Source organism: Thermobia domestica, chromosome 2 (genome assembly GCF_964235325.1).
Source record: "Thermobia domestica chromosome 2, izTheDome1.hap1.1, whole genome shotgun sequence".
Taxonomy (NCBI): domain Eukaryota; kingdom Metazoa; phylum Arthropoda; class Insecta; order Zygentoma; family Lepismatidae; genus Thermobia; species Thermobia domestica.
The window spans coordinates 158,067,097-158,139,185 of NC_137455.1; positions in this window are offsets into that span (position 1 = coordinate 158,067,097).

A 72,089-nucleotide genomic window follows, 5' to 3' on the forward strand; every position below is an offset into this window, starting at 1 on the left:
ATACTATTGTGATGAATTTTCAACATCACCACGTACATTACCAGGACAATATGAAAAAATAATAAATTCGTTTTGATTTAAAAATTGCAAAATGAAAAATATCATTTGGTTAACAGGTTATTCTTGTGTATGTAGTCCAAATAGAAAGAGAAATCAGGATCCAGCATTCTCTTTGAACTCTCGGTAGCTAAATCTGAAATAGAAATCCGTTTGCTAGAAAGTAGAGTTCCGCAAACGGCAACTATATAAACTAAGAGAATGTGGGTCAAGAGGTCTCATTTCCAATATTCATATTGTGCGTGGAGTTGCTGTGTGACGAAGCCCTAACCTTCAAGATTATTTGAAAGCTGAATTCACCATTTGACCAACCATCCACAGCAAAAGGCTTTTAGACAACATACGTTAATTTCCACTTGTGATACTTCAAGACGGCTCCATGCATTAAGTCTGGTGTGCTATACAACTACTTTCATTCGAGAGGTCCTGGGTTTCTTTTATGGACCTTAGCCACTCTGCCTGTAGCAGTTTGGGCCACCAAAACAATGAGAAGTTGACAGCGTTCCATAACAGAGAGCAGAGGAGGAGAAGCTTGTGAAGAAACCTTCTAATCACTCGAAAGACAAATATTATGATTAGTGCCCGAAGTGCATAAAATTCCATTCGTGTGTTCATGAAGCTGGGACAAAACCAAGCGGCCAATGTAAGTAATTCTTGCAATGTAAATTTCTGAATTCTAACGGATACACTCTGAAAGAAGTTTCTCTCATGAATCACTGCTAAATGACCTATCGAGTGTCTACCTATTAATGTGTTTTGATTTTAATCGATTTTATTAATTATACTTTCAAACTAACGTGACAATGATTTCATAACTCTGGCATGCAGGTAACTAAATGTTTTTTGTGAGAATCGTTAAATCTCCAATCTTGATGTAGTTCTTTGTATAGGGCATTCACATAGCCTAAGTATACAAGTAATGTGAATAAACACTCATCATCATAAAACAAAATAGTGTGTCGAGTATTTCTTAAGATAATCACCCAAAGGTTGAAGAAAGGCACGAATCTAGTGGTAATGAATTACTGCGAAAGAGCTTAGTATTTGTAAAACAGATTTCCTTTAAGTGTGAATTGTCGGTGACCAAGAGCTCAGTCACTTTGAAAGAAAGATTCATTTACATATTAGGGCAGCATTGCTTGTTGCCTATCTTGAAGGAGATTGATCTTACCTTGCCAAAGTTAAAGTTTATAGTCCGATCTCTCGCAGACCACCACTACTACTACAAAATTGAAATAGTAATATCTCACTATAAAGAATGACGATTTAGACTGAAGATCTACTATAATGGGAAGGTGGAATCCCAGATTACATAGCGTATCATGGTATCAGAAAATGAGAGAAATTACGATTCATATTTTTATGGTATCCCTGAAGACTACTCTTTTATTGTTTTACCAAAAAAAAAAAAAAGAAAAAAAAGAAAAGCTATATTGGTGTCTGCACAAATTTTTGTTAGAAATTGCAGTACGAGTAAAACGTTCATTGTATATTTATGTAGTATTTAGTTTTAAATGCTACTCTTATTCCTTACAGTTTCCGTTTTCCGTTTCAACATTGAGGAAACGAAAACAGTAATACGATAACTCTGACAAGAAAAAGCAGGAACCACACTTATATCTATTATGTTTTCTGCTGTGAACAGTAACTTGACACACACATACTTCATTTTCACCCTTCGACGCCTAATGTGTATATAACCCACCTTACTTGGTAGTAAATCACATATGCAAATGACGAACGCTGGCTTCTGATAGTTCAATAGAAAAAGTGGTGTAGTGATGGCACTGTTGCCAAAGGCTCTGCAACCACAGAGGCATCATCCCCGACGACACACTTACGACGTTTAATAAGTCATAAATCCATAATCGTAATAGTATGTCAGAAAGATATAATTTCCAAATAATAATAATAACATTATTAATTACTGGGTTTAAGATTTAGGATTTAGATTTCTGAGTTTTCGGTATCTATAGTCATTTAGTCAGTCACATATGAGAGATGACGTCTCTCGGCGAGCACATAACCCGGGGAAAGGGAAGAAAGTGGGCTGCGATCTATAAGTTAGGTACGACCTGCCTGGAGTGAATGAGGAAAACATAGGAAAATCTCTTTCAGGATGGCTGGCCTGAAAAAGATTTTTACACATTTTCGATCGAGTGTCCCTACCGGAAGTCGAAGCCGGGACCGTTCACACCGAAGGCGAGAGCGTTAGCGACTACGCTACGCAGGCACTATTAATTACTGGGTACACTGGCATTCACAAGGAGTCGGTTTCATGATTCATCCCTCTTTCAGCAAGACATTATGCAAAAATAAACATTTACTATATTGTGATTGTATGTATAATATAGAGCGTTCTGAAAGGATTTGAAATTGAATGATACAATCCTCTTCCCATTGATTAATCTACAAGAAATCAAAAAATGTATTAATACAAATGGTATAGCACTGAGTTTACATAAAATCCGGAACTTTTGTCAACTTACGTGATATAAAACAGGAGACCGTTCGATATGAAACCCTCACACCTGCCTGCACTTGACAAAATCAATATCTATCTTTTACCAATTGAGACAGGTTTTGCACTTTTATGTGTCGAGTCATTCAAGGATTTTCCCATGGATTGATTAACATTTACCATGTTTCGTTAAAATATACTGTCCGTCTCAGATTCGATGTTTGCCATCTTCCTCAAAAAATAACACCTTATAACAATGATATTCTCCCTCTCTTCTAAAATTTTCTTTCCTAAAAATTTCTTATATCGAAACCCTATCTTTTTAAAGTACTTTGCGCAGAGTTGTCTTCCCATCCATGAATAAACTATTCTCCGTAAGAAATAAACTAAATAATTAAAATTGAATATTTCTTTTGTTTGTACTATTTTTAAACATGAGGGCGAATTGGATCCTTCGTGGAATATTACGGTTGAATTTAGACTTGCTCGTGAATTTTTTGAGCCATGTGTTGCAAATGATACCAAAAAAGTATCGTTAGTGTCGTCAACTTTTTCTGCAATAACGCGAATAATAATTCATTCTCAAACTTTAAAAAAAAATGAAATGTGCTTAAACACCTGTTCTATGGGAAAAAGAGGGATCTTTGTTTCATTTCTCGTCTTCGAAATAGCACTGTGTTATGTCATTTCCTGTGACTGACTTCTATATGTTGAACCACTTATCTTATTATTGTTGTTCCAGTATTTTAAGTCGTTATATTTATATTTCTTTTGTAAACACAGGACACATCACCTATTCACAATCAACAATTGTCGGTAATGGAAAGAACACTTAAAACAGCACGTAATAAAATAACTATTAAGCAGACACTGTCATGATATACCAAAAACAAGTATTGGCAGAAGATTCATCCTCAAATAGTGCCAACAGCGCGTTCAGTGACCTTCGTTGCCTAGAAACAGCCTGAAAGAATAGTGCAGTGATTGGCGAATTACCCTCCATTTCGCTTTGTTTAAAACACATGTAGCTATCTGTCAAGAGGTCAGCTTTCGTTAATTGCACTTTACATAGAGATCGCTTTTCCTGTTTAGTAGAATGTTTTCTGTGACGTTTTTTAGTGAAATATTTCTTAAATTCGTTAAGTAAGCCTTCGAAGTTGGTATCGTTTATTAAATGTCATAGGCCTATCTAGGGGAGCAATGAATACTACTATTTTAGAGATAATAGAACAGATGACTTTGTATAGTGTGGAATGAGATGCACAGAAGACAGTAAGTCTGGATACTTAACAGATTTCCCTGCTTTAAGTGTTATTCCCTGCACACTGTCTTAAAATACCAGTGATTGTTATGATCCTACTTCCAGAGTAGAGGGAATGCTGTTCCAATTTCTGCATTTTGATCCTAAAACTGTGACTGCAGAACGACACAAAATTTCAGAATGAATGTCCGAGAAGTTCCTCCCATAAATGCTGTATCACGCATAAGTCATGACTTCACAACACTTGTTACATATCGGCAATCACATATTCTTCACAACATACAGTGTTGTCTAGACTACGCTGACAAATGTTTCCTGTGAAATTTATATTTTTCCTCTGGAAAAAGTGCTGTGTTATAGGAAAGAAAAAGAGATGAAGTAGTGCTATTGTGAAGAATAAATACAATACTTTTAGATTGTTATTTGCATTTTCTTGTGCTGAAAAGACTGCAACGTGATATCTATCACCTTTTGCTAACGTTGAAGGCAGCACACAAATGTACCCTTAGTAGTATATATTACATTATAGTTACATTTTTCGATAGGAAAACTGTTTACGTTAATGACAGATTTCAATTTCGTGAAAGTTTACGTTATACATAGACATAATAATATGTTGAATGTTAAATGAAAGAAAGGTCGGAGAAACCTTAAGTGTAAAATAATCCTCTTGAAGCACAAACTGATTTTTTTTATTATTTTTAGATTGGCAGAATAATTACCCTAAAGTTTTATTGTCTCTGAGATATTGGAATTTGTGAAGCTGTCTCACAAAGCTTATACATAATTCTCTAAAAGGAGCTATTTTTGGATAGGCGAAAGAAGTAAAAAAAAGAAAAACGAACTGAACTTTTGAATACCTTGGATGCGTACCTTCAAAAATTCAGTCCATGTTATAGGATACACAAGAAGGGTTCCTTCAGCACTTCTCATGCGGCTTCCTTTATGTTTGCGTTCTCGTTTCTGCGGTGTGCTAAGGAAACTTGAGCTCTAGTTGAAAGAGAACTAACTCCTCTCCAACTTGTTAATACCCATAATTCTGTAAAGTCTTCTTTCTTATCCGCAAGTGGCGTGGAAGTTGAAGCAGAAACACTGTAAAGAGTTCTTAGATATTTTAAAGACAAAAAGATACAGACAAATGACTGAAGAGAACAAGTAGAAGATAGTTATAACTACAGGAACTCTTAAGCCAATTATGTAAACCGCATCAGAATGTTTAAGATAGTTTGACAGAAAAGTTCCTTTGTTAACGAGCCGTCTAGTATGCTAAGTATACCTACATAACGAGGAAGAAGAACCATTTTACAGGATTGTAAGGATAAAAGCAAAAGTCTAGTTAGCAGTAAGAAGATTTTAAACATTTATAAGTGAATTACAGATGTTACATATAACATGAGTGTAGTATTTAATGTTTGTAAACTATGAACTATTACACTGGCCGACGTAAGAAAGGAAAACCTCTGATTCTGACTAATTTCAGGATGATAAATTCGAAATTGATAGCCGTTTTACTACATTAGCTCGTATTTTGGCGTTATGCATTGTTGCCAATTTTGCCATTTTGTAGTTACGCTTCAGTTGTCATCGAAATAACTTGCTTGACAATGCTATTTGAGTAAGAAATAAATTAGAGTTCACTCAGTTGGCGACAGATAGGACCCTCCTTGTTGTTGGCATATATATATAACAATGAATAATGGTAGAACGGGGATGATTGAAATGCTTGACACTTGTGTTCCTCCTCCTCTTTCGTTTGTTTGTTTTTAGACCACTGCAACCGGTTTTAAAAAAATAGGGTCTATGTGGCAACAATGAGCGGCACGATGACGCGGGTGAAAAAAGCGCCGACTGCGCCGTTATTGCGTAGCTCAGTCTTGCTCTTATGCATTGCAGTAAGTAATCTCTCAAGTGTATAAGTATTTTGTCGGGAGATTTGACTTTGAATTTTTACGTCAGTAACTTCAGTTTTATTTTACCGTATTTTTAGAACTGTTTGGCTGTGTTTTCAGTATCTTTTAGTGATTTTATGGAACAAGTGGTTGTGCTGTTGCTCACGGTTTCGCTTTCCTGTGCAAAATATCAGGTTCTTCCCGCAGAGGATCTAAAAACTCACCGGACAGATTTTGTTATATCTGTGGCGTATTCATGGTTAAGTCGCAGATTAGGTCGATAAATGATGACGTTAGCAAAGCATATTATTTTTATTTTGGCTGCAAGATCGGTGATTAAGATAAAAGCTGGGCCCCTCATGTGTGTTGTTTGATGTGTTATGCGACTCTAACTGCCTGGCTTAAAGGAACCAAACGAAGGATGCCTTTTGCTGTTCCGATGATATGGAGAGAACCCCGGAATCATTATGATGATTGTCATTTCTGTATGACGAATACGGCAGGAAGTGACAAGAAGAAACAACGTGCCATCGAATACCCAAATTTGGAATCCGCGATCAGACCAGTGCCCCATGGAGAAAATTTACTTGTACCTACTCCTCCGAAAGATTGGGAAACTATCGATATTACAGCGCCTACAGGAAGCGATGAGGACACCAACTGAATATCTGCAGATGAAGATCCGACAGACAGTTCTTTCCACATAAAAGATGAGCCTCACTTCATCCTACAACATAAGTTGAATGATTTAGTGAGAGTTACAACTTTCGAAAGAGAAGGCTCAACTTTTGGATGCTAGACTCAAAGAGTGGAATTTACTGGCTCCTGGAACTACTTACACTCACTACAGGAAAAGGAACGAGCCCTTTTGAGAATACTACAGAATGGGAGGTGCCCTTTGCGTATGCACGGACATCAATGGTCTGATGAATGAATTAGAAATTCAACATGATCCATCCGATTGGCGTATTTTCATAGATTCGTCTAAGTACAGTCTGAAAGCAGTTTTACTTCATAGTGAAAATAAGCTGCCCTCTATTCCTGTGGCACACTCTGTTTCGATGAAAGAGACTTACGAGAATCTCGCACTCATTTAAAATCGTATTAACTACAAAGAATATGGTTGGCATATTTGAGGAGATTTGAAAGTTATTGCAATATTACTTGGTCTGCAAGGTGGATTTACAAAGTACTGTTGTTTCTTGTGTCTTTGGGACTCAAGAGCTACAGGAAAACATTTTTCACAAAAAGAGTGGCCCCCCAGAGAGACGTTTAAGCCCGGTACCAACAGTGTCAAGTATGAGCCTCTGATCGATCCAGCCAAGGTGCTGCTTCCACCTCTTCATATTAAGTTGGGCCTCATGAAGAATTTCGTAAAAGCTACGGACAAAGAAGGTGAGGGATTTAAGTATCTTAGACAGTGTTTTCCAAAACTACGTGATGGTAAATTAAAAGAAGGAGTTTTCACAGAACCTGATATTCGCAAAAATGTCTTTGAAAAGCCACTTTCTGCACTCCCACCTCACCTTCATTCCAGGAAATCTTGCAGATGTAAGCGACAGAATGGGAGAATGGTTTCACCAGGATATAAGAACGATGGAAACTCGATATCAAGGACGTTGGGACCCTGCAATGATGGGGGACTTGCTGGTCGGTGAAGAGAGAGGACCCAACATTTCATAAAAGAAAAAAGTAAAGCAGATGGTGTTATTTCCAGCTCTAAACATTAGACTTTATAAATTACTCTGTGTATGTAAATGCTAATAGGCCTACACAAACAGAATATATATAGTTTTTTAGTGCTAATACACAAACAGAATATATAGTTTTTAACTGGTTTGATTCAATAAATTAATTTTAAGGATTTTAAAAACTGAATGTCGTTCTTGACCAACTGTCGAAATGAAGTTGATTCTCTTTCCGCACGCAAACAGCTCATTGGCCGGTGCACTTCATGATAGCTCATTTTCCCTATTATGGGAAATCTGGCAACTATGCGTTACACTAAAATGCGAGCTAATGTAGTAAAATGGATATCATATTCATATTCAGGGACCTAAAATTAGTCAGAATCAGTGAGTTTTGTTTCTGTTAGCCTTTCAAAAGTTTAAAAACGTCGACCTGTGTTATTATTATTATTATCAATGTACTGTATTTAAATTTCTTAGTAATTTTATTAGAGTTAACTTCATTAAGAGAATTTAATGTGAGCATCTTACTTCATGTTAACTATCACATCTAAACAGAACGAATTATAAAATATTACTCTAATCGAATACTTTTGGAAATCTCTCTATGAAAATCACAAGTGTAACAAACTTTCCTGTTCTTTTATTTTTTTTCAAGCAACGATAAACAAAAAATCGCGATTTTAATGTATTTACACTTACAAAGGGCTACATGCCATTTCTTTGGAAATGTCTGTTCTTTCCGCTATACACACTTCTATAGATCATGTCCTTCAACGCAATGAGGACCAAAGTTAAACTAAAACATTCACAAAAGTGTTTTTTTTTTTAATTATTCCCACCTTCAAAAATAAGGTTGTATTTTACTTGACGGAGATTTTTTGAAAAAATCAAACTCCAAACTAGATCTAACTTTTTTTTTATATTTCATTATTAATCCTTAATATGAGTCATTTTCTGTACAAAAAATCTATGAGGAATATCATACTATTTAGGCGAGTTCTTTGCCAACGATTTCCTGAACAATGGCTGAGGTAATTTTCTGCATATGTTATAAATAGATATTGATAGGATCGTTAATGAAATGTTACTAAATGTAAACAAAATCGCATGTGCTGCTCTTAAGAAAATTATCTAATAAATATATCATCTCCCTGAGCAAACTAGTACTTCAGGATCTTTAAAAAGACAAACTTTACACCATGTTCTTGTTCTTTCAGGACAACATATTGTAGAGGTAAGGAGCTCCTCTGTGGCAAAGCGGTTAGCGTACGCGCCTTTGGCGTGGGAGACCAGGGTTCGATTCCCGGCGGGAGCTCATGTGGTTCGGATTCCACGTTAATCAGTAGGTCCACGTCTCATATAGCCTCGCTGCTGAACGGGACGTTAAACTCAGAAAACGATGAAACGATAGTGTAGGGGTGGGGAGAAAATAGAACAGGTGACTAGTTCTTGATATCTGAGTAGTATTATTAATAATGATATGAAGTGCGAACGTGAAATGAAAGCAAGGATAGGAATGGCGAAAGAAACCTTTAGGAGGAAGAAAATACTATTTTATGGGATCGTGAATAAAGAGTTGAGATAAAGACTCATAAAATGCTTCGTGTGGAGGTTTGCACTGTATGGCGCAGAAACACGGACGTTACAAAAATGATGAAAACCTACTGCAAACTTTCGAAATGTGGGTGTGGAGAAGAATGAAGGTAATTAGTTGGATCGAGCGGAAAACAAATGAGAGGGTATTAGAAATGATGGGGGAGAAAAGAACAATTTTAGATATTCACAACAACATGGAGAAACATGAGAATCGGAAGAAATATGACCGACCATAGGGCTCAACAACACAAAGCTAAGAGATTACTAGTTCCGCGCGTGAATGGCCACAGAAATGAAAATGCATAATAAGATCTGTTATATGTTGGGGAATATGAACATCATGGCCACCATATTGAAAGTGACCATCTTAAATTTGGATTCACAATGTAAAAGAAAAAGTAAGTCATGTGGCATATCAAATTGCACTGAAATTTTACCAGGAGTTCATTGGTGTTAGCTATTCTGTAGTAACTCTATTGTGAGTTGAAAAGTAACATGAAAAAAAATTCGTGAGGGGATATTTGCACAAACGTCGAAATAACCTGTTTACCGTTTGGTGCATTGGCAAGATACAAGTCAAATAACCAGCAATATCTAAGTGTAAAAAGCGAGAAATACCAATATGTTCTAATGAACGTGTGGAAAATCGTATATGCTCTAAACCATCTGCAACATGTTGGCAGGGGATGAACATCTAGAAAAAGAATGCAAAGAATATTTGCACATGCAAAGAATTGGTAATATTGTAGTGTTAAAGATGGATATTGTGAGTAGTCACTTTAAAATACAACAAACAAATGAGAGCCGGGGATTATAAGCACAATTATGATGTGGTTCTTCATATATCATCACATAAGCAAGTATACTGATAATGGTGCATATCAATCTATGAAGAACAGTTGTTGTGAAGAGTATCTATAAAAAGTCATGAAAGCACAAGAGCTGTTCACAGTGTCCACGCTTGATAAAACAGGGACTATTGCCTGATGCTGCTGACAATCCGATGATGTTTCATAACTAGAACAAAAGGACATTCAAGTCTGGAATTTTCCTCGATGCTCTTCAAGATATTCAACCATGTAGAAGGCATGTTTGAAACTGGTGACCGGGGAGCACTAAACTGGAAGTACGTAAACGCTTGGAGACGGATGAAGTTATCACGATGCCATACATGAAACCCATCAATATGTAACACGGAATCCGTAATAAACCTCACGTACTGTTTGTATATGCTAAAGAATCCAACGTCAAGAGGTTGAATACGTCCATTGCATTTACAGTCAGGCTTGTAGCCAGCCCAAAAGTGTACGAGAGTGGCGATCCAACCATATTATAGTTCATTTGCAAGCCTACCATGAAAATTTTAGAGAGGTCAGTAAAAAAGTAGGTGGGGCCCGACCCCCCGTGGATACGGGCCTGGAGGGTATCAGTTTCTTGTGAAACTCAATATTATCCGGAACAGTGCAATGTATCAGTTTATCATCTTCGTTACAAGACAACGAATCAACCAGCAGCAAGATGCGAGTCTCGTGCACATGTGACCAAATACTTCCTGAAGCAACAACCTTCAAATCACCCTTGCATACATTTGCTGATTTTCTATCAAGTGCCTTGATATTCGAAGGGATGTCAGGCATCTTTGCAGGGAATTGGCAATCGTTGACGATCTTTCCCTTACTCTCAAATATTCTGCATGTAAACACACTTTTCCTTTGGTCTGTATACAAACCAGAGTTCTCCAAGCTCCAGTTTTTGCGTTATACTAGTGAGACTCAGAGTTTCTATATGTGCTTTATGCATGTCACTTTTCAACTCACAATAGAGTTGCTATAGAATAGTTAACACCAATGAACTCCTGGTAAAATTTCAGTGCTATTTGATATGCCACATAATCCACTGTCTCTTTAGGTTGTGAATCCAAATTCAAGATGGCTGTTTTCAATTTGGCGGCCATGATGTTAATATTCGCCCAGATATAGCAGATCCTATGTATCTGCTGCTAAACATTAGACCCTCATTTCTGTGGCCATTCAGTAATTCCTTAGCTTTCTGTGTTATTGAGCCTTACGGCCGGCCATATTTCTTCCAGTTCTCATGCTTCTCCATGTTGCCCTCAGCCGCTATAAATTTGCATACGTACATAATTTTACATCCTCTTTCATATCTGATACATGTCGTTCGGCAACTCGAGCACCCCATTCGGACCCTTTCCTGATCAGTTGCGGCAAGTGACTTGCCAATACTGACAGAATACCTATGATGATGACATTGATAGCCCAACAATATGGCAAATCATTTCTCATTTGATCCAAAATGGATAATTTATTCTTGGGTGTGAAGTTGCTTCTGATAGCTTTCTTGAAAACGGCTCAGTAGATTTTGTTCATATTTCATGAATTAGTATATATTTCATTAAACAACCTTACAATATGGTATTAGTCATTGTCTTGAGAAAAATGTCACAATGAGTAGTTTTCTCTTGTGGGTAAAGTTTCTTCAATAACTATTTGAGGATTTGTTTCTATTTCATAAATAATTATCCATTAACAAAAGACCAATATCATAGTGGAAGTTTTGTCTTTTAAGACGATCAAATACTAGTTCACTCATGGAGATATTATTATTATTATTATTATTATTATTATTATTATTATTATTATTATTATTATTATTATTATTATTATTATTATTATTATTATTAGAAAATTTTCTCAAAAACTGCACATGCGAGTTTGTTCATATTTAGTAACATTTCATTAACGACCCTAATATATAGCGTGTGTTTTTTCCTTTTATAAAATTAAGAAGAGGTGGATTTTCTGCTTTTCACAATTTGTGCCTAAGATGTGATTTCTGGACTTCGTATGTTCGTTTCTAATGTACAGAGATCTAGAAGCCACATCGTTTAATGTACTGTATGAAGCCAAATTTTAAAACATTATTTCAATAAGATACCCCCAAGGAATTTGTTTTAAATTTTACTTGTACAGTAAAATATAACTGTAATTTATTGGAGAATGAATATCAAAAAAACGTAACATACTCGACAACGACTCAAAGTAATTCGTATTCATTACATAAATACATAATTGATTAGGAATCATAAAATATTACATAGCTAATACATTTGATTTGACAGCATTTTACAAAGGTTAATTTACTGATGTGCATGTGTTTATTTGTTTATTTGTTTTTATTTTGAGAACTTGCTTGAAAATGTCTCAAATGATTTTCTAAATACAATGACACTTTTTTGAAACAACTTCCCAAAATTTTAAGTTGAAATAGGATTCTAGACAGGGAAGTTTTGAAACGGGATTCTCATGATTTACAATTTTCAAATATGGTAGTGAAACTCAACGCAAGCTAGAATTAAATGATAGAGCATATCGTGCTTTCTGATGCCTTCACTCACATATACTTCTCTACTATCGTATTAGTCAAATAAATAACTTAACATAATCAGACTAGACAACTGTTCTAAGACTGACTACTCCATTATTATTCATAAAGAAAGGATAAGAATATTCAAAGATTCCTAGGTGATTGTTTTTGAGCTTTGTTGACAAACTCAAAATTGATCACAAAATCTGAAATAACAAGAAAAATACGCAAAGCGAAGTGAAACCATAATTAAGGCAGTTGGTTTTATGAACAAGATTGTGTCAGTTTCTATGAATTCATAAAATTTATTATTATTTTTTTCATCGCTGATGTGTTTTATTCTGCTATACTGGAACTTGCCTACAAAAGTTGTTTTCTGGTTGTTTTGAGACATCGCTTAAAAGCAGGTTCGTATTTACTCAAGAGTTACAGGGGCCCGAGCCAAGGGCGGATAATTTACGGGGGCCGCAGGTTAAAAAAAATGAGATTGAATTGTTGTATACGGGGAAAAAGAGGCCGTCCACGAGAGGGAAGTTTAAGGGATATCTACATTGAAATACTAAAGAGTAATGCTATTTTTTATTGGGTGCCTGCGTAATCCCTGCACTTGGTTCTGTGTCACTTTCCCATTGCCGGTGACAAACGTAAGTGAACGCGGCAATATTGTTTAGGTCTATTTGTTATTCTGTTAATTTACAACTGTTGTTCTGTGATAACTTGACCGTTAATAGCTCTAACTGCATATGAACAAACACAGAAAGGGGAAGACACAAAATTTTCTTGGGCCTAGGGGCGTAAAATATCTAAATACGGATCTGCTTAGGAGCATGGTATCAAAAGTTTGACACTTACATGAATATGTCTCTTCTACAAACCCACAAGGATGTTTGTTATGACTCGTCTGAATTCACCCACCTATCATATTATTTCAGGTTACTAACATACTTGGCTACGGTTTCTCAATACTATGTGTTTTATCCAACGCAATACATATTTGTAGTAAAATGGTCGTCTTAAAGAGGCTAAAGGAATATTTTCTGACAAACAACAGTGGGGGGAGACACGTAAAGCGGTTTAAATATGAACTATTACATCGTTCCATTGGTGTAGGGTTTTCGGCTTAAACAGCTGATCGTTCACAATATTTTAAGGAATAATATATCGTTATTAAACTCAAAGCATGCCACAATTCATTTCTTTCTAAAGAACCCAGATGAGGCATTTTACAGACAGGATCAGTTTTCTCCAGACGAAATTTTTCGAAGAATGCCTATTTTAACTTCGTTTATATTATATTACTAACTACAGAATAAAGTGATTTAGTATAAGAGATGGGAAGAAGAAAGTGTAGTGTAGTGGTCCGTTCCTTTCATTTCCTAGCGGTATGTCATTAATGTCAAATTTAACAACTTCGAACTGTCTTCTATACCTACAATTATCTATCTCATAAAATAATATTCTATATCGATCTTTTACCTTATCATAAATGACAAATACTTGCTGTTTCTATGGTGTGAATACTTTGCCCGCATTATTATAAACGTGTAAGTATTATTTATTTACTTATTTGATGTTGTTAAAGGCATCAAGCTCTATTTTCACAGGTCTATTTTTACATTCAATCTAAGACAATTAATAGCACGTAGCAAAATGAACAATCATTTGTATTATTGTTTTGGCAGGATTTAAGTAAATTTTGTTTCAATCGGTGGTATACTTAACATTTCACATGGAAACTGAATGAGACAAAAATACTAGCCACCATTCAAAATTTTATCGCTCCGACTAATTAAGCTAAATCATGTTACGCTGCAGTTAGTAATGAAATAGTTCCTTGTAAAAGTACAGGTGGCTCAGTGGTAGAGCGTTCACCTCTTGTGCTGGGGGTCCCGGGTTCGATTTCAGCCAATGAATTTCATGGTTCTGCGTGTTTTCCTCCTGGTTCTCCCGTTTCCTCCCATTTTCTTCATTCCACTATTTCATTCATTTCTCATCATCACCGTCTCCTTTAGCCTAGCCGGTGTCACAGAGATTTTTTACCCCTGGAAACTTTTACCCCCTGGAAAGTTTTACACCCTGGAAATCTTTACCTCCTTGTTGGTTTCTGGTAATTTCAAAGGAAAAGTCAGAAGTTACATTAAAAATTCATATTATTGAAGGTGATCTCTCAGTGTATGCACTCACTTTGGGCAAGATTGCTTTAAACCTGAAGATTTGGTAGGGAGGTAAAAATTTCCTAGGAAATTATTACCCCCCTATCGGTTATTGGTTACTTCAAAGAAAAACTCAAATGTTACATTATAAATTGATACCACTCCGTAGTATCTCTTAACAGACACAGTCACTTTGGGCAAGATGGCTTTAAATCTGAAGATTTGGTAGGGGGGTAAAAATTTCCTGGGAAATTATTACCCCCTGTCGGTTATTGGTTACTTCAAAGACAAACTCAAATGTTACATTATAAATTGATACCACTCCCCACAGCCACTTTAGGCAAGATGGCTTTAAATCCGAAGATTTGGTAGGGGGTAATAATTTCCTAGGAAATCTTTACCCCCTGTCGGTTACTGGTTACGTCAAAGACAAACTCAAATGTTACATTATAAACTGATACTACTCCATAGTATCTGTTAACATACACAGTCACTTTGGGCAAGGCTTTAAATCCGAAGATTTTGTAGGGTGTAAGATATTTATACCGGCTGTCTGTTCTTGATTACTTCAAAGACAATATCAAATGTTATATTATAAATTGATGCTACCCCGTGTTATTTCTTAACAGACGCAATCACTCTAGCCAAGATTGCTTTATGTCCGAAAATTTTGTTTCATAACCCAAAACTTGGTAGTTGGTAATGCTTTCCTAGGAAATGATTGCTTTTCCAGTTTTGCACGTGATTTGCTGTCTGACGAGCGTGTCTTAAAAAAAATGAAATGAAATCTTTTAGTTTTACATCTCACGGTTATGCCGGTTAGGCGTAAGGAGACGGTGATTATGAAAGATGAATGAAATGACGGAATGAAGAAAGTGGGAGGAAACGGGAGAACCCCGAGGAAATCCACGAGCACTTTATTTGTCCACCACAAACTCCACACGGCGCGAGCTCGGATCGAACCAGTGACCCCAAGCGCCGGAGGTGAACGTTCTACCACTGAGCCACCGCGCCCCCAGGTGTCTTAAGATGGTTGCAGTGTCAAAGTGTTGTTTTCTATTAATTGTTTTCTTATTATATCAATGAAATTTGTATAAGCTGCTCTTCAAAAAGAAAAATTCAAATCTTACATCTTAGGGGCCTAGTATAAAAGGAGGAAGAAACTTTCCTCCGAAACACTGCACTGTTAAAAAATATTTCATAGTTTCGTTCGTGAAAGCAGTTCTTGACTTGTTCTACTAGTAGTCGAGATTTAAGGATTCAGTAGATTCGAAAGGAAAAGATCGAGTTTGAAACTCGATTTGACTCTTTTGATAGTGTGGAACACATGGGAAGAAAAATATATTAAGAATAAACAATCTTTTGAAACAAAGAGTAACTAAGCAACTAAGTAAATCTAACTTTAAATTATGTTATTTGCAACTGACAAAGCAGAATTTGATTCCAAAATATCACCTAGTTTGCAGTTTAAAATATTAGATATTAGTTGCCTTATAATCTTGATAACTGTTATTACACAGTTTATAACATAAATGATTGAAAACATAAAACACATCTTTCAATTAAAAACAACGTTATTGCAATTTAGTCCTCTCTCTCTCTCCCTATATACACATGGTGGACAATTTATCATGATCATCCGCAATAACGGGTTTAGACAGAAATTCACAACATTGTTACCAACCAAATATAAGTCTATATTTTTTCAAATGACACTACGTCAGTTTATTACATATTTCAAACCAACATGTCAAATGTAAACTTAAAATACCACTTTTATTAATCAGTGTTACAAGGTAAAGATACTATGTATCACAAACATCCGAAGTTTGGAACCCTCTAACGCAGACACAGCACAATAGAGATGCACAGGATAATGTAATCGAAAGGACTTTAGCGCTGAATATCATGGTCATGGTATGACGTTTTTCGAATGAATGCAAACGAAGTTACAGGAGTTGAAAATTTTGAATTTTTTGAAAGTTTTTTTTTAAATCTTAGGTAAATATTATATCTAGTTACATGTATGGTTTGCAATGAACGTACAAATTATTTTACCGTTTACAGCACTTCGATATCTCAAACCGTACCGGAGATATAATAAACATTGACAAAGTTGTCAACACTGTTCAAAATGGCGTAGCTAGCTAGCACGACGTACAAGGCTTGTAAAAAGAAGATTCTCAAGTCGAATGTATATACAACCGCTGAAGTTGGAAACTTAAAGCTTGGTGAGTACATAGGATCTGAGACATAAGATACCACAAAGAAACGATTTTTGGAATTTCGAAGTGGAAGCGAAGAATACGGGTGAAAATTATCTTATAAAAACGTGTACATTTTCGGACTCTATTAAGCTCCAGTCATCGAATTTAGTATTTCAACATCTCATTTAAAATAAAAATAAGTTTTAGTTTTCTTAATAAATTATCTCCCTATGAACTTTCCGAAAATAAAACCATCCTTCATCGTCCCAAAAGTGAGTGCGTCTGTTAAGAGGGATAACATCAATTTATAATGTAAAAATTTGAACTTATCCTTGAAGTAACACACAACCAATACAAGAGTATAAATTCCCTAGCGAAAAAGCACCCGTATAAAATTCCTGAAATAAAGACATCTTACCGACAGTTAGTGCATCTGTTAAGAGATAACAGGGTTTAATACTAATTTATAAACTAACAGATTTTTTCTTTGAAATAACCAAGAATGGACAAGGGGATATAAATTCCCTAAGAAAATATTACGCCCTCTCAAATTTTGCGGATACAGAGAAATTTTGGCCAAAGTGAGTGCGCCTGTTAAGACATAACACGAAATAATATAAATTTATAATGTAACATTGCAATTGGTCCTGAAGTAACCCGACAGGGGGTAAACAATTTTTAGCAAAATACCTTCCTATCAAATCTTAGGATATTAAGTCATCTTGACCACAGTGAATGCCTCCGTTAACAGATAACATTGAATGATAGCGATTTATAATGTAACATTTGATTTTGTCTTTGACGTAACCAGTAACCGACAGGGGGTAATAATTTCCCAGGAAATTTTTACCCCCCCTACCAAATCTTCGGATTTAAAGCAATCTTTCCCAAAGTGACTGTGTCTGTTAAGAGATACTATGGAGTGGTATCAATTTATCATGAAACATTTGAGTTTGTCTTTGAAGTAACCAGTAACCGACAGAAGGGTAATAATTTCCTAGGAAATTTTTACCCCCCCCCCTACCAAATATTCGGATTTAAAGCCATCTTGCCCAAAGTGACTGTATCTGTTAAGAGATACTACGGAGTGGTATCAATTTATAATGTAACATTTGAGTTTGTCTTTGAAGTAACCAGTAACCGACGAAGGGGTTATAATTTCCTATGAAATTTTTACCCCCTACCAAATCTTCGGATTTAAAGCCATCTTGCCCAAAGTGACTGTGTCTGATAAGAGATACTACGGAGTGGTATCAATATATAATGTAACATTTGAGTTTGTCTTTGAAGTAACCAATAACCGACAGGGGGGTAATAATTTCGTACGAAATTTTTAGCCCCCTATCAAATCTTCGGATTTAAAGCTATCTTGCCCAAAATGACTGTGTCTGGTAAGAGATACTACAGAGAGGTATTAATTTATAATGAAACATTTGAGTTTTTCTTTAAACTAACCAGTAACCGACGGGGGAGATTTTCACCCTCCTATCAAATCTTCGGATTTAAAGACATCTTGCCCAAAGTGAGTGTGTATGTTAAGAGATACTACGTGGTGGTATAACTTTATAATGAAACATTTCAGTTTGTCTTTGAAGTAACCAATAACCGACAGGGGGTAATAATTTCCTACGAAATTTTTACCCCCTACCAAATTTTCGGATTTACAGTCATCTTGCCCAAAGTGAGTGCATACACTGACTAATCACATTCAATAATATGAATTTTTAATGTAACTTCTGACTTTTCCTTTTAATTACCAGAAACCGACAAGGGGGTAAAGATTTCCAGGGTGTAAAACTTTCCAGGGGGTAAAATTTTCCAGGGGTAAAAAATCCCTGTGACACCGGCATAATCGTGGGACGTAAAACTCAACGATTTCATTTCATTTCCATTTCTTGTAAAATACAAACAAAATTATAAGGAGTTTGGACAAAACTTCACCCAAGAAATTCATCCAGAAAATTAAACTATCCTTTGTAAATTTTTCCATAAGAAATTACTTGTACCATCTGTTAAAATTAATAATGAAGTAGTTATTTATAAAATAAGAACAAAATTGTATGAGTGGTATCTTACAAAATTGACACAAAAATTCCCCCTAAGAGTAAACAACCTCTTGTATACCTTTCCAGGACAAATGAGTTATGCCATATTGTCAGGTTATTAATGAAATATTTTATTTATGAAATATGAATAAAACAGCCTAAATTGTTTATGAGAAAATAGTACGAATAAAACCTCACCCCAAGAATAAGTTGTTTTCTTATTTTTCCCAGGGAAATTATTTATACCACATGATGGAGTTGTTCCGAAAGAACAAAACCATTAGATTAGTTTGTTTTTAGAAACTTAACTATTTTATTTTTAGCGTTCAGTAAAGTATCCTTACTTTTAAGGGTATGAAGAAAATAAGAAATAAAAAAATTAAGTTTAAAATTTTGTTAAAATGCATTCAACAGTATGACCTCCAGACGAATGTACATCTGGACAAACAGATGCTGAAAAATAACTTTTTCGGTATCTGTAGGCCATGAAATGTGTAAATCCGTCGAAAAGTCGAATTCGATGTTCTTTTTGGTTTGGTTTGTTTTTATCATTACCATATTTTCTCCTCCCCTTTCGTCACTCTTAAGTAACAGTAACAACAATACGAATATTCTTATTCTGAAAGATTAAGAGTAAGAGGAATGGGTCAAATAGAAATAAACCTAAAAAACTGGTGGGTGTAATACAGAAATGATTGATGGTGAATAGTGCATAAGAATTACTTTTTTCGAAAGATTTATGAGTTTAATCATTTCCGCGTATAAGTAATACGTTTATTAATTTATATTGCAACTTTGAGATAAATTTTGTCATAACCTCATGCACGGATTTTGAAAGAGTTGTATTGGGATCCGGGTCCCAAAATTACTATAAGAAGCGCAATTAGAGTTTTATCCAAACGTGGACACTTTTACAGTTGGCATTAGCGCTACTTCTCTGAACGGAATATAAAGTATTTAGCGTAAGGCCCCTTAAGCTTCTGCAATATCAATATAATAAATAGGGCCCAATATTTTTGTAAGTTAAAGTATTAACGTTTGTAGAATACCCGAACATCATAGTAGATAATAAATAAAATTAATATCTGCCAAGTCAGGGTTCAGCCACTTATGACAGAATATTTTCCACACACTTTTATTTGGCAAGTATCAAATGATTTTTTATTAAGCAAGTATTCAATAGCATTCCAGCAGGTATCTCGACACTAAATCTATATATATGAAAATGTTTGACGGTTAACTCCTCTTACCTCGCTCAACTGTTTTCAGTTAATTTAGTACATGGATGGACCATCGTCTAAGTTAAGTTTTTATCACATTAATTTTCCTGAAGGGTATAAACAATATTCTAAATCGACTGATATTAATATGTAATCCATACTTTTCGGTGCTTTTGAAATGAATAGTTAATCTTCCGGTGTCAAATCTAAATTCGTCCGCCATCAGCATGAGGCTAAGGAATTCGGGAACAGGTAACATGTAAAAATAATCAAAAATGAACAATAAATAAGTCGAATTCATGTTTTTTTTTCGAGGTCGTTGGAATGAACAGTGACACTGCCTATGCAATTGAAGTTCAAGTTCAACCCAGATCAGCATGGGAGTAAGAAAATATAAGGTGGGGGATGAGTATGGGGTGATATTACGTATTACTATCATTACATTTTCATTGAAATGCGTGTCTAAAAGGAGAAAGGGTTCAAATCTTTCCCTAAGCATGATCTTCCCGTTCCAATTATAGGCTTTTCTACTAGTTGAACTATATAATTTTAATTTTAATAATAATAATAATAATAATAATAATAATAATAATAATAATAATAATAATAATAATAATAATAATAATAATAATAATAATAATAATAATAATAAGTTAACAAGACGATGCTTCTAACATCTCTAATATAGAGACATACCAAAGATTAGCGCCAAATATGCAATTACCTCTATTTCATTTTGGGAAGAAAAGAACTTCGTTATTTTATTTTCCTCTTAATGGTTTCAACTTCAGAAGCCATATTTTAAATGTGTTTCTCAATTTAAGAAATAATAATATAAAACCCATTTCAAGAAAATGCATTTTGAAACAAAGAGAACAAAAGATTATACAATAAAACTAAATAATATACAACGATCACCGGATACGAGGAAAACAAGAACTGAAAATCTAATGAATAATTCTCCTTTTATGCTCTTTAGAATTCTTGGTAAAATCAATTACATAAATTGAATAGTGCTTACATAGAAAAAAGCAATATCATTACATTATATACTTATCTATAGATACTACTGTACAAAGGAATCAAGACAAATCCTTGTGGCTTCAGACGTTCTAAGGAGGTGAGGCTGTCGTCTTAAGACTTAGGCTAAAGGGATATACGAACTCATTGGAGTCAAAGCTATGTTGCTTTCTCTCTACAGGTACTTCTACAAGAGAAAAGCAAAGAGTACTAAATTAGGTTTCTGAAGAGAGTTGATTGGCAAAGACCTTTTCCCCTACCCTCTGTCTCTTCTAACGCCAACAAATCTTGTTCTCAATAATATAATTTCGATTGTTTTCTTTCGTCGCAATTGGTTTGCAGAAGAGAAAAATACAGGTAGAGCGAGAGAGAGAGAGACAGGAAAATAAAGAATACCAAACGCTTAAATTGATTTTCCTTGTAATTACGTAAATAAGTTGAATTAGGACGTAATGTTTCTTTTATAGAATTGAGTTTCTCTCCCTGCTGTTTGCTTTGAATTTCTTTCTTTTGTACTATTTTTACTGTCTACTCTTTCGATGGAATAGTTAATTGGTAATTGAGAAGCAACGAATAGTTTCTTTTTCTTTCTTTCTATTTTTAAAGTGAAATTAGTGGATATATGAGATCAACGTAGCAAAAATATAGAAATATTTAACGTATAAAAGAAAGTAGTATGTCTGGTAATAATTACAATGAATAATGTAGAAAATTTCCCTCGACTGACACAAAATTTTCTCTTTTCTTATGAAATCTTACTTAGTTTCTTCAGTATCAATTTCCTATGACAGAATTTATGTGATAAGATTAATTTAGATATAGGAAGTGACAACTAGCCAACAACGGGTGCTGTTCCCAATCGGGGAACAGATCATGAATAGTAAGTAAGTAACACACTCCTCGACATTGTCAAACACAACCTAATATTAACACGGCTTTAACCAGGGAAACATTATGTCATGAGTTTTCCCGAGTTTCTCCTGTTTCTTTCCACTTTGTCAATCCATAAGTTCTTTTTCATAATCATTCATCTTCTGTAGCCTAAATGGCATAATCCAGGGACGTTAAAAGCTTCATTTTATTTTTTTATATATGCTAGGCCAATGCCGCAATTGATCGATTTTCAGTAACATCTGTGAATCATGAAAATCATGTAGCAGTGTACCGGTACTTTTGCTGCATATGTAGAGCAGTAACATTATATTTCAAAGTGAATAGTAACTGATTATTATAGAAATAATAGTGAATTTAGACTTAACAGTAATAAATGTGAAAACAGGAAACAATATATTTTTCTTCTAAATATTGAAGTAATACACGAGAGCATGAAGCGCGTCCGTATATGAGTACATACGTTTGATAATGCAACCACTGCTTTTGTAGGCCACGATCCCCGTTGTTATATATACTTTAAATATAATATCAATTTACAAACTGATCTGTCAATTTCTAAATATTTTTTTTATCATGAACAATATGTATACACTAAAATAACGAATGAGTCCGAGAATGTATTTTATTCATTTCTCAACAAAAGATATACTGTATATGTATGTGCTGATTGAATTCGACATATTGAAAAGTGTTGTCCGTATTACTTGAAAGTTCGAGAGCCAAATCTTTTGCGTTTCGATCGGTTCTCTTCACTCTTCACTGAAAGATTGGCTTTTAAATTTTGCCTTTTTTTTTTTTTTTTTTTGTTTCTTCCGCTATTGTAAAGCAATGTTCAAAGCCCATGCTCAGATTGTGTGATTTGAAGTACATAGAAATAGAAATGTATTCCAGAAAATATCTCACCGAGTTCAAGTCTCTTCCTAGAAATAACGAGAGCCTCTCGTGAACTAAGATCCTTAAATCGCCATACACATATAAGCAGACACAACCTATAATCTCTATATTTTCATGGAAGTAAGTAGATGTTTTCTCTCCTACAATCCCTGCTTTTCCCATGTTATTAGTTGTTAAGAACTATCCTAGTTTTACTACAAGTATTAGGATTACTTATTATTAGATATAAGAACCAAATTGACTCCTCTTCTCAGAAACCTTTCATTAATGTCATTGTTGAAGCTAATAAGACACTTCGAAACACATATAAACCTCTAGTAATTGCACTACAACTTCATGAAACTCTGTAAAAGTTCAAAACAATGATTATCGAAGTGCATGAGCTGTTTAAAAACTGAAACTGAGACTTAAACTGAAGTTGTTTTCTTCACAACCGTTTGTTACTCTGGTTCAATGCTAACTGATCTTATCGAAACTCTCTCTCTCTCTACCCACTTCAGTGCGCTTATTATAACTCTTCGAATATGTGATGCAAGTCATTCTTAATCTTTCAGAATTGAATCACAGCTCTTTAACGTTACCCAAGAATCATAACAAGATGATCGTGTAGATTTGTGAAAGATCTTCCGATTAAAATTTGAGGGCTGTCACTGAATTTCCGTACTGCATTCTCCGACAACTGCAGCAGCTGTCAAATTTTGTAACTATACTAGCTGAAGCTCCTTGCCAAATTTGATTCACCGTTGAAAGTTTGTTTTGTTCGAGCTCGGTAAACCATCTGAACACAGTAGTCCGATATATTGCATTTTCTCCATACGCTTTGTCTTACGTTTCAAAAGGAAACATAATTTCATTGCTGGGTACCGGTACTGCTCCTCCCGAGACCGAGCCCAGTGAAACAAGAAAGTAATAAAAGTCCATTGTGAACAATGGAAGACCCATGTACTACTCTATCTACAGGTAATATGTTCTAAAAGCACATTCTTTTTAAATATGGCAATTTCAAAATTAAAATTAATACAAAATCCTCCCAAAAAAATTAGTTTGTCTTCTTTGATTACAAACTCCGCACATACACAATCCGTATGAATTATCAAACGTTAATAACTTTTAACAAAACCTAACCTCTTTTTCTATCTAACAATTCTGTATGGTAAGGTGGCTCAGTATTAGAGCACTTACTCTAGTGCGTGGGGTTCCTGGTTTGATCCCCGGCCACGAAAGTTTATGGCGGAGAACATCGTGTTCGTGAGTTTTCTAGAGTTCTTCCGTTTACTCTCGGTTTCTCCACTTCATCATTCCAGCAATTCTTCCATCATCATTTACTGTTTCAATCATCGTCTCCCTTAGAGGGAATCAACGTGAATAATCATGGGACGTTAAGCTGAAACATTCAATTTCATTTCATGTAGGGCATGTTACTGGTCTTATGGCTACCGCGAGCGCCTGTAGAGCATTGCGGTCCCTAATTTGAACGCTAAGGTGGTTTGGATTGCGCTTTAAATTGTAGATCCGCATCTCATATAGTCCTGTTGCTGAAACACGACGATAAAATACGATTCAACCAAGCAACCAACGTACTTTTTAAAAGATGCTTCTTGACCACAATTATGTATATTCTCACTTCATGCTATCCTACTTTGCACATCTATTTCATTTGTTTTATTTTACAATTCTCCATTGAGCTTGTATCGTACTTTTAGTACAGATGCTTTGGTATTGTATATTTTATTCATATCACATTTTGGATACTCTCTAAGATTTTTATATGATATTACTTTTGCTATCCCGTGAGATACATAAAACAAAAAATCATGAACAGTCATGTAGTACATAAAACGAAAGTAAAATACTAAAAACTTGAAAATAATTTACAAAAAACTATAAAAAAAATATGTATGAAACCTGTATAAGAGCTTGATATATGCTAATAGTCTAACTGGTATCTATATGATATACAGGGTGTTTCAAAACAACACCGACAAGGTTTGGGAGGTGATTCCTGAAACCAAGATAAGACAAAAAGTATAGATCAACCTGGGTGCACAAATGCTTCCTTTCGGAGTTATAGAGTGCCGAAAACGTGAAAAATGAACTTTAAAGGGACAAACCTATAGGGACAACCGTAGTCGGGTCAAGACTTTACTAAGGAACTAATATGTGCTGTATCCAAAAATACATGCTTCAGAATCCTGCAGTACTTCCGCAACAATTTTTATAGAGATAGTTTTTGAGTACTTCAGATTATATGCCCGTAACCAAACTGATAGTTGATTAATGACATGATATATCATCTCAGCAGGAATTTTTCTTCTTTTCCTAAACATCCCCTGTTAGTAGATATAAAAGTTTGAAATTGAGGAGTCGGCGGAGCACTGTAAACCAATATCTAATATGTATTTAATATGTGCATAAACATGTCACATAAATGTAAAGTTATTATATGCATATAAGTTCATCTTTTAACTTTTTTTTAAAAAAAATAAATATTTCACGTTTCTCATATTTCATGCCTTTGATTTCATATTTTCTTGTTTCTCCAAATTTTCCCCTCTCTTTAGTTACTAGAGCTATTTACAATACCTGGACATGAATGTTTTAAACTTCAAAGGATGGTTCAGATAGAGGTCTTAATGATGAAATATGTAAAAAAAAAAAAAAAAAAAAAAAAAAAAACTAAATTGAATCTGGACCGAAACCAGCCACAGAGGTTTGGGGGGCATGAATGTGTTAGAGAGCCAAGTCATTAAAACTTCTCTTACAAATATCTAAATTGTGTTTTTGTATTGAGGTCTGCAGGGGCCACGAAAAGTTTAGAGGAGGTCAAGCCCCCTAGCCCCCTATGGTTGGGGACCTGCATTGAATTTTATTCCCTTGTGTACTGAACACGGAATAATTTGAACACGCGTTGTATGCCGTCATCCTGGAATTTAGATATTCTCAATAAGAAAACTGTTCTCATAGTTTTGTTCAAATCATAATTCCATAAAATATTTTTTAATTCATTAAAATCATTTTAAACTAATTCATATAAAAATCATTTTAAACTAATTCAAAAAGACTAAAATCATTTTAAACTAATTCAGATAAAGTTATAATATTGGACCCCTTGAACGCTTGGACTCCGCCCAACAAAAATTTCTGGGTGCTCGCGTAGATTCTGGGACCGATAGCTGAAACATTTTATGTTCCGTTACCAGTAACAACTCTGATAGAATCCCATAATTACTGACGCACAACTTGCCTTACATTACGCTTCTGAAGGTAATAATTTTGAAAGCAAATTCTCTTGAGGCAATTCGTATGCACACTAACGTACAATTTTTGTAAAACACATATAGCTACGTTTATATAATGCATTGTTTTCTTATAATTGTTGTTTACATTAGCTTAAAAAATAACAGTTTTCTGTTTGATAACCTAGTCTCAATAGAAACTCATAGGTCTTATGTAACAATTCCTTCTCTCTTGGTAGCAGTATCTCGTAATAAAACATAACATTAACTTCAATAGTAGGCAGAGAGGTGCTTAATTTTATATGGAGCTTCAAAAAGGTCGACCACCATTAATTAAAACGGGCAAACAAGGATTTTTCTTCCCCAATGCATTCCAAAATTTCATATCAATATATATATATGAAATTGAAATCTGTATGAACGGAAGTGAAGGAATAATAGTGGTCGACCGAGATCGTCGATACGTGGGAGGAGGAGGAGGACATTGAAAAACTCATTCTGAATTGGATCTACATTCATTGTTAATCCCAGCTAGATTGGAGCCTTTATGAAACTCTGGAAGCAAATAATTCTATACAGCAGCAAAACCAAAAAAGAGAAAGGGGGTTTAGCAACGGAGGTGAAGGGGATGACAGAGAGAGAAAGAGAGATGAGTGATTGATGAACCAAAGGAAGAACCAATCAGAAACATCCGGTAGATGCCACTACAAGCGTGCAAACCAAATGGTTTGTTAATCGACTTCACGGGTAAACCTGTCGAAACGTTCGCATTTTTTTTTATTTCTTTAATGTTAGAAAAATCATAGGTATGTAATAAAAGATGCAGTATAATAATTATATAAATACAGAAAAAATGAAAAATTTGCTTCATTAAAGCCACTTTGGCATTGAAATCATAGTCACCTAGAAACAAACAAACATTTAAAGTATGGTGTTCTATACAGACACCGAATTGAAGAAAACTTCATGAGATAGTTGCCTAATCGGTAACATATTCCATTCTCGTATGAAGTACAATGTCGGGCATATGTTTATTCTCACTGAGTTTGCTTGCATTTATACTTTTGACAAGATAATTGATAAACTTCTGTCATATATCTGTCAGTCCCAATATCTCAATCACGTGTATGATTTCCCCCTTTAGTTCTAAAAGACTGTGTTGCTTATTAGTGTACAATTGTGATTTCACAAACCGTATTTGAAGAAATGAGATAGGGTGTAAAGATCACAAAATCTTGCCGTCTGATCCCTGAGGAATGTTTTGATACTAAGGAGTTCTGCACACTGCACACACACAGACAAACCTGACGGTTGAAATATATCAAATCTTGCCAGACTTCTATAAACTAGTCGTGACGCTCAAGTGTTGCATTGCATTAGGATTGTCAGGAATTCTTAAATTGAAGCAGAATTTTCTCTTTTATGAGAATGAACTCCCAAACCTGATCACTTGAACGCTATTTCAAGCATGCACTGAAAACAATTGCAGGTGGTGTATTTAAAAAGATAGGTTACATGCATAATTTCTCTAGTTTTCGGACTTAACGTACAGGAGATGTATAACTGAAAACGCATGTTTGATAATACTTTCTGTATAATTGTTCCATCTATACGTACTTTCCGTATGAAACAATGTAGGTGGTCAGAATCTCACATACAAATGGACATATATAACATATAGCTGACGAAGTTAACATAAGTATATGCATGTGATATATGGAAAACTGTTAGATGTCAGACATCCTGCAACGGCATGATGTAACATCTAAGGGCAGTGCCTATGTAGCATACGGACAACGTATGCTTCATACTGATTTCTATAGTAAGCAAGAGGATACCGTATATTTGTATATACAATATACCGCTGTCCGGAGAACGGACTTTTCTCTGTGTGGGCGTCATTTTGGGAGGGCAGGGGTCAATTTTTCCCCTGAACTTGAAAACCCCATGCTTTTAAAAATGTACACTAATATAGATACGAATAAAAACAAGAAGCTCTTACTTCATTGAACAATCTTGTCCATTGGCAAATTCTCGGTGCCAGGTTTTCATTGTGACTGGGAATACGAGTCTGGCTTCTGGATTTTCAACGTTAATATTTCCAATTTTTATCTCCCAAAGATTATTCAGATAAAACCAATTCAAACCGAGATATAGTAGTGATAATAATAATAATAATTATAACATAAACTTTCGCAACTTGGAGCTGGTGAAGGACCACAGCTTCCAAGAAGAAGCAAGCTCGACGTAGAGCATAGGTTCCCAAAAATATTATTTCTGGCATTCTAGATCAGATATTGCTTTTTTTAAATTCAAATAGATGGTGTTGGCTAAACTAAAAAGAGGAACAGAATTTGTTACCACAAAGCCCCGAAGGCCTTAAGCCGATCTTCTAGTTAGGTTGGTCAGCGCATGTTTTCCGTTGCTGCTGGTTTCCTCGACTTATTTCATTCAAGATGACCCTCATTGTCCTCACGATATATGGTGAACGATACTACCAACACCATCTTGTATTCTATATTAAGCATTAGCCAATCCCAAATATTATTTAAACACTCAAAATGGTTTGGCTATTTTCACAGGGAATCGAACTTGAAACAACCCTCAATAATACACACACACACACACACAAACTAACAATTCGGTTTGGCAGCATCTTACTCTTATCATTAGTAGGCCTATTCAATTAACGAACTTTCATATACAGCCTATGATACCAATTTAAATTGAAATTATTCGCATTCAACAACAAAAACAACACTTGGAAAGTAAGTGACGGAAAGTCTTCCAAAGCCTACATTTGAAAATGTCACCCTTGCAATGTCCTTGTATAACTTAAGGAAATCCTTGAAATATCTCAATGAATATGGTCGATCATGAGATTCGAACCCAGTGCCTCTCAACAGCGAATCAAGAAACCGATCAAATCTATTCGAAATAGAGGTGGTGGGTGGATCCATCGTGGGTGCGCCTCTGATACTATACAATGCATTTTATAATGCACGTACGTGCCTTAGCAGTTCATTGAACGTTTAACACTTGGACAGTAGAACACACAGTAATAAAAACGACATTCAGAGGAAACATTTCGCTCTGCAGTATATGGCTGATTTCTGAATTTCAATTTCTCGTCAAGACGTCAGTTACGAGGGTTTGTTTTCTGTTCTGTAACTTGTTATTCATCCACACATTTTTAACCAATTCTCTGACACCAAATACAGCTGGCCACTCTACCGACCCCCTACACTTCTTCTCAGATTTTAATCTTTGTTTTCTCATGTAAATAGGAAATCTATTCTGGGTACTCACCCTCCTCTTCTAGGAATTCCAGCAATCATATCTTGTGAATCGTAGGATCATAAATTGTTGTCAACGATTTATTCATTCTCGTTTGCCTCCGTGATGTCTCTTTTTAGGTGTCCAACTTTGTTTGAAAATTGTGTGACCAAGATAAAAGATAGAGGGGTGTCCAGGTTAGAAGGTTTCCGATAAGTAGAAATCAATAAGGTCTTTTCTTGTTCCAAGAGGAAAAGTTCCAAGTTATAGGGATGTCCAAGACAAAGGGGTATCCAATTTAGAGGTTTCATTGTATCTCGATTTTTTAATTAAAATATATTACACACTCGAAAAAAAAAGTAGGTGTAGAGACTTTTCGATTTTTCCTCGTATTGTATTGTTGTATTCTGTGTGTGTGTATGTCTACGATAAAACCATGAATGTGATACCTAGAATTCAACTCTGTAGCAAATCTGACAATTCGTTTTCTTTTCATTTTTCTTTTTTACTTTAGCTTTTTTTAGAAAGAAGCAAAGAAGAAATTTGAAAGACTGCTTATCGCATTATTATGAACTGCACAGCATGCTGAGTATGAAATCTTATAAGAACTCATTCATATAACAATTGAGGCGGAAGTAACGCCCCGCTTCACTCACACTCCTAAACCTTCAAGTTTCAAAATCCGAAAGAGGGTTGGTGGTGATGGTGATAGGCAAGAAGTGGAAGAAAGAAAGACGATGGAAGCTATTCTTGATAGAATAAAATGAAACCTGTGCAGTCATAATGCACGAAAAGAAAAAGGAGAAAAAAAACTACAGCTGAGAGATAGGTGTAGAAGAATCAGGTGATGCAGAAACGCAACTGCTCTAAGCGCATGTACGGAAAGTTCAACACGCGTAAAGAAAGAAAAAAAAGAAACAAATTGAAAAATAGTGTAGCAAAAGCGCTGAAATGAAAGATGTGGAAGGAGAAGAGAAGATTTTTGTAAGAGTAAACATGACAAGGGAAGAAATAATTAACGCTTTGACGGTTTTTCTCATCAGATCTCTTCTTCCTTTTCTTCCCATCTTAAGAACCTGTTGCTGTTATCTTGCCATATTTTAACTTCTTTTTAAAGGAACTTATTTCCTTCTTCCAAGGCAGGTTAAAAGTAACAACGTGTACAAGATATCCACGTGAAGTTACAAAACACTATACCTCTCTCAATTATTATTATTATTATTATTATTATTATTATTATTATTATTATTATTATTATTATTATTATTATTACTTCCTTTTTGAAATACAATACATGTAACAAAGGAATGAAGTACGTCTCTGAATACCTATTTGTTCTCACTCGTGCTTCTTTATCTTTTTGTTTAAAAGATTTTTTTCCCTTGCGTTTGTTGTTAGTTCAAGGGAAGTCTCGTGATTGTGTGATGTCAAAGATCTTTAATTAAGGTGTGAGAAACAAAAATGAGATTTTTTTCCAAGTTTCAAAGTATATCTTTGCCTTTTACTTTTTTTTTAAAAAAAATCACATATTTGTCATTAATTATATTCATCTTTATATATAATACCTTTGTTTTTGTTTTGACACAAGAAATCGGTTTAATTTATATCATCAGTTCAACTTGTGTATAGCATCAGAGAAGTGACTCTAAATAGAGAGACTATTCGATTGCAAATAAGTGGAAGAAGAGTGTTACGAGATCATCTACTGTATTCAAAGGTATACTGTAAATACAATACTTTGGTGTTGGAATAAAAATAAAAGAAGGGTGAGGATGTACAGTCCATGATATAATGAAGAAGACGTTTTAGAACAAGCATATGCAAGTTGGAATAGGGAGTAGGCCCAAGGGCGCCGATTTCTCTGTAAATTTGGGGGGGGGGACCATTCAGATGCAGAAGGTATATATATATATGAAGTTTTTAAGGCAAATTGCACTCAAATTATACCAAATATTGTATATCCATAAATACAATAGGGAGCCCAAATGAGCTTTGGGGTGACCGGCCCCGTCGGTCCCCCAGGATCGGCACCCTTGAGTAGGCCTACCAAAGATAATTTACTGGCGTCGAGGGCCGTACGAGACAGTGTACATTTTTCACAAGAATTGAATAGCCATATTCAATTTATAAAATCCTTCGTCTTACACTAACATCACAAGAACATAAAAAAATGTTATAACGGTAACCAATATATTTACTTACTAAAGAAAAGCAGAAAAATCTATTTATTTATCATTTTAATGGAACACGCAACAGTTGGCTTGAATGTTCGATAGTTCCAAGGCTGAGGATATTTTCAGGGATGAGATGTTATCCAATAAAAAGTTTCAGCTCAGTTTAAGATATTACGTAAGAAATTCATTTACAATAATTAAAGGGCTGGCGGGATTAAAGGGTTCAGTGAACAGCGGACGGCCCAAGAGACGGCTATTGCACATGTCTGTCTTAGAAGGATTTCAACAAAATGTTTTGAGTAATTTAAAGATGTTTTAGCGCGCTTATGGATTTAAAGTGCGAACTGTTAACTACATAAGTAAAATAAGGTCAGTTTTAAATACGTAAATGACTCTTTCGTACAATAAAACGTTGGAAAGAAAATCATACTTTTCAATAAATATCCCTTTATATTATTCGTTTCCATATTTTGATTTTAGAAGTAACAAAATGTTTATGTGAAACTTTCACTACTTTCGTTTTTCTTTCTGTTTATATTAAAACATTGCACACGTTCTTAGCAGGTAAGAAGATTTATCTTCATACTAGAACATCAACATAATATATGAGGATAAAGGTGTACTTTATATTCGTATAATATATCTACTAGTTAATTCATAATATGTAATACGATAAATGCAAATTGCAAATACATTCAAGAACACATATTAACCCGCAGTCACTGAAAAATAAACTAAGTTTTGACAAGATACCATCACGCCCTTATGAGAAACACTTTCGATAATCCGAAGTCTTGCTTAGTAGTTTAACAAATACTATGTTTTCTTCTTTTATTGTACCGTCTCCTTTAGCCTAACCGGCATAACCGTGGGACGTAAAACTTAAAGATTTCATTTCATTTCATTTCTTTTATTGTATTTTCTACAACTCAACTTATTTGCCCCTCTACAGCAATGTTCGTAGTTTGAGGGAAATTTCCTGAATCTAGGAAAATTTTGTAGGTAAATTAACAAAAAGGAAAAAGGGATTTTCTTCTGTACAACATGAAAATCCAGGGAAATTCTCGTGCCGATTGACTGACCAATATAAATGTTTAAATTTTTCTTTGTTCTTCAAAAATAAAGCAATACAATAGTAATAATGTATGTACTTGTTTGTTTATTCAAAGCATAATTTGCACCCATTATCGGAAGCAAAAGACAAATATGGTTGACACTTCCTTAAATACAGCCAAATTAATCTTATTATATAATTTCTGTCATAAGAATTGGACACTCAACAAACTAGGGAGAGGGAGTGCGGTAGCTCAGTAGTTGAACGTTCTCCTCTGGTGCGTGGATTTTTTAGTTCAATCACAGTTTGCGTCAATTGGATTTTGTGGTAGACAAACACCATGCGCATTGGTTTTCTCGGGGTTCTCCCACTTTCCTCATTCCACCATTGCATTCATTTCTCATTTCACCGAATCCTTTAGCCTAGCCAGAGTGTTATGTAAAACAGAAAAAATCATTTCATTTCATTTATAAACTAATTTTTTTATAAATTTTCTTAAGGATACCTACGAACACTGCTCTACAGTACTTTTTAAGTTCTTATTTGGACTTTACTTAACTCTGTTTTCGTTCAACTCTGTTTTATTAGATCATTTTAAATATTAGAGTGAACAAATAATAAGCAATGTGTAAAAGATGATTTGAATGCGGTTACTTATTGCAGATCAGTATGCATATTAATTAGTACAACCATATATAATTATTTTTAAAATTCAGATCAATTTGTTGACTGATGGATTAATTAGAGTTTAGTGGGGACATCAGTGGCTGAGCTACATGTCCCCGTCACGACAATCCCAATGTCTGACACATGTTATTCATAAAATACTTAAATATAGGACTAATGAATACTTCTAAAAAAAACTGAAAATCCAGTAAAAGTTCAATGAAATAATACAACAAAGAATTATATAAAAATAAATCTAAGGTCGTTCAAAACTTAAACAATAAATGACAAAATTAAAGATATAACTAAAATAATAGCAATAATACTAAAATAATTATAACATATACAATCTGAAAGGAAAACCTCTGATAATGTTAACTATTCTAAAGATCACCATATAGTATTTAACATGTGTATAGAGCCAGGCAGTAACACCCGCAGGATTTTTTCCAATTGAGGGAAAGACTAATACACACACGCACTTACCAATATGCCCACCTTGATGTGTATAAAACTTCACGTGAAACATGTATTATTTACGTAAAACTTTATGAACTACAGTAAATGACTAGATATATTAAATATTGTAGCGGAAGAGTGAATAAATGCAATATGTTTTGACATATATATTTCGAAGAACTGAAGCCTTTTCAAAAATCCCGAGGAGGCAATTATCCCCCCCCAAAACTCCCAGCCCCCATGAAAGCAGGTATGCCTACAAACTCTGCTAGTGCACATTGAAAAGGACCGTTAATATATTCTTATACGGAACAAAAATGTTCCTTAGAAACTGGAGAGCTTTTTTTTTCTTTTACTTTACTGAACACTATTGTCATACTAATATACGTATCATTATTTGAAGAAGTCAGAAGTTTTGTTAAAACAATGTATACGCTGAAAGAAACAAATAAAGATAACCAAGAAAGAAACCATCTTGGCAAAGGACATTTGACCTTCATATTTTGGCCTTCTCCTTTGAAAGAAAAAGAGAGAGAGAAAAGAGAAAAAAGAGTAGAAAATTATTATGATTCTGCGCTTTCAAGCAAAGGGCGTTGCTGCTGCATAAAGTACAAAGTTGTCTCTGCCAATGCTCTCTCAACAAGCAAGACGTCCATCAAAGTTAAAGCGAAGTACCAGTGATAGTAGCAGTGGCTGCATCACTCCCCTCCTTTTCTCTTTCAATTGAAATTGATTCGCCCTCAACGGAACCAAATGCAGTACTTGTGGTCACGACATAAAGATTTATATGCGCAAAAGGGAACAAAAGTGTACCAAAAAAAAAAAAAAAATGTAACTGAAAACATTTTATCTATCTGACAACCATCTCCCCCCTCTTCCCCTTCCTCTCCTCTTTCGTACCCAGTGGACTCATCTCTTAGGCACACATCCCATATGTCCATATTACCCAAGTATTGCATATCCCATGAACCCGAATAGCCCATCGTGAACAGTCGAACAACAAAGACAAAGAGAAAAATATTTTTTTAACCAGAATAATTTCATTTTCACTTTATGGTTTTTGGTTCAACAGTATTGGTAATTGTTGGGAAGATTAAAAAAAAGAAAGAGGGATTAGGATTTGCTTATATGATTGAATTGAAAACCATGTTGGAAATAAAACTATATCGAAATGGTCAAGGGATAACCAAATTCGTATCATACTCTAACATTATGTGTTTCCTTGCCAAGCCATTGAAAACTTAGATTAATAGAAACTGATTTAACCAACTCATTGTTCTACTATCATTGATCATTGGATTATAATACTAGTTATCTTTTATTATTTTTGATTAACAGTTTATAAAAATGGATTCCATCTGGTAGATAAATCATCTTGAAATATTTGAAATGAAATCTTTCAGTTTTACGTCCCACTGTTATGGTAGCTAGGCTAAAGGAGACGGTGATGATGAAACATGAATAAACTGGTGGAATGAATGAAGTGCGAGGAAACGGAAGAATACCGAGAAAACCCCCACACACGGTGTTTGTCCACCACAAAATCCACTTCGCGCGAGCTGGGATCGAACCAGGGACCTCATACACCAAAGGTGAACACTCTACCATTGAGCCATTGCGGCTCCGTTAATCATCTTAAATCAGAACTACATATAATGCTGTGTTGATAGGACGATCGATTCTGGATCTGCGTTCTCCGAAGTTCAAAAAAATTAATAATTTATATATATATATATATATATATATATATATATATATATGTGTGTGTGTGTGTGTGTGTGTGTGTGTGTTAAGGCATAATAATGATTATATTTAATGATGGTACGCGTATTTCGTTTTAAACAATAGTTGTATCCAACTGTATAATGAAGCTGCAAGCAAGTAATTCCAATTTTAAGAATATACCAACAATAAATAGGAAAAGATCTCGAATATTTGAAAACTTATGTGACTTTTTGACCATTGATATATCTTTAAAATGCAATGTGTTGACTAAAATTCTTATGAATAATTTAATAAATACAAAGCAATTTTTAGTGAAATAATAATAATAATATAAAAGAACAAAAGTAAATACCACTTCGAAAACTCTTTAATATGCGAATCCACTCATAATACTAAACTTTCGAGAGACGTTCAAGTTAATCCAGGACTTTTAGTAAAAGAAGAACGAGAAAATAAGAGAAACTTTCAAGGAGTGGCAACTGCATTTCTTTTCCAATATAATCTCTTGCTAATGTTATTCATTTTCTCCAGCGTTAAATTAATAAATGGAAGACTTCGGTATAAAAATTCCTTAGTACGTATAAACCATTCTAGGACAGCCTGCTTTACTTTGTTATCGCTGCAGTATTGTGGAAATATTGATCTTCTAGCAATTCTTATAGGGATCCAATGAAGTGGAAATCACTTGGCGGTCCTTCAATTTAGTGTAAATTAAACTCTTCTGTGTCGGTCAGAAACTGTTTTGAAGCTCAACGTGTAGTCAGTTTGTGGAACAGCATGAACTATTGTGTCTATTGTTGCTAATGAAAAGTTATACATCTGGGCAATTTCACGGCAAATTACGCGACGATTGAAAACAACAGGCTGTTCATCGCACTGAATGTTCCCAGAAATTGCCGCTTTGGACTCAGGGACATCATTTCGCGAGGGCAGGAAGCAATTGTCCCCCTCCTTTAGCTTGACAAATACATACTTTTTTAATCAAGTGTATATTAATATACTACTAAAATACGTGAGATTCGTGTGTGGGTGGAGCATCTTGCCCTCCTCCCTCCTCTTACAAAATCTGGAATGACTCTGCTGTGTCTGATTAAGGCAGTGAACTACTTATCAAATCTGGAACAAAATTATTGTTAATTGGGAATACTTGTGTGCTGTTGAAAATTTGAAATTAGAATTTTATACTAATATTTATTACTTATTTATTCCAAATCAAACAGTTACTATGTAATTTTACCATGCACTACCAAAAATACATTACTATTTTTGGTTGATTGAGACCAAAATAATCACTGTTGTAATGTGAAGTAGTAAGTATTACGTAATTTTGCCATGCATCGGAATAAAATTTACATTTCAAATATTCTTTTCTTAAAAAATCAATATATTTTAGTTCTCCGATACAAACGTTTCCGATATGTACATAATGAATATGTTTTTTTAAATTTTCTTTTCAATGTTTGTTATATACTTTACGTTACTAGTAGAGAATCTAAATTAAGCTGTGACTAAGATGATGGATTACTATAAACTAGGCTACATTGCAATTTCCAATTTTACGTTAATACACAGAGGAATCAGCAGACGCTTACAAAATGAGATAAACAAGTGTATATTACCATCAGAATCAAACAGAACAGGAACAAAAAAAATCGGACTTGTGTGTAAGTTATCCGTGTTTCCCGTTATCCCACTCATCCGTTGTTAATTTGTTTCCTGCTTTTCTCCTGTCAACGACAAATACATCAAACAGTGCTTCATCAAAAGCCTATGTAAATCGCTCTCCAAAATGCATTGACAATGATTCGTATGGCTGTTCGCGTATATAGATAGTTAAGCTAGTCACGTATACGTGTTCCAAAATTAGAACAGATCCATTAACAATAATTAGGAAACATTGAAAGAAGTGAACAAGTACAAAGAGTCTCATCGTAATAGGCTTTATTGTTCCCACTATGAGAGTTTGTTTTATAGTGTATGTCAATATTTGTAGAAAACAACTTGCAAGAAAATAAGAGAAATACAGGTAAAAATACAAACCTAAGAATATTATGTGCACACAATTATGCCAGTTATTCAGATTTTCTTGACCTGGGTGGCGAAAAATATGGCGTATTGAATTCAGGTTTAGCCACCAAACACCGAAACGATTCTATAGCATAATGGCCATATGAATATGGTGAACTTAGGTTCAGCACGATGAGTGACTAATTCTGTAGTACATGTGACGTGTTCCGTGTAAGGACGAACTCCACAAACGCTTGTTTCCTGGAAACACACTCTGAATAGTCAAAATAAGTGTCCATTTCTTTTGAAAATGTATTCTCTAAAGGAAAAAGGAACGATTTCCATGAACTATATATATAAAAATGAGAGAAATTATTAGTTTTACGACCCATGGCTGTTATGTTGGTGGAAACGGGAAAAAACTGAAGAAACACGTAAAACAACAGAAAGGTGGACGATGTACGTTTACAAAGAGAAAAGAATGTCATTTACAAGTATGTAAGTAACATAGTACATAACATTAATTGGTACAATTTTAAAAGTTTGGCGAAGAACAAAAGACGTTGATAAGAAATTGAAAGGAGGCCGGATTTATTGAAGAAAAAACATGTTGTGCCTTGAATTGGAATGTATGTATTAAAATTGATGAGCAATAAGGTAAGTTATTGAAGAAATTAAGTTTGTGGCTTGTTTAGGTCCAGTAGTTTCTACCGAACGAGGGGAGGAAATGGATTTATGTTTTTAGTTGTTCCTTAGTGAACCCTAATTCTGATTGACTGAGAGCATTCTGATCAGTCAATCAGAGTTCACAATCAGTCTCAGGAAATTTGTTATATCAAGAAGTAACTCTCTGTGTACTGTGTTTGATGAAGTCAAAAGACTTAATTAGTTGATGAAACTGTTACACAATTATCATTTTTAACTAAAACTTGGAATTGTTCAGATATTTTTAATTTTATTTTCTTATTATGTCTAGTTGAACGTTATGAGTAAGGCCCGGATTTTTATGATGTTTTTACATATTTTTTCCTTTGTATATACTCTGGTGAAAATATGAAATGTTCGCAAATTACGAAGTAAGGAGCCATATAAACCAAAATCACATTACATATTTTTACACATTTTGAAGTCTATTGCATATTTTCCATCTACTGTACATAGTTTTACATAAATTCAGTTTCCTTGCTCCTTTTCGCTAATTTTCTTTAAATAATATGCAAATAAAAATAGGCCTATATATGGAACAATAACTCAAAAAGTACTTTATTTAATTATCTGTATTTTTTTCTCCCACTTTGTTCAACCGATTTGCATTGCGGGAAAACTGGGTTAAAACAAATCGTACACTCTACAATATGCAAAGAAACATCGTCAGTTATCACTTCCAATCCTGAAAAAAATCTGTTTATATATATATATACATATATATATATATATATATATATATATATATATATATATATATATATATATATACAGATGGTGATGAGGAAAATGGAAACACCTGTAGTTGGCAACACGTCAGATGTATGGGTTGGCAGTGGTGTCGTGGCGCCCGCAGCGCCGGACCGCTGTTGGTGGTGTGTTAGGTCGGTCTCCATACTACGTCAGGCGCAGTGGAACAGCAGTGTCCAGTGGCTGCAGCAGACGGAGGTAGTGTAAAATGGGAGACCTCTCAGATTTTCAAAGAGGGCAAATTGTTGGTGCGCGGTTATGTGGAGTGAGAGTGACGGCAGTGGCTACTGTGTTAGGTGTGTCGCGTGGGACAGTGTCGAAGGTGATGACGGCCTACACAACACACGGGGAAACCACATCGGGGAAGCGGAACAGTGGGCGAAAGAAAATCATGAGTGACAGGTCACGGCAGGTATTAAAGCGCATTGTCTCGCAGAACCGTCGTGCCACTGCGGAGCAAGTGACAGAGGAACTCAATCAGCATCTCCCCCACCCTGTTTTGACAATCACAGTCCGCCGCGAATTACATGACATGAACTTACGGGGTCATGTTGCACGGGCTAAACCGCTCATGAGGGACCATAACGCTTTCACACGGCGCAAATGGTGCCGCGAGCATGCAACTTGGACCGTTGAGGACTGGAAACGTGTGATATGGTCGGATAAGTCATCCTTCACAATATTCCCAACCACGAGCCGTGTTTGTGTGTGGAGAACGCCCAAAGAAGCTTATGATCTGCAGTGTCTCCGCCCAACTGTGAAACATGGCGGCGGCTCGGTGATGCTGTGGGCCGCCATATCATGGTTTTCATTGGGTCCTGTGGTCACACTTAGCGGACGAATCACTGCCAACGATTGTGTCGCAATTTTAGGAGACCACTTGCATCCTATGGTCCGGATGTTGTTCCCGGACAATGACGCCATCTTCCAGGATGATAATGTACCTATTCACACAGCGGGAGTTGTTGCAGCGTGGTTTGAAGAAAATCGGGATGAAGTTCAACACCTCCCCTGGCCCGCCCAATCCCCAGATCTCAACATAATTGAACATCTGTGGTCCGTCTTGGAAACACGACTCCGGCGACGATTTCCACCTCCATCCTTTCTCACAGAGCTGGCCGATGGCCTGCACGAGGAATGGTGTAAAATTCCACTTGCTACCATTCACGACCTCTATGCCTCCATCCCACGTCGCATCAAGGCTGCTCTGAAGGCGAAAGGTGGCCCGACTCCATATTAATGTGGTAAGTTGCAATTTCCTTCAGGTGTTTCCATTTTTCTGATCACCATCTGTATATATATATATATAGAAAGAAAACAATATAAGGATTTATGTGCTTATCGCCTTTGCAAGCAGACACGACTGGGATGTGTACCGACAAAACAAACTAAAACGCACACAGTTGGCTGGCTTTCTCGCCTTTTTTTTTTTTTTTTTTTTTTTTTGGTATGTGCAACCTCTACGGGTGGAGGTGGGGGTCGTGGTGAGAGGGAGGTGATTGGAGCGGCTAGGTTTTATCACTTGTTTCTTAAATCGAATAAAAAATCGATTTTGTATTACTCGATGGCTATTCCGCCGCTTCTTCCTTCAAACAAAAGGGAAAATGATTCAGTTTCGCGACCGGTTTGTTAGTGTGCACGCTTGTGACCGAGTCAGTTTCTTGTTTTCAATGATGGCTTCTTCTTTAGCGTCAAAATTGAAATCGTGGATAGCTATGGATGACGCTTATATCACAGACGGTAATTTCAAGTATGCGATAAGAAAGTGGGCTGTTCAATTAAGTCGCAATTGGATCAGCACATGAAAACAGCTATTCACATGAAAAACAAGGTGTTACAGCGTGCCGCAAAGCAAAAACTTTTAACCCAAACAAAAACAGCAGTGAATTTTACAAAGACCTAGCCAATGCGTTCATAGCAGCAAACATACCGTGGTACAAATTGCAAGTCCCACATTTCGCGTCCTTTTTTTAAAAATATTGCAAGAGACATATTCCTAACGAATCTATTATCCGTAAGAATTATTTGGATGTGTGCTACGAAGATACTATCAAACACATTCGAGCTGAAATTTTTGATTCGCATATATAGTTTGCGGTGGATGAAACTACAGACGTATTATGACGTTTCGTTGCCAATCTGGTGGTAGGAAAGCTTGACCCTGATTCTCCATCACGACCATTTCTGATCTGTTCAAAAGTTTTGTCCAAAACAAACCATTCCACAGTTGCACGTTTCGTAAATGACGGACTGAGAGTGTTGTAGTCAGAAAGTGTTCCTGTAGAAAAAGTGCTTCTGATGTGTTCTGATGCTGCTGCGTACATGTTAAAAGCTGACGATGCACTTAAAGTGTTCTACCCAAACCCCATTCATATGTGCTGTTTGGTCCATGGATTACATCGTGTAGCAGAGGAAGTGCGGATCAACTTCCCTGAAGTCAATGAGCTTGTGTCTTCTACTAAGAAAGTTTTTGTGAAAGCCCCTGGTCGTGTGCAGTGCTACAACAATATGCTACCAAATGTGTCGCTACCACCGCAACCTGTACTGACACGGTGGGGCACCTGGATATAGGCTGTTAACAATGAAAATTTTGATGCTGTAAAGTCAGTTGTCACCACATTTCCTGCAGAGTCCAGTGCAGCAGTGCATGATTCTCAAAGTGCGTTCAAAAATCTTGTTCAATGTTCACTAGCGTACATTGCAAGTAATTTCGGGTGGATTGCAAACGTTATCGAAAAACTAGAAACTTCAGGACTTACTTTGAAAGAAGCGATTACAACAATGGATGATGTGGAGAAGAAACTCAACATTCTGCAGGGAGAAACAGGTGCGAAAATCGGCCGGAAGTTCCAGTCAGTTTTGAAGAGGAATCCAGGATACCTAACATTGAGGACTGCATGCAGGATATTGGATGGAGAAGAGACGGAGGCCTCTGAGGAAATCAGAACTGCATGCAGGATATTGGATGGAGAAGAGACGGAGCCCCCTGAGGAAATCAGCCCTGGAAAATGTCATTTGTTGAAGTTCGCGCCTGTCACTTCCTGCGACTTGGAGAGGTCTTTCTCAGCCTATAAAAGAATCCTGACTGACCAAAGACTCTCTTTAACTCCTGAACACCTGGAAAAGTATGTAATGGTTCATTGTGCATCAGCAAAGTAAGCTCTTTTTTCTAAGATTTTTTCCATCGTATACAATAATGTGCTTTTCATTTTTCTGTGAGAGAATTTCATTTGTTACTAGTGAAAGCTTGAAGTATCTGTGGCAAGTTAGTGAATTTTTCGAATATATATATATATATATATGTAATTTGAACATATTTGTGTCAAGTTAGTGACACGAAGTGTTTGAATACGCAGTTCATTATATAAAATATTTAGTGGTTTATTTTTCGTCTGGAAAGTAAGCGCTTTTTGTTTTGAAGATTTTTTCTATTTTGATATACAATAATGTGTTTTTAGTAATGTGTTTACAAAGTCTGTTTGTTCCTTGTTAAAGCTTGAACGTATCTATCGAAAGTTAGTGAAGTTTTCAAACGCGCAGTTATAAATTTGAAAGTTCCAAAGTTAAGCGTTCTTTCTCTTAAATATTTTTTCTCTTTTGATATTTAATAATGTGATTTTCATTTCTCCACGAGACAATTTTATTTGTTCTTAGTGAAAATTTGAACGTATCAGTGACAAGTTAGTGACAAAGTTTTTCCATTGCGTAAAATTATTTAGTGGTTCATTGTTCGTAACAAAAGTAAGTGCATTTTGTTTAAATAAATATTTTTTTTATGTTTATATGTTCAATAATGCAATTTTTTACTTTCTTGATACATATTTTCATTTGTTTCTCCTGAAAATTTGTACGTATCTGTAGGAAGTTATTTACAATTGTTAAGCTTTTATTACATAAATATGTTACAGTATATTTATTAGCTAAGAAAATAGCACAGACAAAATAAACAAGAAAAATATTTTTACATATTTTCATATTTTTAACATATTTCTTACATATTTCATTGATTTTTGTTACATATTTATGTACATATTTCGGTACTTTGTGCTACATAAAAATCCGGGCCTTAGTTATGAGTTCTCGGATGTAGTGAATAATAGTTGTTAATTGAGAGTTAACAGTGCTTTCTTTGCGTGTACTCTCAGATTTGAGCATCTTGTTTACTATGTTGCATTATTTATTGTGTATTAATACACTGATATACATTCAAATATACAACTTTCCTCCTTTCATTACTTGTCGTTTGATGGAAGTATAAACATATTAATGATAATTTAGTAATAGTTATTAGTATTGTGATGACGGACAATGTTAAATTAGGAGTCAAATGTAGTGTACTTTCATTCTACAGTTTCGTGAGTGGAAGCAGGCAACCCAATTTACAACGCTGTGAAGTGGGTTGCATAGCAAACAGCATCTCTACTCTATTCATTGGGTATATTTATCGTGGTGTATCTGTCCTTCTCCCCAACAAATAATACTGTAAATTCAATGTATGTCAATGAATCACGTACAATAATTAATAAAAAAGTTATTAAAATCCATCAACACTGGTAGAGATATTAGCTTAGAGATAAGAAATGAAATTTTTAGTTTTAAGTCCCATGATTATATCCTTTCAAGCTAAAGGAGGCAAATAATTAACGAAAGTGAATGATTTGTTGCAAGTAGGGATCCATGTAAACCTATAACTTTTGTCTCAAATGGGCGAGATTCAGAGCAAACAAACATGTAGTCCAATATCCTAGTAATGAGGGGAGCACCCTCGTTATTATGTTGTTACGTACGCGACTTTGATGTTAGTGGCCCGGATTTCTTTCACAGTAAGATCCCATGTGGTTTTCAGATAATACGTTAACCTGTAGGTTTATATTTCATATAGCCTTGCTGCTGATAAAAATGCTAAACTCTAATTCAACCAGTCTACCTAGTAATGACGATGTAGTATTCATCTCGTAATGCACAGAATATACATTCTGTATTTTGCCTACGTAGTGTGTATCTTGCCTCAAGTTTTGAGGAAAGCAAGTGAAAGCATATTATAAATAGCTGGTACTAATTCTATTTCTAAATGGATATTGATTGGTTATTTAATTTGGAATGTACATTGAGAAAGCAATATAGTTCGGTGAACAATAAAATATTGTTAAAATGAGGACAAAATACTTACGACACCAACTTATATTATTTATTAAGTATGTTTGAGTGAACGACGTATTATGTTGTTGTTACTACCATAATATATGATAAACCAGGCAATATTTCGTATCGTATCTGCAACTATACATGACTATTATAGTTTATTGTAGAATACAGCATTGTTGACCTTACCAGAAAGAAACGTGGGTGATATTCGTAGGGAACAAGCTCCGAGCGGTTTTAGAAAGCTCGGAGAACCATTACAGATGCAGGTTTTAATAACACAATATTTTAGAAATAATACTATATTGTTTTAAAAATAACATACATACCTTTAAATCTATCAATAAGATTTGAAAATCCTAATATTTCCAGGACATAGAGCCAGTTAGTAGTCATTCTAACATATATGGACTGTTTACTATGGATAGCCGTTGGCGTTGAGTCCTTGCGCATGCGCAAGAGTCGTATGTCTGCACGATTATGCACATATGATTCGTTTTACAATATTTTATATTGCAACCAATGTACTATTAGAGGAATAATAATTATTGTGTTTGGGGCCGCGGTGGCTCAGTGGTAGAGCGTTCACCTCTGGTGCATCCCGGGTTCAAACCCTGCTTCCGCCAAGTGAACTTTGTGGTGGACAAACACCGTGTGCGTGTGTTTCCTCGGGGTTCTCCCGTTTCCTTCCACTTTTTTCATTCCACCATTTCATTCATCTCTCATTATCACCGTCTCCTTTAGCCTAGCGAGTATAACCGTGAGGCGTAAAACTCAAACATTTCATTTCATTTTCAATTATTGTTTTTATGACCGTAAAAAAATTAAAAGTATTTTGTTTTCCACAATAGTATCATTTTCATTACGGTTACAATGCAAAATTCGGTATAATAAAGGAATAAAATATTCTTTGCGCAACTTTATTCTTGTTTTTATTGCCATCCAATTTTTAACTACATTTTTGTTATATTGCAATCTAATTTTCAACTTCATTTTTATTATAAACAAAACCTATTACGTTTTTTCAGTGTAGCGTATCTTTCAGCACGGACACGTGTGAGGTTATATGAGAGTGAACTTACAGTTTAACAAAGAATCATATAGCCACATTGGACCTATCTATATGAATATTTTAAATTTCCTTATTTATATATTAAAAGTGCTGCTAGGAAAGCAATAATACAATCCACATGCAAAATACGATAACATCCTAAAATATATCAATTGCATTTGTTCTACTTAGTGTTGTCTATGGTATAATCAACCAGAAGTCATGCGTTACTAACTACAGAATAAGCAATTATGTTTTCTATAGGACCGATTAACTTTCCACACAGCGTAACATTTTTCTCTGTACTTTCTTTTTACCCTAAAATTTTGTGATTTCTACATAGTATAACAAAACAGTTCTTACACTAATTAACACCAGTAACCCACGTCTCTTTCAATATTCTACCATCACAAATGTCATACTACGTAACAAATCTTCCCCCTTCTTTTCCTTTATAAAATTCAATCTCATGTTATAATACCCTTCTAGTGCTGGAAGTTGGGTCTAAGTCTGGATTTTACTATTGTACATTATAGTTTGTTGTTAATCCTTAAACGACTATTACATCTTTTTTATGATTGTTTTAAAGCTTACGTCAGTGACCTTAGTTCTCAACATGATTGCACAAGAGAGGGAAGTTATACCAAGTTTCATTTGAAATTAAGTAAGTTTTCAAACCACGCTGTCTGTCTATCAGCATCAGCTAGCTATCAATAGCAATAGAATGAAATATGCTAAAAATTTTGTATTCAATTTTGTCTAGTTAAAATTTAGAAATAACCATAAAATTTATCCCTATATTTAAAAAATGTGATAAAATTATTCAAAATATATCATGAACATCACCATATCTAGTTTTAATTCATTATTGACTTCCGTTCCGGAGATTCAATTTCATATTTGATGCACTCCAAGCGAAATCAGATAATTTTGAGAAATGATTGTAGTTGCACCGTCTTCGATTTTGCTCGTGTTTCGTATGCTATGAGGTATCAAGAGGGATGTTGAAGTGCAAAGTGGCAGATGCTGATCGTTCACTGCTTCCGAGATAGAGGGCACTGAACACGTGAAAAATGCTCCAATCATACATATATTTAAATATTTGTAGTTACAGTTTGGTGAATGTCAAGAACATGTAACTTTGTCACAGTACACATAGTAATACAGAGAAACAAACAAAAATGTAAGAAACCAATATCACAATATTGCCACCACAATGGTGGGTCAAAAATAAAGGTCATTCACACAAAAGTAACCCAAGTTGGGTCATCTTTGTGGAATAGAAAGGGAAAGAACCACTAACCTTTATTTTGTGACTGACAATCTCGGACCTTCCTCAGAACATCTGTGTATATTTTAGCTGGTGGTATGGTGTCCTTTCCTGTGTATGGATGTTATTGTAACTTAATGTTGTCAATAACGGCCATATTTGGATGGCCAAATTTCAAAAGATCCTGAAGAAAAATTGTTCTGGATGTCGAGAAAAAATGCTGCGCTATTATGTCTTCTTGCACTACAAATATGATTTGGTGGTTCACAGTATTGTCCAAGTTATCAAAAGTGCAATACGGCTGTTTCAATGTTCAGCACAAAAGACATATTATCACTCAAATGGGTGGTTGACATGCAAAATTAATGCTTACATAACCTGGGACATAAAAGTATGTGTGTCATCAACAATTCCTTGGAACTCACTACCACGAATGTGTACACATTCCAGAAGAGAGTCCTGCGGCTTTTTAAACAGCATGTAACACACATGCAGAAATTTGTGTACTTCACAGATGGCGTCGGTGGCCAGTACTACAAAAAAGTAACAAATTTCATCAGCCTACTGCACCATAAGGAATACTCAACCTGGAGACAGAATAGCACTTCTTTGCCACTGCACATGTGTAGGGAGCATGCGATGCTGTCGGGGGAACTGTAAAGAGGCATGTGGCTAAGGCATCATTACAACGAATGGCTGATCCCAATCAGACAGATCAAAAGATGTTCAAAATTTATGTGGAGAGCATCCATAGTATACAGTTCATTTGTCTGTCCAGCATGGAGACAGACGAAGACGAGGGACAGCTTCAGAACAGTTATGCTTCCGCTGTAGCTGTGAAAAACACTAGACAACACCATTGTTTCATTCCGACAGTCGGTAACCAAGTACAGATTCAGCGTGTTTCCAACAGCAGTTAGTTCACACTTGTCCAAATATCCAAACATTCCACGACTGGCGTAACGGCCACAAAACATCTAAAGGTTGGTGATTTAGTGGCCTATATTTACTATTACAAATGGTAGCTGGGTGTCACTCAGAAGCATTCAGAGGAACACTCAAATTACTATAGCAAGTTCTTTCATCCCTCTGGGCCAGCAACCACATCCTCTCTGTCCAACACTGAATCTCCGGGATCCACAATCTCACATCCTCACAGTTCTTTCACCACTGAAACAGAGTTCACAATGTCAGTAATGGCCTGTGTACTGCACCTGCATGACCACAGGCGCAATTCGGCAAAGATAATTCGTACGACACTTTTGTGCGTTGCATTTAGTCACGAAATTATCATTTGTGTTGTTTCTTAATAACTCGGACAATACTGTGAGCCACCAAATTATATTTGTTGCACAAGGAGACATACCACAGCAGGTTATTTTCCCACATCCTGAACAATTTTTCTTCAGGTCCTTTTGAAATATGGCCGATATTGATAACATTAAGTTACAATAACATCCATACAAAGGAAAGGACAACATACCACCAGCTGAAATATACGCCGATGTTCTGAGGAAGGTCCAAGGTTATCAGTCACAAAATAAGTGTTAGTGGTTCTTTCCCCTTCTACTCCACAAAGATAAAACTTGCGTTACTTTGCGTGAATGACCTTTATTTTTGACCCGCTATTGTGGTTGCAACATTGGTTATATTGGTTTCTTACTTTTTTCTGTATTCTCCTATATTACTATGTGTACTGTGACAAAGTTTCATGTTTCTCACATTCACCAACCTGTAACTACAAGTATTTTAATATATGCATGTTTGGATCATTTTTCACTTGTTCACTGTCCTCTATCTTGGAAACGGTGAACCATCAGCATTTGCCACTTCGCATTTGAACACCTCTCTTGATACCTCATAACGCACCAAACCATGAGCAAAACCGAAGACGATGCAACTACACTCATGTTCAAGTTTCGCTTGGAATGTACCATTTATTATTATTATACGAAACGAAGCTACTACTTAGATTTTCTTTTCTGACAGTGAATACAGAAAAATATTTGAAAAGGTTTCTGTCTTTGTTCCTTACTACGTCAGCAAGAAAACTCATAGCAGACCCGGGAGAGGTGGCATGGTGCTGTAATCCAGCTCTCTTCTAGGTGGCATTATATGGCGGAGAACGGCCAATATTGTAAGAGTTCATCTTGCATGATAATGTATGCATTCGTCAATTGCACCGAATTAAAACTCCGGAAATGAATTAATAAAACCCACTTTGAATACTAGGCCATGTTCTTCATAACGTCGTTACTGCAAAAGAAAAAGAAACAGACAAAAACATAATAATCATAGCTTACAATTTATTTTACACGTAATGAAACAGCCTCATACAAACGATACTATTATTGAAGTATAGGATGCTGCTAACCAAAGTTGTCAGAAAGAATTTTGTCGACAATACGCTCTAAAACCTTGTTGTTTATTATCTACATAAGCATGGTAAAATATTTCACATGTAAAGCATAGCCATATCTGATTATAGTCGTAGTATTGTAATATGTTTAAAATATGTCACGGGCAATATTTACTCATTTGTTGTATTTAAGATTATTTGAACAATATTCTCATTTTAAATTTTATAGTTTAAATAATAGTTGTCGTTCACTGGTACTACAGGTCAATCACACAAGCCTTTGGTAATAAGGATACAAGCACACACACACACACATAATTTCTCAATTTACAGCACACTCCATTAACTAGAAAGCAAGTTGCAATATCCAGACATTGCTCAATCGTCGAAACAAGGCTGTCGTTCCGTAAGATTGAGAAATTGAAAGTAAAATTGCTATTTATTCGAACGAGGAGAATCGGATGATTGGAACGGAAACAGAAAGAAAAGGTTCGTGGACGTGCTCGAGAGAGAGAGCAATGATAGTTGATTTAATTCTGTGACAAAGATAATATTGAATCATCGAATCCTATATCTTAAGAGTGGTGACTACCATTTTCTATTGACTTGGTCATGATAGATAGATTTCGCAAAGTTTGACTCTGTCTCTCTTTTTCCTACATCAACCTGCAATTTATAACTTTGAAACATGTATCTACTATACTACTTAAAATCTCTAGCATCAGGTTTGAATATCAGTTTAATCTAAAGTATAATGTTTTATTCTTCATATTTTAATTAATGAAATAATAAAAGAGAAAGGGTTTGCATCCACGGCAGTGTCTCAGTAATGCAGTGATGAAGAGCAGCATTTTTCTACTGTACTGAAATAGAAATCAGAAGTCGCCGGGTTTGACCCTCAGTCAAATTTCGTGCACAAAAAAAAACTATGCCAGCAGATAGTTGATTGCTAACGAAAAACACAGACTGAATTATACTTCGCTGGCTGAACGCAAAAGAAACCCTGTTCGACTATATACATGGCCGTACCTTGTATGTGTGGAACTATCAGAGGTCCTGGATTAAGTCACTGGCGAGCTCTGAACAACCCTAAACTTAATCTGGACCGGTTGGAGCAGAAGTTTCCAGATATTTGTGTTGGATGTGTAACGAAATGCAAAAAACAAGAAATATGTCAGACAAATAGAAATTAGTATTTAAGGCTCTCTCTAATCGTTTGGCAGAGATATGAAGAAACATGCTGTAATAAACGCTAATTACTCTACATGAATAACATTGATTTACTTTAAATTCGCTTTGGTACATATAGAGAAATTGTTTTTAACAATTTATTTTTATATAATACTTTATGCTGGATTTTTAGAAACTTGGATTTTTAGCACAGTACGACTTCTAGATGTCAGAATACGAAAATAAAATTTCTATCTTTCGCTTTACTTCTTTACCTCTCGCTCTAAGGAGGAGTGTTCAAGGTTAAGAAAATTGGTTTCTCTCCTAAACAAGGCGGAGTCAAGGTTGTAATACCTTGATTTCTGAGTGTGTAAGCGCTGGTTCGCAGCCTGGTGTGGTTTGGTTCGTTAAGGCTTGGACTGGAGAATAATTGGAGCAAGTTAGAAGACTAACTCCGTGTTAATATTCACTCGATGATTATGACACAGGACATAATGTAGAAAGCAAATAAGTTCTCGAGCGGTTATGTCACGTAGGCTAAAGGGGACAATGAGGATGAGAATTAATTGAAATGGTGGATTGAAGAAAAAGGAAAGAAACGAGAAAAGCTCCAAGAAACCCACCGGTGTTTTTCAGTACAAAGCACACTTGGTGCTACCTGAGATCCCACCAGAGGACACAAATAACTTTTAATTTAGAACACCGACAATGTAAGAATGATACTGGGGACTGTAATATAATCTTACTGTATACAGAAGTCTATATATTCTTTCTTTTATACTTAATTGGTTTTCAGAGAACTTCCCGTTACAGTTAAGAAAACACAGATACACAATAGACAAATGTACGTATAATATGGTGTACTCAATTCTTAATAAAGCAAATTATATCAAGTAAGCCTTTATAATTGCAGAAATATCTAATGCTTGCAATTTGGTACGGTCTATTGAAATTTACTTCGACCACTCACAAAAGAGATATTCCTATATTCAGAATACTTTCAGCACCAAATTTGAGTAGTTTTTCAATTCACGGTAATTTCCATTGATTGAAAACGACAAGTTATTCCAAATATTAATATTTATTAAATGGTGTCTCGAATGGGGAAATAACGCTACCACTGGGATAGTGGCTAGCTCGTGTTTGTTTTTCGGTGGGAGAGAACAAAAAAACTCACCTCACCTCACTTTCAATAATAACCTGTCTCCTTTAGATTAAGATGCAGAACCGTTGAACGGTAAACTAAAAATTTCATTTCACTTTATTTAAAAAAAATCGAATGAGTAAAATCTTAGATTATATGCTTCTTTACAGTAGCGCAGCAGACAAATATACATGGTCACTAAGAATTGAATTTTTGTCCCTTATATTCATATAAAAAATGTTAATAAGCCGACGATCTTCGGAGGAGAGAGGTGCTTCTTTATCGTAAAGAAACTAAAGCGGAAAATATGTGTGGTAGCAATGCTTTCTATTCAGAGAAGCTTAGTGAACAGTATTCCATATTTTAATAAGATCATAGAAACATTTGCAACATGAAACAAACGAAGAATGGATTTCCATTTTAAATAACGATTTTTTGCTTTAACTTCGTGCATGAGTATATTCAAGTTTCTTTTCTTCTTCTTTTTCCGTAACGCCCTCATTCATGCCTTACAATACATGCAATATATTTTATTTATCTCTTATTTGAGAACAATGGTATAGAAGTTTTGATATTAATAATGTATAAACATGCATTGACAGTTATTGTTCATTTTGTTTGAAAGAAAGAAATGACGTATATATTAAATCAATATTAGCAAATGTACATAAATTAAAAATATAAAGATAGACTTAGAAGATATTTTATTTTTCATAATTTCTGAATATTATTTGGTAAGACGGGAGCGGGAACGGTACGGGAAACTTGCGTGTACGCTCATTGTCTTTGATATTCCAACCTCTGCTTCTGCAGACTATTTTGAGCTACTGATAAAAAGTATTTTGTTTTCCTGCACTCTGATATTGTGATATGAGTAGAAATATTTGATAAGATGCGAATTTAATTCTACTATTTAAATGACGCAATAGTTCTGTCACTCATCGCGTGATGTTAATTCGCAATTTAAAGTATAAGTACTGTGATAAAGGTAGAAAACAAAACTAAAATCATGCGTTAAGTCTTTTCATAATTGAAATATTATGTTCTTCAGTTTAACGTCCCACTATTATTCTCCGAGGCTAAGGGGGTCGGTGATGGATGATAATGCTGGAATGAAGACAGTATGAGGAAATGGGAGAGCCCAGAGAAAACCCGTGCATACGGTGTTTATCAACACAAAGTTTATTTGACAGGAGCAGGGATCGAACTAGGGGTTCAACGCATCAGAGCTGAGATATCGCGACTCCAAACATGATGTCTAAATACACTTGCACTGAGAAAAATCCGTTATCCGGACAGCGGTATATTGAACAAATATACGGAAACATTGTCTATACTAAAGAAAATAGTAGGAAGCATATATTATTCATAAACTACATACGTACTGCACTTTCTCCGGCTTAGATGTTACATGATGCCCATGCAGGGTGTCTGACATATAACAGTCTTCCGTATATTATATAAGTATATGTATGTTACATATCCTGTCACCACGGCATGGCGCGTCCTCAGGTTGCGGATCGAGGAGAAGGCCTCTAGATATAAAGGTTAGCTGCGAATATACTGAATAAGCAGTCGCGGACAGCCGACTAGGAGTGGTCCTCCAGCTTTGGGGTTTGGGTAAGGCTAACAATCTCATCCTGTAAAAAAAGCACTTGTTCAAAAATATTCACAAAAGCCTCGGACAGGGACTGATAACTTGGCACGACCTCAGCAAAAGAAAATGGACATGAGATTTGGAACATGGAATATTAGGAGTCTTTATAGGGCAGGCGCGTTAAAATCCGTAACGAGTTAGAGAAATACAGGATGGACGTAGTAGGAGTTCAGGAAGTTAGGTGGGAAGGAAATGGACCTGAGAATTCCGGAAATTTTACTTTCTTTTACGGGGAAGGAAACAAAAATCACCAGTTAGGAACAGGATTTTTCGTCCACAAACGAATATTACCAGCAATTAAACGGGTTGAATTTGTTACTGACAGATTTTCTTTTATTACTCTTAAGGGACGGTGGTGTGATATTATTGTTTTAAATGTACATGCCCCAACTGAAGATAAGGATGACGATATAAAAGATAGTTTTTACGAAGAAGTGGAACGGATATTTGACCAACTCCCGCGATACCATATGGAAATTCTATTAGGGGATTTCAATGCGAAGGTAGGACGAGAGGATATTTTCAAACCGATTACAGGGAACGAAAGTCTGCATAAGGAAAGTAATGACAATAGTGTTAGACTCGTGAACTTTGCAACATCCAAAAATCTAATCCTGAAGAGTACAAAATTCCCACATCGGGACGTTCATAAATACACATGAACATCACCAGACGGAAAAACATAATCAAATTGATCACGTTTAAGTAGATAGAAGAAGGCAATCTAGCATAATTGATGTCCGGTCGTTTAGAGGGGCTGATTGTGACACTGATTACTATCTGGTAGCAGCCATAATACGAGAGAGATTATCGTTGAATAAAGGTAATATTCATTGTCCGAAATCGGAGAGATTCAATTTAAAGAAATTAGAAGATAGCCAGGTAAGAGAGGAATACCAGATTGAAGTTTCGAATAGATTCTCGGCTTTAGAAGATTCGGAGTGCACTAGTTGAGGATACCTGGATTGAAATTAGAGATCTGGCGAGTAAGGTGGGTGGTCAATGCACTGAAACCCTAGGTCCCTCAGAAAATCCATTGTTCTGCCAGTCTTGTGGACGGAAACATTGTCCTCCAAGAACAAGACACCTCGTGTCGACGTTCCCTGGCGCTTTCTTTAATAGCGTCCTTTACCTTAGCCAGCAGACTGCAGTAATACTCTGCAGTTATGGTTTGGCCCTTTGGAAGGTAGTCTGAGAGCAAAACACCATCCTTATCCCAGAATATTGAGGCAACCATCTTCCCTGCGGACTTTCTGTGCTTTGAATTTTTGGGGCCTCGGAGATCCTGAGTGGCGCCACTCCCATGACTCTGTCTGGTTTCCGGATCAAAGTAATGCAATTCATCCTGGGTAACAAGCCGATTCATAAAATCGTCCTTGGAGTTCGCAAAATGCTGTAAAATCATCTGCGATGATCTCACACGTTCGCGTTTCTGATCCGCGTTCAAACATTTCGGAATCCATTTCGCAGAAAGCTTGCGCATGTCCAACTGATCATAGATTATTGACCCAACACATTCTTTGGATATGTGCACTTTGTCAGATATCTCCTGAAGCGAAATCCGTCTCTTGCTCAAAATCAGGTCATGAATCAGGTCCACTTTTTCCGGAGCTGACACTGACACTGGCCTGCCACACCTATCACCAACTTCTGTTGAAAATTCACCACGCTTGAAGTTCGCACACCATTTCTTCACAGTGGAGTATGAAGGGCACTGTCCACCCAATGTGTCTAGCATGCAACCATGGATTTCCTTGGGCGACTTCTGTTGCAGGAAGAACTTCATTACACCTCGCAACTCCTTTTTGGTGAATTTGACATGCAACCATGGATTTCCTTGGGCGACTTCTGTTGCAGGAAGAAGAACTTCATTACACCTCGCAACTCCACTTTGGTGAATTTGACAACTGGCTCCGCCATGATTCATTCAATTATCTGTAAAATAAAAAACCGTTCATGGTGGAATCGTGAAATTTGGTACTTAAACATATAAAAGATCAGCATTTTACATAACATCAATTACATCAGGGTAGTACATTCGAAAGGAGTTCGGGCCGAGAACTTATCAGCCGACCCTCGTACGTACGCCACATATATTTTTTCTCAGTATGTATACAAACTATACTCATTTAATAGTATATGTTAAACCTGACGACTTCTTTTGGGTATATTGAATAGTGACCAAATGCATGTTATTTCCGGCAAAACGCAACACATCATTCAGTCACAGGCACATACATATCCTCCGTAAAAATATAGGCATTCTAGCAATTTAATGAAAGAAAATTTTTACCACAAACAATAGGCTTTTGGTTTATAATTCAATTACTATTAGAAGTCAGGTTGTCATATATTTTAGGAAAATTATATAATATGTACAATAGAACAAGTGTCCACACAATCAAACCATACTTACTCAGTTTCTACATACGTAGTATCTCTACTTTTAATTGACAGACTTTTATTCCAGTTTCCATATACATAGTTTAACTACATAGATTGGAAACTAGTCACCTTCCTCTTCTCTAATAAAATAGTGGCTCTGTCATTATTACTGAGTATAGCCTGTCTTAAGGTAGAATATTCAGATAACACATTAGTTTTGTTCAAATTCCACGTCTCACATAACCTCAGTGCTGAAAAGAAACAACGAACTTCCATAAACAAACAAACAAGTTAGACAACTGAAGAAAAACGCTAAATATACAAGTTAAATATAAACGCTAGATAGATAGATACGATTCTTAAATGAGGAAATAAACGAAATTTGCACTTAGATAATGGATAGATTTTAACGGAAATTAAGTTGCTTAATGAATTTATTAAAGGAAACATGAGATGTGATTTCTTAAGGATAAAAATCATACAACTAATGTGGGTGTATCTATGTAGTTATATAAGTATCCTAGTTATGGGATATTCTATAATTGAGACTAGATAAACATTTTATATTGCAATAAATCTAAATGCATACAAAGAAAAGAAGTTTCCATATTGTTTACCAGAATTTTGTTTACAGCAATAAGCTAGAAATTTAAAAAATGCTCAAACTAAGATATCAATTTGTCACTCATTTAATTAATTAACTGTGTTTTATCAATGAAGCAAACAGATTCATATATATGTATATGTAATTAGAGGCGGAATTGGATTTAATGAATGAATGATATAATATCCTCCTCGCTACTCCCACCTGAAACAATTTCGTCATTAACGTTATTAATTGGGTTGTAAACATATCTTAATAATGTTATTGAGATAGGTAATGAGCTTCCTGAGTATTATTTTAATGATATTGCTAATTAAAAGACACCATTATTTTATTGGTAATTTATTATATTAAAAGTATGAATTATCATATTACAATTTTCTATCTGTTATACTGAGAAATCATTATTTGAGAATAGTGATATATATATATATATATATATATATATATATATATATATATATATATATATATATATATATATATATATATATATATATATATATATATATGACATGATCGGGTTTAATCTAAAAGAGATGATTCAATTTGAATATGTATATACATTCTTTTCGAAACTTCTGCATACGGTGTGTGGTCTAGTCTATGTCTAAATGATCGAATATGTTTAATGTAGTTCAGTGTTCCTTTTCAGCACCGACACAACATGAGACTTGGACCAACACTTTAAAGTGGAATATCGACTGCCATAACGTGTCCAATGCTGTTCCACTGTGAATTGAGCCCATGACCTCCTTGATTATTGTTTCTACTATTACTTTACACCTCAACACTTTCTGATATGTGATGTACCGTAAATCAGTCAATATTGCGAAAGGCAAGATCACACCATTTTTGAATTTTGAATGTTTCGTGATGAAATGTACTCTTACAATCTCCATGTTACTTATAACGATAATGTCTAATATCTTTAACGTATGAAGACATGGGTGAAAATGAAAGGAGGAAATCATTATACCATATTATTGTAAAAGAAAAGCTAATAAGCATTGAACATCGTATCCAATGAAAATATTCAAATGATCTTTGAATAAATTATTAAGACTATCTTTTCTCTCAACGTTTCGTGCTGAAACTCCAGAACGGTTATTAATAAAAGGACAATGGATAATAGAACGAACTTTTTATTAATATGAACTGTAAACATATACAACATATTATAAAATTATTACTTAGCTAAAATTTTGATCTTTGCAAGTCATCATAACCTCGTTATTAGTAAGTAACTTTTTGTGAATTTAGAGAAATTGGCATACTCCACTCTTTCTGCAAATCTTTACCTAACAATGGTTCCTTAAAATATGTTCCATCAATTGCAACATCTTCCATCTTCTCCTTTGATTTCCTTCTAATATATCTTCTATCAAGTTTCTTGAATTAAAATTTATCCTCCAACAATCTACGTTCCATCAGCTACATTTCCCCTTTCTTCTCCATACCCACATTTAATTTTTTCTTTCTCATCGGTTTTGCTTAGTGTTGATTTTTCTGTTCCGTAGAACACTATCCTTTCATGCGAAATATTTTATTGGTTTTGGTCATGATTCATTACTCACATTGCATATATATTTTCTTTCTTGTAAAGATTTGTCACTCTTTAATTTGCTTTACTCGATAATCAAATATACCGCATGTGAGTGTTACTAATATTAGTGATGCTGCGCATTGTTGAAGTGAGCGATCCCTCCTTCTCTCTAATTTCGACCCCCCCCCAAAAAAATAGTAGTAAGTCTAATTTCTTACAAAACGCAACACTATATTCTATAGAAATCTAAGTTTTGTAAATAAATTTTCACTGAAAATATGTAATAAAATGTGCTCCATCATTATTGACCCATTTCAACTCCTAGCAGTTGCAGTTGAGACAGACAATATACGCTACACTCCATGTCGATCAAATGTTCAACATATATGGGGTTTGAGCCTGGAATGGTTTTATTTCACTTTGACAGTAACCTTAGGAAATTCTAACAACATCTAATAATATGTCCCTCGATTATGTTTTGTAGATTAAAGGAAACGTAGATGATCAGGATGAAGGAAATGATGGAATGAAGAAAGTGGGAGGAAACGGAAATACCCCGAGAAAGCTCACGCTCGCGATATTTTGTATATTCTTTTATTATTATTATTATTATTATTATTATTATTATTATTATTATTATTATTATTATTATTATTAATATTATTATTTGTAATATTGAATTGCACATTAAGAAACTCATTGTGTAAATTTTAAGGAAAGGTTTCATTTCGCAAGGTTTTGACAAGCGAGGTTTTGGCCACGCGAGATTTTGGCCCGCGAGATTTTAGACTGTGAGGTTTTGTCCGTATCCCATTTTCCCCTATGCTTCTCGATTTAGGCTCTATCCAGAGAAATTTCCTCAAAGTTTCTCGACTTAGTACAACGAGATACTTTGTATAAATTGATAATTACTTGTATTTTTGGGCAGAAAGTGCTTCTACATAAGCACTATACCAGATATAATGTTAATTTAATAATAACAAAAGAAGAATGTTTTTTTAATATATGTAAGAAAGATACATTATAATATAATGAGTTGCTATGTTGTTGTTGATAGATGCCTAACAAACATGTACGATCGCAATACAGTCTATGTACATATTCGTTCAAAGAGAATCAACGAATAAAATTGTTTAAAACGTATCGTCGTTTTGTAATTTCAATATAAAAGGTGAGAATACTAGTAAATGTAATCACGGAAGATATTTTAATGTGTAAACAAATACTACCACTCAAGATCTACTTATATTATTAGCCGAACCAGGTTGATGACTACCTTTGGTGAGTCGTTGTAAAAATTTTGGTTTACCTCACCCGGGAATCTTGTAAATTCATATCCCGAAGTAAAGTAAGGGTGAATTTACTTCTGTAATAAGGTTAATGACTACGAACTTGACAAGACTTAGAAGTGGTAAAATAATCACAAGAAAAATGAACGGTGAGGCAATTCAGAAAGAAACCAGTGATAGTGATAACGGTGAACGAAGTGCAGCACCAGGAATGACATTAGAAGACCGAATTTTACTAGTCTTACAGCGGCAAGAACAAAGCCGAAAAGACGATATGGAAGCCATGAAGCAGGAATTAAAGCAGACGATAGACAGACAATATGAAGAATTAAAGCAGACGATGGAGCAGAAGTCCGAGGAATCCAACAGACAATATGAAGAATTAAAGCAGACGATGGAGCAGAAGTCCGAGGAATCCTACAGACGATTGGAGCAGAAGTCAGATGAGACGAAACAATTTATTATTCAGGCAATGAATGACATCACCTCGCAGTTTGATGAAAAGTTAAAAAGAATATCTGAGGATTGTCAGGATAATCAAAACCATCTAATCCAAGAAATCAGTGGTGTAAAAAGGGATTTGGAAGTAATAGAATCTTCTGTACAGCAACAAAAGATTCAGGTCACGGATAACTCCAACCAGATACGTGTGAATGCACAGTTGATAGCTACCTTACAAGAGAAAATCAGGACACTACAGATCAAGGACAACACATACCACAACTACATGGATAATGATCGTGTAGAATTCCCTTGTTCACAAGAGATGACTTCGCCTTCACCCGTATCTGATGAGGACATTATTTTGGAAGAAATTCATCCTAGAAGTACAGATGGGCGGAAAAGAGATGGCACAACTACACATCACGCCATAGGTAGGAATTGTCACTCAAGAAGAACACGGAATGATAAAAGGAAGGTAAAGTTAAGCGTAAAGATGAGTGAAAAACGTGCTATGAGTAAGTTCAGTGGTAAATGTAATGAGAATGCTACTTCTTTCCTAGAAAAATTTCAGGACGAGTGCAATATAATGTGTATAGATAGATCACAATATATGAAACTAATCCCTCATTTATTACTCCCACCATGTTCTTTATGGTTTAAAGCAGTACGAGATCACGTTAGTACGTATGAGGAATTCAAAGCAGCGCTAATCGCAAATTACGAAAATGACTTTTTGCTTGCAAATAGAGATGCCACGATTAGAAACCAACATTTCAATCCTCGTTTGCACAAATCTATTGTCGAGTTTGTTGTAAATACATACAACGAATTAAAAGTCGTAAATCCATTGCAATCGGAATCTAGAATCATAGCATCAATTCGAAATTTGTTACCGTTTAAGTTACAACAGATCCTGTTTTCTACCCAGTGTATGAGTTTTAACCATTTATTAATGCTTGTTCAATGTTATGAAACTCAATACCATGCACTGAATCAACAAGCAGGAATAGGCAAAAGTAAAAATAATTCAGATCATTTTGTACCTGTTCGGAATCTAAATATCCGTAATGTGAATAATACGGAAAACAACCTAAATCGAGTAAATCCAAGCAATCAGAACGAGCAAAATAGGCAAAGCTATGTTGGGAATCAACCTAACCTAACCAATCGTGACAATAATTATGACCAACATTTCAATCCTCGTTTGCACAAATCCGTTGTCGAGTTTGTTGTAAATACATACAATGAATTAAAAGTCGTAAATCCATTGCAATCAGAATCTAGAATCATAGCATCAATTCGAAATTTGTTACCGTTCAAGTTACAACAGATCCTGTTTTCTACACAGTGTATGAGTTTCAACCACTTATTAATGCTTGTTCAATGTTATGAAACTCAATACCATGCTCTGAATCAAGCAGGAGTAGGTAAAAGTAAAAATAATTCAGATCATTTTGTACCTGTTCGGAATCTAAATATCCGTAGTGTGAACGATACGGAGCACAACATAAATCGAGTGAATTTAAGCAATCAGAACGAGCAAAATAGGCAAAGATATGTTGGTAATCAACCTAACCTAACCAATCGTGACAATAATTATGTCAGATCACTCAACCGAAGTAGACACAAAAACAATCGAAATACATGGCGAAATTCTAGAAATGCTACAAATCCTATGTATAGACATAATCGTTGTTCAAGAGATGGCACTTCGTATCAAAATCAGAATCACGACGCAATACATGTACAAAATAGTACGGAACCTAATCATGATTGTGCAGTACAATGTACTTTATTAGAATCATATGCAAGTACAAATTTAAACTGAATCTAGTTAATGAAGTAAGGGTTAGACCCATATCAGCTATAGATTTTCATGAACATTTATTTTATTTTTATTCAATTTAATTTTCTTTAATTCTCATTAACCAATGATAATGATTTTAATTCTCTCTTGTTAATGTGAAGAATTATAATTCGATTTGTAATTGATTAAAGGCAAAGGTTATTTATATTATATGGATCTGTGTTGAGAATTTGTTGTCAAAGATTATGTTAAGAATAAGGTTCATTCTATTAAGCTATTTATCCGACGACTGTCTTTATGCGCTACCTTACATATTACTCGAATAAGATTCTTCTATATTCTGACGCTTTATCGATACAATGTATATTTTAAAACATCATCTAATGTAGTTATTATATAATGCGCCCTGGAAAGATCAAACATTTTTTCCTTAACATCACCGTTTGTAATAATGATTGAAACTGTTAATCATTGAGATTTATGTTTTAAAAAGTAATTTGCCTTTTACCGATTTTGACTTCGCACCCTTCATTGATTAGATTATTAAACGACGACGTTTTTATAATAAAAGATAAATGATAATGGAAGGAAAGATTTATCATAACGCAAACTCCTGCAAAACATTCTTTCAAATAGTGTCCAAATCTGAATTTTAGATACTAAAATTTCTAAGGGATTGAAAAATTAAATCCACTCTCAGAGCAACAATGATAATTGAGAAAAAATGTTATATTTACCTGATTTAGAGCAGTATTCCATGGACTCAAAAAAGTACTAAGTTGCCTCTCTTTCTGATATTTCATAATAAGCAAACAGTACACTCGGAAAAAACCTTCCTTCGGACAGCGGTATATTGTGCAAATATACGGAATCTTCTTGCTTACTACAGAAATCAGTAAGGAGCATACGTGTTATCAGTATGCTATATACGCACTGCCCATAGATGTTACGTCATGCCGTTGGAGGATGTCTGATATCTAACAATCTTCGTTATATTACATACATACAGGGTGTTTCAAAACAACACAGACAACGTTTGGGAGGTGATTCCTGACACCAAGATAAGACAAAAAGTATAGAACAATTTGGGTGCACAAATGCTTTCTTTCGGAGGTATAGGCTGCCGAAAACATGTAAAACATGAACTTTAGAGATCCATAGTTCCAAAACTATGGAACCTACCGTAGTCGGGTCAAGACTTCACTTAGGAACTAATATGTGCATATTTGAGAATCCTCACGTACTCACGCAACAATTTATATATAGGGAGTTCGGCTACAGGCATATAATTTTAAGTACTCACCTACTACCTCTACAAAAATTGTTGCGGAAGTGTCGCAGGACTCTGAAACATTAATATTTTGATAGGGCACATACTAATTCCTGAGTGAAATTTTGAGCCGACTACGATAAGCCCCATAGTATTGGAGCTAGGAACCCTCAAAGTTCGTTATTTCATGTTTTCGGCAGCCTATAACTCCGAAAGGAAGCATTTGTTCTCCCAGGTTGGTCTATACTTTTTGTCTTATTTTGGTGTCAGGAATCACCTCAAAAACGTTGGTGTTGTTTTGAAACACTCTGTATATGTATGTTACCTTCGTCAGATATGTTATATACGTCCACTTGCATGTGAGATCCTGACCATCTATATTGTTTCATACGGAAAGTGCGCACAGATGGAACACTTATACAGAAAATATCATAAAACATATGTTTCCAGTTATGCGTTTGCTGTACGTTGTCCAAAAACTACAGGATTTACAAATGTAACATACGATTTTACATACGCCACATGCAATTCTTTTTCTCAGTGTACGGAGCGGGGAATATCACCCAAAGAATCAAACTGACGTAATGGCAACGGAAGGAGCTGAACTGTAAGGGAAAGGCAGATTTTCTACCCTTGTTTAATCGTGATTGTGTTGTCAAAAGTATTCAGGTAATATGAGGTGGTGCCGAGAAGTCTCAATTCATAGATGTAGAATGTATATCCGTTTTCTCCATTCCGGAAGTAAAGTTTCCTTTGAGAAACCCAGCATACTTCATTTTTAAATACTGTAAACTGTATTTTCATTGGACAATTCATTTATTATTGACAACAGTTTTATTTATTGACAAAATATCTTCTATTGGGTGGTGGAAACTGCACCTGAATATACAAGGTTTCGAAAGTGTGGAATATTTGTTCCTTTCAATATCACAAAATTATTGGTAAAAATTAATTTTAAAATGTTAAAACTATGTACAAGTTTATATGTTTCACAAAATTTTCACATAGATGTTATTAACAAACTTAGACATAATTAAATAACCTAATTTTTTAGTATTCCATCCTTGATTTATTTGTTTAACTTACGTTTCTAACGTACTGGCTGCGTTTATCGTCAAAGTTTTACTAATTTGCGGAATTATTGTACAATTATATTGCAACAATTTTTAATTGTTATAATTTTACATTTCAAAATTAATAAAATATTGTTATTATTTATGCTTTTATTCATAATTGTAATATAACTATTTTCTTAATTATTACTATTACTATTGTTCTCTTGTTATTATTACTACTGTAAGAAAATATTTCAAATATCATTTAATTTCGAACTTTCTCTCTGTTCAACACACTATTGTGTAATTTTATTTCCATTGTTTCTGTTAAGAACCATCTAAATTCATGACTGGATATGCATATGTCGGACGTATTTTCAATCAAAATTCTATATTTTTCTTATAGTGTATGCTGTGCTAATGCTGACTTCTCTGGTAGATATCTTGTAAGCTTCTCACATTTTTTTTTTGTGAGTCCAATTTGTCCAATATATGTTAGGCCACATTTACATGAGAATGAAATATAATATAATAATTATTATATTATTATAATTGTACAATAATTCCCCAAATTAGTAAAACACTGACGATTAATGTAGTCAGTGCGTTTAAAACATAAGTTAAAATAAATAAATAAATAAAAGATAAATAGAATACGTAAAAATGAGTTTATTTTTATTTTGTCTAAGTTTGTTACTAACAGTTAGCACAAAATAAAATATTTATTCCTTCTAGTTGTCTGTTACCTTTCACATAAGACTACAATGTCTAATGAAGATTTTACACTGGAATACATACCCAATTTCTACACGTTTTAAATCATATTCTATTGGGGACCTAAGCAACCCAACTACTTACTACATATTTTTATGAGTGAATTTAAAAGAAATATATTTATTTCAATGGTATAATGATGTTTGGAAATGACTGAGATTGTTGGTAAAGCACAATGGCTGACACCAGGTAATTGGACTATAATTTAATATATATACACGGAATATCGCATTAATTATGAACTACAGTATGTACGGTGGACTGGTTGCTGATGTTATCATCAACTTCCTTTTAGGGCTTTAAAAATGGCACAGTCACTTAATTTACCAATAATGTTTTGAATGGTAATAGCAGTTGTGTGCAAGCGGTTTGCAGTAGTCCATTTCTTTTAAAGAAATAAAGAGTTATTCAAAGAATTTCTAATAATAAAAAAGACACAACAATACATACGCGGACTGCCAGGTTACTCCAAAGTAAATGTATGCCTTGAAAAGCCAGACAAAATATTCAATTAAACAAAAGCACGTCGGCACACTAGAAGACATCATGCCAAAATGCACAGTCTGTTATCTGAAGGTAAACAATATAGTAGGTAAACAATTCATATTCTTCTCCGAAAATAAAGTATTCTTATGTGTATTGTATGGTTGTGAAAGTTGTTCGCTGATGCTGAGAGTTGAACCCAGACAGAATTTTCGAAAAAAAGAATCAGATTTGAGAACAATTGTACAAAAAGAAATGAACAAGTGGGTTAATTTAGAAAACTGTGTAACGCTGAACTTTACAAAAGGTCAGTGAACATTAAGAAAATAAGATAGTAAGACGTTACTTAATCGATTACATAAGAAATTACATAAGAGATTACGCTAGAAATCACACTAGCTATACTGCTATAAATAGATACAAATACAATGTTGCGACAGTTAATTAATTTTATCTCATTTTATTTAATTATGCACTGAGCACAACAAGAGAATGTGTATATTCATTAATAGTATTCAGCAGTATCGTTACAATTCATAAATTTTCCATTTCTATTGTTTTACATTGCACCAAACATATCTATTGTATGACTCTTTACTTGGACAGTATAATACATAATGCGCATTCTTCTAAAAGCGGTATATTCAGTACATCCGTACACTGTAATGGTTAATGAAATATTTACAACAGAAACCACATTTTTCCTGTTCGGAACATAATGTATTAGTGAATTTTCCTCATTGTATACAGTATTATTTTTAAACAACACACACGACAAGAAACATTAACTCTGCAGAAAATTTAACAGTTATAAATTTTGTAGCTTCTTATGCAGTGAAATCATTATTTTCTTTTAGTATGCTGTCACGTGATTTTACCTAACGATAAGTTAAAGTGAATGATAGTGTACAATTTGGTGGAACAAGAATATGACCAAAAAATCAGACAATTCCCAAAATATTTATACATACGTACGGTTTTGTTCTCCTCAAGCATTCGTGATTCGGGATTATATTAGAGATTCCTTTTACCAGAGATGAGTGCTATACCATCGAACCACCATTCTCTTTCTATGTATCTAATGATAAAATAATAATAACATGAAACTATCAAAAGCTGGCATTTACTATTCTACCTGTTATGCATTTCTGTATTCGTCTTGTGTGTCACAATACTTTTCCTTTAAAAAAAAAAATCCAATTTTGACTAAATTTAACGTGTGAATTCTTTGAAGTATTGTTGATTGGGATATAAACCGGAGATATGTGATATATTCTCAACTCTAAGGTGAAAGTATTCTAATATATACAACGCGATAGAATAGAGATATTTCATAATTTTGAGGGAGGTTAAAAGCACTAGAGTTAGATTCAATTTGGCATGTGTATCAAAAGTCGTTACTGTTTTCTTTGGTCCTTTAATAGTTGCGATTCAAAATTGTAAAAAAAAAAAAAAAAAGTGCATCCTCTTCCAGCTTAAATAAATGAATCCTTTGCTTCTACAATTTGAATATTAATCTATCAAGTTATTAGCATTTACCGGATAAAACAAAAGTGTCCAAAGATGAGATATACACCAAACAATTGACAAACTTGAGCTGAAGAAAATTATATGAATGTGAAAGTCTCATGCTTAATTTCCGAGAAAATTCAGAAAAAGAATTTGTAACCCTGGTGGTGTACGACAACCATTCCACCTGTTAAAATGATACTGACACCGAAGTTTACTATTATCAAGCTCTTCAATATCCCATTACCTAGGTATTAGCAATGAGATATAGACCAAAATTGCGACGAATTCTGAAATTTTATTTTTTTCTTTTAACTATAATACTGTATAATGATAACACATACATCGATCGATAAATCATATTGAGTTGAGCAATATGACACCGTTAAGGGTAAATTCCATGCATAATTTTAAAGAAAATTGAGAAAAATGAATTTTATAGCGTTAAAAAAATACATCGTTTGTTTCTATTAATAACACTAGCCAACAAAATTTACTCTTTTTTCTGTAACTGGTATGAAAACAGCTCATCTTTATGTTTTTGGGTGTGCTGATAACGAAAATGTTAATGAAAATGCAAGATTAGCTCTCGTTTTGAAGTTATGATAATTGTATGTTATTGTGTGTATTCATCGGCGGAAATCTGTCTTAAACATTGGGTGGGACGGGTAAGACCGTTCCCATATATATAAGTCATGCTCAAAATATTTATGAAGTTGAAAAAGAATGCTGTGGAGGATCAGGGGAACATTATTGTCTTCAGTGGCGTATTGGCGTATTTACCTGGCTATCGGGCTCAAGCTCCCCGAAATAAATTTGTTAGTTTCTTGCATTCCTGTACAACAATAATCCTTCTTACCATTTCTAAAAATGTCATTGACTTTCTATTTTCTTATGCTTTTTGTTTAGAAATAATACTGTATTTGTCAAATTTCATTCCATGTAAGAACTACGTCCTTTTGTTCTTTCTTTCCACTTTCTGTCCTTTCTACTTTTCTGTTTTTTTCTTCATATTACTTTCTTTCGTTTCGCCTATCATACTTTATCTATCTTTGTCATTTGTGATTCAAGTTCGCCGTCATCACTAACACCAAAACTAAGAGGAGTTGATAACACTACTCAACAAGAAATTGTTTATATTAATGTTTTTACATTTACCTAATGATTTTGACGTGCTAATTACGAATCTGGTATTAGTTTTCCTCAAATGTCGATTGTTTGGAATGAATTTTACAAAATCGTCTTTGTTCAAGAACGCCATTTTAGAAGAATTGCAGCCTGAACTTCGGCTGTCCATAGATGACAAACTCTTGTGGATTATTTAGCAAGTTCCGTTTCGGAACATATGCGTTCTACGATTACAAATTTTGAATTCAGCACTTATTTTGAATGAAAATAATTGTATAGAAAAATATAATTTCTTATTTTTCCCTTTACTTTTACAAAAAGTATTAACTTTTACTTAAGTAAAGTAAGTAAATTTCTACATGACTCCACTTAGATAGCCAGTTGCATACAGTATTGAGTAACTGTAGTGATAACTATATTAGTGGCATTTGATTTAATTTCACTAGGTGCTGTGTGGAAGATAAAATGTCTACAAGTAGGCGCTGTAAAATGTCAGCAGACTCATTTTGTTATGTTTGTGGATATTACATAAACCCCAAATAACTTAAACACAACATTTGGAACAAAATTCTGTGTTGTATATGAAGCTTACTTTCGAGTGCCCATACGTGATCAAGACAAACATTGGGCTCCGCATGTGTGTTGGGATAGTTGCCGCTCTACATTAGAAGGTTGGTTACGGGGAACCAGAAAGTGTATGCCATTTGCTATTCCTCGAATTTGAAGAGAGCCTACTAATCACCATAATGATTGCTACTTCTGATCAGTTGACGTGACAGACTATAAAAACAGAAATAATAGGAGAAAATTAAAATATCCCAATTTACCTTCATCCATTGCTCAAGTTCCACACAGTGACGAACTCCCTGTACCCAAACCCCTAGAGATATTTTCATCGGAAGGAGAGCCAGAGGAATCTTCCGATCTTGATATTAGTTTTTCGCATGAAATCAGAAATAAAGGAACCACATTTGCTTAATCAGCAAGAACTTGATGACTTGATAAGAAATTTAGATATTCCAAAACTCAAAGGCAGAACTTGTTGCGTCACGTTTAAATGAGTGGAATTTTCTCCTTGCAACATGTAAAATATCAAAATATAGGAAAAAGCATAAGACGTTTTCACAATTCTTCAAAGTGGAAGGAAGTTTGTGTTATTGTCATGACGTTAGTGGTCTATTTAAAGCTACCGGTTTCCCACATCAACCAGAGGAGTGGCGTCTTTTCATAGGCAGTTCATCTAGAAGTTTGAAGGCAGTTCTTCTGCATGATGGAAATGTGAATCCTTCTGTACCAGTTGCACACACAGTCCACATGAAGGAAAACTGCGAAAACGTGCAATTATTGTTGGAAAAGATTGAGTACCAAAAATATAATTGGTATATTTGTGGAGATTTTAAGATGATCGGTTTTATTCTAGGTTTGCAGAGTGGCTATATTAAATATTCTTTGTCGTTTCTTTGTCTTTGGGATAGCGGAGCTACTGACCGTCATAATACACTCAAGGTGTGGCCAGAAAGGAAACATTTACTTCCTGGAACTCACAATGTCATACATGAACCTTTAGTTGAAAGAGAAAAAATCTTATTGCCACCACTCCACATAAAATTAGAACTTGTAGAACAGTTTGTTAGAGCATTAGATCCACATTCTGTAGTTCTTTCTTACATAAGTCAAATGTTTCCACAGTTAATCACGGAGGCGTATTTACTGGCCCACAGATACGTGTGATGCTTCAGTCTGAAGAAATTCAGAATAAAATGACTCGAGAGGAAAAAAAGTGCTTGGGAAGCTGTTAGGGCGGTAGTGCAAGGTTTTTTTGGTAAAAATAGAAGTGAAAATTATAGGGAGTTAATAGATTCTTGATTGACCTATATCGCAATTTGGGTTGTAGAATGTTGTTGAAAAAGCATTTTTTGTTTTCCCATCTTGATTTTTTCCGTCCAAATTTAGCAGATGTGAGTGAAGAAGATGGTGAACGTTTTCATCAAGACAATGAACAAATGGAAAGAAGATACCAAGAGCGCTGGGACACCGCGATCATGGGAGATTACATTTGGGCATCGATTTCTGATGACAAATCAGCTTCGCACAAGTGAAAAAGCAAGCCTACTCATTTTTAAAATGTTCTGCATTATGTGCTAGTAATGAAAGTAGATATGTTTTTGCTAAGTTTGTTTATTTTGTGCGCCGTGTTCACATTCCATAGTGATAAGTTAATTCTGCATAATTTCTCGGTTGAAGCATATTTTAAGATAGCAATTAGCTCTAAATTTCTCGATAGAAATCATAACCGGGTCAAAACTGCTGCTTATATAGACTAGCCATTTAATGGTCACTTCTGCGTACGAAAGTGTTAGAAATGTAATATATTTCAGTTGAAAATAGAGGTCAGGAACTATTATATTGCACGGAAATGAAAAATGACTTTTTTCATTTTCCTTTGTCAAGTTTCAGGTGATTTCATAACCAAATTTCTAATTTTCTTCCCGACATTTTGTGTCGTCTCGTGAATACCAATTTAAAACTTACAGAATCAATTTCTGATCAAAAAAAAATCTGACGTAATTTGACTAACTGTACAAACAGTGTTACCAACTCCAGAAATAAAAAAATACTTAATTTTAAGGAAAAATTAAGAATTTACTCAAAATTTGTTGAATAAATTTTGTTTCGCAAGTAATGTTGCAAATAAACTTACACAGTTTAAAAGCCTGTTCCTTTGCTTAAAAAGCAAGGCCTAACCGCTTGCGTTAGGGCAAATGGTTTCTCGGTTATTACGCTTTAACGAAAAATGGATGAAAAATTCGACAAATTATCCGATTTCTAAGGGTTCAAGACGAATTTTAAAGCGATTTTTGACATTTTGGAAAAACTAATGTTATGCACGTTATAAGTACGACCCAACGATATTTAAAAAAGAAATGAAATCAGATAAACATAAAGTTGTTCAAAATTTGTTACCCAGTGTAAGCGAAACTGGTGTTCCACACCAACTTCCGCGGATATCAACATGACGGGACTTTAGTTATTATAACAAAGGAAAAATTATATCGGTTAGTTATTTTTAAAAGAAGGAAATGTTTGAATTAAAGAAAATCAAAACGGGGGAATAATTAGCCCGGGAAATTAGGTAGGCCAAGATCATGCTTCCTTTTTCTTATATGAATAGAATAAAGAGTTAGATTCACTCCTAAATTTTTGTTATCATATCATATAGGATTTATCGGTCTGCAATTCTTACCATTATAACTTCAATTTATGCATAAATTAAAATATATTTAATTCTCAAACTCAGGTGGGCAATTGCCCACTTCCTTTCCTGTGTTGGGCATAGCCCTTCGAAACACAATCCTAAATACGCCACTGGTTGTCTTCAACATTGGGAAGTGGGCAGATTTGAAGCTTATTCTAGGGAAGGGAGATGAAACTCATATTACGGTAGATGAATCTGATTTCTGAGGTGAACCTGTTGTAGAGTATATTATATATTAGGCGATGTAGATGAAGTAGTAGTACATATCAGTATTACAAATCACTGCTGTGAACACATTCTGAAATCTGAATACATGCATATTTATAATTGGTGTGTTTCTAATTAGGCATTAACAAAGATCCACGGTAAAATTGTTTTATAATAATATAAATAATGACTTCCCCAAAACTATGAAGAAAGAATATCAACTATGTATGACACAACAATACTCTTATTTGAGCAAAATAATGATAATCTCAATAGCATTACAAGAATCGTTATAGAAATCTGACGCATGTCATATACGCTTTAGTTAACATATGTAACCTTAAGATTATGGAGAAAAATATTCCCTTTGCTTACGAAGCATCCTCTCTCAAAACAAAAATTGAGACACGCGGAAATACGTAGGGACAAACCATGATTCGACCAGGAATAGAGAAGAGAAAATAGGCAAAATTACGTTGGCTACAAAATCCGAATGAAATAAATACACAAAATTTCGTAGACATCAACCGGGAAACTTCCAAAATTTTTAAAACAAAGAAACGCGATTTTATGAAAGCTAAAATTAAGGAACTTGAAGATAATAGTAAAAATAAAAACGTTCGGGACAGGTATAAAGGGATCAATGAATTTAACAAAGGCTATTAACCTCGTGCTTATATTAAAGAAAGCTGACGGAACAGTTCTCACTGATAAAAATACCTGTAGCATTTTAAATAGATGGGAAGATTTCTTTGACGATTTGCTTAACACGCAGCCAAAAACTAATGTGTGTGGAGAAAGGGAGATACACATCGCAGAACCGTATATTCCAAAACCCAACCAAATAGAAGTAGAAATCGCTATAAAGAAATAATTAAAGAAACACAAATCTCCCGGTGTAGACGAAATTCCGGCTGAGTTAAATTTAGCTGGAGGCGAAACATTGTGGAACAACATACACAAACTCATCCTCCTTATCTGGAACAAGGAAGAATTGCCACAAGAGTGGAAGGAATCAATCATTGTTCGAATCCACAGGAAAGGCGGCAAAACCGACTGTAATAATTATCGAGGCATCTCTCTGTCAACATCCCATAAAATCCTTTCAAACATTATATTAGCAAGATTGACCCCATAAGCAGACGGTATTATTGGAGATTATCAGTGCGGATTTAGACGAAATCGATCAACTATCGACCAAATATTTACCATTCGCCAAATACTCGAAAAGAAGTGGGAATACAATACCCCGGTACATCAACTATTTATTGATTTTAGAAAGGCGTACGACTCGGTTAGGAGAGAAACATTGTACAACGTTCTTACAGAATTTGGAATACCGTAAAACCTAATTAGATTAATTAAGGCATATTTAAATGAATCCCAGAAGTAAAGTCTGGGCAAGAAAATTTTTGTCCACGAGCTTTCACGTCGAGAATGGCTTGAAACAAGGAGATGCGTTGTCGCCGTTATTATTCAACTTTTTCTGGAACACGCTATAAGAAAATCAAAGATAACAACCTGGGGCCTAGAGTTGAACGGTGTTCACCAGGTTATGTCGTACGCTGATGATGTAAATTTAATAGGGGATGATAGGAGAACAATAGAAAGAAATGCAGAAGTCTTATTAAACGCTTGCAGGGACATGAGTTTAGAAGTAAATGCAGAGAAAACTAAACACATGGAAATGTGTCGGGACCGTAATACGGCAAATT